This window comes from Capricornis sumatraensis, chromosome 10, assembly GCF_032405125.1.
Source record: "Capricornis sumatraensis isolate serow.1 chromosome 10, serow.2, whole genome shotgun sequence".
Classification (NCBI taxonomy): Eukaryota; Metazoa; Chordata; class Mammalia; order Artiodactyla; family Bovidae; genus Capricornis; species Capricornis sumatraensis.
The window spans coordinates 66,752,933-66,817,861 of NC_091078.1; the positions used below are offsets into that span (position 1 = coordinate 66,752,933).

The 64,929-nt window shown below is 45.8% G+C and overlaps 1 protein-coding gene across 1 annotated transcript; it reads right to left on the reverse strand.

Annotated features, from left to right (window-relative positions):
• Window positions 1-33,627: 33,627 nt before the first annotated feature.
• On the reverse strand, window positions 33,628-60,741 carry EDEM1 (ER degradation enhancing alpha-mannosidase like protein 1). The gene is made up of 12 exons (XM_068981786.1): window positions 60,230-60,741; window positions 54,783-54,855; window positions 51,531-51,634; window positions 50,163-50,334; window positions 48,958-49,141; window positions 47,704-47,878; window positions 45,640-45,760; window positions 45,019-45,189; window positions 42,936-43,009; window positions 41,946-42,042; window positions 39,644-39,847; window positions 33,628-37,334 (listed from the first exon to the last, which is right to left on the reverse strand). The coding sequence occupies exons 1-12, from the start codon at window positions 60,739-60,741 to the stop codon at window positions 37,245-37,247; spliced, it is 1,977 nt and encodes a 658-aa protein (XP_068837887.1). The 3' UTR covers window positions 33,628-37,244.
• Between the last annotated feature and the right edge of the window lie 4,188 nt (window positions 60,742-64,929).

Here is a 64,929-nt window from a genome sequence, read left to right on the forward strand (position 1 = left end):
GTGAAGGACAGGGAAGCCTGGTGTGCTACAGTTCATGGAGTCACAAAAAGTCAGAAACAATTTAGCAGCTGAACAGCAACAATGTGGTAAAGTCCCTAAAGCGACACCAAAGGCATGGGGGTTTCATGAGTACATTTCATGATCAATGAAATGTTTCTTGAGCAACTACCATATACAGCATACATTCAGGGACATGTAGTTGATGTTTCATCAAAATAAGTCATTGTTCTATGCGATATTTCTCCAACTATGGGCTTCTCACACTTTCTACCCTAGTGGAAATAGTCTCCTATCTTTCAAGATTCTACTCCTCCTTCAAGGCACAACTGAATCCTGCCTCTTTCAACAGTATCCCTGATTCCCTGATATCCTTCTCCTTTGAGACCCCATAGTGCTTTGTATGCTCTAGAGAGTATATTCCGTGAATGTCATGATATAATAGTTCCCTGTATTTATTCCTTATTCTCCTTCCCAGAGGGGAGGATCCTGATTGCTTGATCAGGATCTCTGCCCATGCAGTGCCCAGCACAGAGCCTTAGAAACAGCAAGCTCTCAAAATTTTTCAAGTAAAGAAGAGAAATTATCGGACTTCCTTGGTAGTCCAGTGGTTAAGAATCCGTCCATCAACGTAGGGGACAAAAGGTTTGATCCCTGGCCCAGGAAGATCCCACATGCTGCGGGGCCACGAAGCCCATGTGTTGCTACTCCTGAGCCTGCACTCTAGAGCCCGTGCTCTGCAACAACGGAAGCCACTCCTATGAGACGCCCACGCACCACAACAACGAGTAGCCCCTGCTCATCTCCCCACTAGACAAAGCCCTTCCACAGCAACAAAAATAAATAGATATTTTTAAAAAATTTAACTGTCAGAAAACTAAAGAAAAAGAAAGAAATTACCATGAGATGTTTGTAGAGAACTGAATAGTGGCCCCCAAAATACATGTCTGCCTAGAACCTGGGAATGTGCTTATTTGGGAGAAGGGTCTTTGCAAATAAGTGAAGGATCTCAAGACAAAATCACCCTGCATTAACCACATGAGCCCTAATCCAACGACACAAATTCTTCTAACAGACAGAAATGAAGGCTGAGATGCAGAAGAGGAGGAGGCCCTGCAGAGGCCCCGTGAACACACAGGCAGGAGCCGGAGTGATACTCAGACAAACCAAAGAATGCTTGGAGCCACCAAAGCTGAACGAGGCCAGGGAGAATCCTTTCCAAGAACTGTTTGGAGAGAATGTGACCCTGCCAACACCTTGATCTCTAACTTCTATCTTAAAAAACTGAGAGAATCCATTTCTTTTGTTTTAAGACTCCAAGCTTCTGGTAATTCGCTACAACAGTAATAGAAAGTGAATAGAGATAGAGTTTCTGGCTTTAAAGCAAATAGTTGGAGGGAAAACACTGGCAGACTTTATAGAAGGATATCCACACATAAAAAGACAACAGTAAAATCCAAGGTTACTAGGTGCTACATAAGTTGCAGATTTCAGATACAGGTATTCATTCATTCTGTAAAAATCAGTTAATCACCTGTTATGCTCCAGGCTCTGAGAACACAGCAGTGAGCAAGGTGGGACTGCTCCCAGCCTCACAGAGACTGGGAAGAAACTGCAAAACCCAACAGCCCAGCCAAACCCAGGCAGGTGATAGAAAGCAATAACATAGTGTGACTGGATCTTTCATTCAGTTTACCACTTATGATAAAACAGGGAAACAAACACTTCTTTACTTTAAAAGAAAAAATAGCAGCACGACCATTATGATAAATTACAGCAACACTCAGGTTTCATTTGGTGATACAGTAGGGGGAAGTGGGGACTGTGGCAAACTAGAGGCACACCCCTGCTAAAGGACCACTTCCTCTCCAATCCCAACTACTGTCATATAGAAATGGCAGCTCAGTGTTAGGATTCCTATTTTTAAGAGAAATCAGAAATCTAGGTTTTTGACTGCCTTATCCTTTGAATGAAGGCTCAAACATTTAAAAAATGACAAACTGGAAAAGAGACTAGTACACAGAATCAAGCCATTATGCCTCTAGCACCTTTGGCTCAGATATTAAATGAGTTCAAAAGAAGACTAGCTCTCTCTGAATTGTACCAATCAAAGAATGCACAGAACCTGGAAGACCTGAGATGAACCCTGAGAAGTAGGAATGTTCTTCACAAAGAGGGAGAATACTCCAGTCTAGGGGAGTTTCTCATTGAATGTGAAGCTATAATCAAAGATCATCAAGGTATTTCCAACCCCCAGCTGGGTCATAAAGATAGGGATGCATGGGAATGTTGCCAGATAAAGAAGACACAGATGTATAAAAGGTTTAAAAAAAAAAAAGCTAGTAAAGAGAAATAAAAGAGCCTTCCTCTTTAAACTCTATGCTTATGTAGATCACGTGGCAAAGAAGAGGTTCCTGAATCTTTTCAAGCTCACACATATTCAGAGGAAAAAAAAAAAAGAACTCCTGATGATCATTTTATAGGAATTCTAAAATTCAGAGACATCTTGGAGAGAGAAGGAAAAAGAGGAGAGTGGTTGACAAAGCTAAAGATTATGTGTACATTCATTTATTTATAGTGTGGAGCATCCGCTAAGGGCCAGGAGTTATTTTAGGAGCTGAGGATGGAGTCCTGAATAAAGTAGGCAAACCTGCATCTTAAGGGAGACTCTATCCCAGTGAAGGAAGACAGGTATCAAATAAACATGTAAATACATAATGTGTCACTTGCACCAGCCATGGGACTCTCTGGGGAAGAGTTTCAGACAGAGGGAACAGTGAGTGCAAAGGTCCTGGGGTGAGACTGACAGCCGCATGTTTGAGGAATCATGTAGGAGGCAGAATTCTCCTCCCTTCCCTGATTACTCCCATGACTATGCATTGGGTTGGCCAAAAAGTTCATTTGGGTTTTTCCATAACATCTTACTAAAAAAGCCAAATTAATTTATGGCCAGCCCAATATGTTAAAGTAATTCTGCCACTGACATTAAGATTACTGATCAAAAACATTACTAATCATTTGGCCTTCACTGAGGATTATCCAAGTGGACCTAACCTAATCTTATGAATATTCCAGAAGCAGAGAGTCTTCTCTGGCTGGATGCAGGAGGGGGAGTCAGAGAGATTCAACGCATGACAAGGATCCAAGGTACCCTTGCTGGCTTGGAGACGGAGGAAACCATGGGGCAAGGAATCTGGGTGGCCTCCAGGAGCTAAGAGCGCCTCTTCCTTGACAGCCAGCAAGGAAGCTGGGACCTCAGTCCTACAACCACAAGGAACGGAATTCTGCCAGTAAGTAGAATGAACTGTGGAGTAAACTTTTCCCCAGAGCCCCCAGACAGAAATCCAGCACACAAGCTGATTTTAGCCTAAGCTGCAAATGTGGTTGAGCCCACTTGCAGTTCTGATCTATAAAAATGTGAACTAACAACGCATGGCATGGGTGTTGGGGGTTTGAGGTGCTACCATTGTAGTAACTGATGATGCTGCAACAGAAATCCAACAGAAACAGCAAGGGCAGGAGCAGAGTTAGCAAACAGTACTGCTGAGAAGATGAAATCTGAGAGAGAGCCAGAGGCTAGAAAATCCAAAGCTTTGTGCGCGTTGGTTAGTCCACTACATTTCAGGCAAAGAAGAGGCACAGGTTGGAGGGTTTAAACAGAGGAAATGTGACCTTGACTTGATCCTGAGAGTTCAGTATTGCTTGATGAACTGATACCCAGAGAAAGAAAGAACACTGACAGAGTTCCCGAGGAGCTCCAGAGGCACTTGTACAACCTGGATTATAAAATATTCAGAAGAAGCCAGCAAAACAAATGGAGAACAAGCAGAGAGTTTGGGAGATGGAGCATATCAAAAACACCATTTAAGATATGCCAGCAACTGAGAAGAGTGAACCCATCAAGAGAGATTACATGAGGCAGCCTGAAACGCAACCACGCTTCCCACTTTGCTCAGTTCCCACGTGCACTGGAGAAAATGCTTTTGGTCCACACATTTCTCGAACAGACATATCTGTGCTGTATAGATTCAGCCTCGGGAATATCTCAAGCTTTCCCCTATGCCACTCTGGTAAAAGATTAATGTATGATTAAACCTGATGATTAGCCATAGCCAGGAATTTGATAGCTAATAGTCAGAGCTTCAGGGGAGGGCACCTTTTATTAGCAGTCGAGTGCCTTGCAGCAACTGCCTGCCAGAGGGAACTGGGGGATTGGAAAGATGACTAAGGAGCCCCATGGTGGGAAAAATTAAACCATAGACCCATGAGATAATAACAGCAATAAAGAGACAGGCAAAGCTTCCCACACACACTCACCAAGTCAGAAATACCTCAGGTATAATTAAACCCTTCTCCAGAATTTAGCACCTTTTTGTTAGAAGAATCTTTACTTGCAGTTTTCAGCATTCTGTTGCCTTGGCAGAAACCCTATCTCTTGACATTTGAGAGGTTTCTGTACCCTTTTCCAAAGAATAGCACTGGCAAGGATGCTTTTGAAAATATGGTTTGTAGCCATGGATGACTTTACCATTGAGTGTGTGTATACTCCCATCCCACCTGACCCCAGGCACAATCTGTTCATTCCCTCTATCTGCCTTCTCTGCTTTCGCACCCGCATTTCACCACAATCCTGGGACTGACCAGGCCTTCGGGACCTGATTGTAGCAGGGTGCCGTGAGATCTTCATGTCTCATGGAGCTTGGGATGAATGCCTTTGTGTGTCCATTGTCAGCACTGGCGACTTGTCCTCAACCCTGGCTCCTGGGAGGCGTGGTTTCCTAAAGCAGGCTGAGCTTCCTCAGTCTGGGGATGGCGACTTATGCTGTCTTGACTCGTGTCTGATCAGTTTTATTCCCACTGCCAACTTACCCTGCATTTCTATTCTTGGCTATATTTGCTTTCTCCTGGCTACCTGCTCTCCCTGTTCAAGATCCATGTGTCAGCTACAAACTGGCTCTTGCCAAGAGCATTTGCCAGCAACTGAGCAACAACAAGGGCATTTGCCATCTGCCTCTGAGGAAAGTGAACCCTGGGCTGCTGCAGCTGCTGACCTTCAACACCCACTGGGGGGAATTCAGGGTAGAGAGTGAGGCAACTCTGCTCCAGGGAAACTGGTGGAAGAGGTCTAGACAGACTTAAATGTTTCCAGGAACTGATTTCATGGTCCTAATCTTTGCATCTCTTCATAACTAGAAAAGCACTAAATCCCTTTCTGGTAACATCAGCTCCCCATGACTAGCAGAAAAACTTTTGTAAAGTAAACGCTTGATTGCATTGAACGCCACCCTCACCAAATTCTATTTTTCTTTTAATTGAAGGATAATTGCTTTACAGTATCTTATGATTGTCTGTCAGACATCAACAAGAATCAGCCATAGGTAAACCCATGTCCCCTCCCTCTTGAACCTCCCTCCCATCTCCCACCCCATCCCACCCTTCTAGATAGCCACAGAGCCCCTGTTTGAGTTCCCTGAGTCATACAGTAAATTCCCATATACTGACCTTTGCCACTACCTCTTTGGGGCAGTTTATCGGAGCTATCTGAGGTGCTGTCTCCTGGGCTGCAGTGTTCATTTAGCCCTAAATAAAACTGAACTCGCATCTCTTACACTGTGCATCTTTTTAGTTGACATACATTGGGTCAGAGCCTAATGCTATTGAAATCAACTGTAACTGGGAATTCTCTAAATTATGAAAACTCACCTTTCAATCACAAAGGGGGGTTGTGATGATTTGGAAGATAACACCTATAAAGCATCATGCAGGCGGTTGGCACATGATACTAGCTGAACAAACCTGAGCTGTGTTTAGCAGGAAAGCTGGTAAATGGGTGAGAAACATAAGGATGAAACTCAGAGACAGTGTTCCCGGGAGGAGAGGAACCTTAGGCTGTGCAAACAGAATCTCAGAATCCTGCTTACATGCATGGGGCTGTCCTGGTGGCTCATTGGTAAAGAATCCGCCTGCAGTGCAGGAGATGCAGGTTCAGTCCCTGGGTTGGGATGATCCCCTGGAGGAGGACGCGGCAACCCACTCCAGTATTCTTGCCTGGAAAATCCCATGGACAGAGGAGTCTGGTGGGCTACCGTCCATTGGGTCACTAAAGAGTTGGACAAGACTTAATGACTAAACAACTTACATGCAGAAGGCCATGTGTAGTAGACCCAGTCTCATGAGCATGGGTTCAGTCCTATAGCCACAGAGACAGAGATTGTGGCCCTTGGGAGTTTACTTAAAGCCGTACAAGGGTGAGCACTCTGTGTTTGAAAATTCTAGGGATGGAAAACTCACTTGAACCCTGTTTTAGCATTCTGTGTGACAGTGATGACAATTACAATGTCTTTATTCAGTGACTATGTATTGAGTGTGCCCATGTGGTAGATGCAGAAGGCAATAGGGAGATAAGCAGCTACTATGCACCCACCATAAAGAAGTCACTACAGCCAAAAGTGTGGTGTGAGTAACTGGAAGGTGTCTTTCGGATACAGTGATCCCAGAAGGTCTTCTTGAGAAGGCAACATGGGAATGGAGATTTGAGGCAAATGAGAATTTATCAAGCAACAACACGACTTCCCTGGTGGTCCAGTGGCTAAGACTCCGCACTGCCAATGAAGGGGGGTCAGGTTTGATCCCTGGTCAGGAAACTAGACCCCATATGCCACGAGTAAAGATCCCACATGCTGCCACAAAGATTGAAGGTCCCACATGGCACAATTAAGACCCAGTACAGTCAAATAAATATTTGTTTAAAAAAAAAAAAGCAATGGATGGGAGTAAGGGAGAAGGAGGATCTCAGATGGGAAAATGGCAGTAATCTTTTACTGGGTTCTGAGTTGCTATATGCCAGCCCCAGACATGTCACTGCGTGTGACCCCGAAACTCTGAAAGAAAGGCGCATTTTTCTCTCGAGGAGATAACTGAGGCTCCAAGAGCTCAAGTCCATCACCCAAGGCAAGTGGCAGCACTGACTGCTACTGCATCACATCAGCATCTAGCTCTGATGCACAGCCTGGTTTTGGAAACCCTGGTCCAGAGCAAGGCATGGACCAGACTATTAAGAACAGAAAGATGATGCTTCTGGGCCGGGGGAAGGCCAGAGGCCACCATGATTGATTTCAAATAATTTTCTTAGAGAGAAGTAATGATAGGCATCATGTTCCAAGTGATACCTTTGTGCCAGATACCACACTAAGCCTTCCACAAGCACCATTCATGGTCTCCTCCCAACACCCGCTAAGAGGAAGCCCTGTACTCTCTGCTATGTGGATGAACAAAGGGAGGTGACACCCCCCTCCCTAACTTCTCCCCTTCTCCCTCTGCACCATGTCCCACACAGACCCAAGCAGAAGCCAAGATTTCTACCTGGAAATAGGGACTGCAGAGGTGAGGGATATGGTGGAACTTTCAACCATGTCATATGAACAATGAATTAAAACTAGCTTAACCTGGAGAAGTTGTTTTTCTGAAATTCTCTCTCTTTTTCAATGATCTAACAGATATTGGCAATTTGATCTGTGGTTCTTCTGCCTTTTCTAAATCCAGCTTGAACATCTGGAAGTTCATGGTTACATACTATTGAAGCCTGGCTTAGAGAATTTTGAACATTACTTTGCTAGCATGTGAGGTGAGTGCAATCGTGCAGTAGTTTGAGCATTCTTTGGCATTGCCTTTCTTTGGAATTGGAATGAAAACTGACCTTCTCCAGTCCTGCGGCCACTTCTGAGTTTTCCAAACTTGCTGGAATATTGAATGCAGCACTTTTAACAGCATCCTCTTTTCGGATTTGAAAGAGCTCAATTGGAATTCCATCACTTCCACTATCTTTGTTTATAGTGATGCTTCCTAAAGCCCATTTGACTTCACATTCCAGGATGTCTGGCTCTAGTTAAGTGATCACACCACTGTGGTTATCTAGGTCATGACGATCTTTTTTGTATAGTTCTTCTGTGTATTCTTGCCACCTCTTCTTAATGTCTTCTGCCAAAGCCTTTGACTGTGTGGATCACAACAAACTGTGGAAAATTCTTCAAGAGATGGGAATACAGACCACCTGACCTGCCTCCTGAGAAATCTGTATGCAGGTCAAGAAGCAACAGTTAGAACTGGACATGGAACAACAGACTGGTTCCAAATCAGAAAAGGGGTACATGAAGGCTGCATATTGTCACCCTGCTTATTTAACTTCTATGCAGAGTACATCATGAGAAATGCTGGGCTAGAAGAAGCACAAGCTGGAATCAAGATTGCCAGGAGAAATATCAATAACCTCAGATAGGCAGATGACACCACCCTTATGGCAGAAAGCAAAGAAGTACTAAAGAGCCTCTTGATGAAAGTGAAAGAGGGGAGTGAAAAAGTTGGCTTAAAACTCAACATTCAGAAAACTAAAATCAAGGCATCTGATCCCATCACTTCATGGAAAATAGATGGAGAAACAATGGAAACACTGACAGACTTTATTTTGGGGGGCTCCAAAATCACTGCAGATGGTGACTGCAGTCATCAAATTAAAAGATGTTTGCTCCTTGGAAGAAAAGTTATTACCAACCCAGATAGCATGTTAAAAAGCAGAGACATTACTTTGCTGACAAAGGTCCGTCTAGTCAAAGCTATGGTTTTTCCAGTAGTTATGTATGGATGTGAGAGTTGGACTAGAAAGAAAGCTGAGCACCGAAGAATTGATGCTTTTGAACTGTGTTGTTGAAGACTATTGAGAGTTGCTTGAACAGTAAGGTGATCCAACCAGTCCATCCTAAAGGAAATCAGTCCTGAATATTCATTGGAAGGACTGATGCTGAAGCTCCAATACTTTGACCACCTGATGCAAAAAACTGACTCATTTGAAAAGACCCTGGTGCTGGGAAAGATTGAAGGCAGGAAGAGAAGAGGCCAAAAGAAGATGAGGTGGTTGCATGGCATCACTGATTCAATGAACATGAGTTTGAGCAAGCTCCAGGAGTTGGTGATGGACAGGGAAGCCTGGCGTGCTGCAGTCCATGCGGTCACAAAGAGTCGGACACGACTGAGTGACTGAAGTGAACTAAACCTGGAGAAAAGAAGAATGCAAGAGATGCTCACATCAGGGATACGAAAGTCTTTCACTTATGGAAGCTGGACTAGATTTGTTGACCCCAGAATACAGAACTCAAGTCATTGGGTGCACTGGAAGTTCCAGTACACCATCCAGCTCCCCTTATCAGACCCCTCATCTCACACCCAGGTGGGTGGGACTATTGGCTGCCAGGGTCTCACGGTAGCACCCTTTTGGGGAAAATACCCACTGCCAATGGTCCCACAAAGCCACTGAGTGTATGCTCTGTCCCAGCCACACGATTTGGACCCAAGTTTTTTTTTATTTTTCATTGGAGGATAATTGCTTTACAATTTTGTATTGGTTTCTGCCATACATCAACATCGATCACCATAGGTATACATATGTCCCCACCCTCTTGCAGTTCACTTCCACCTCCCACCCCATCTCACCCCTCTAGGTCATCACAGAGCACCAGTTTGAGCTCCATGCCTCATTCAGCAAATTCCCACTGGCTGTTTTACATATGGTAGTGTGTATGTTCCCATGCTACTCTCTTCATTCATCCCACCCTCTCCTTCCCCCACTGTGTCCACAGTCTTCTCTAGGTCTACATCTTCTTTCTTGTCCAGCTGGACACCAGTTTTCACATACACAATGACCATCGTAAATCCAGCCCCGCCCCGCCCCCCCACCCCGCCCCACCATCCCCCCACAGTTCACTTTAAAATTTGGAAAACTCAGCAGTGGCCACAGGACTGGAAAAGGTCAGTTTTCATTCCAATCCCAAAGAAAGGCAATGCCAAAGAATGCTCAAACTACTGCACAATTGCACTCATCTCACATGCTAGTAAAGTAATGCTCAAAATTCTCCAAGCCAGGCTGCAGCAATACGTGAACCGTGAACACCCTGATGTTCAAGCTGGATTTAGAAAAGGCAGAGGAACCAGAGATCAAATTGCCAACATCCCTTGGATCATGGAAAAAGCAAGAGAGTTCCAGAAAAACATCTATTTCTGCTTTATTGACTATGCCAAAGCCTTTGACTGTGTGGATCACAATAAACTGTGGAAAATTCTGAAAGAGATGGGAATACCAGACCACCTAACCTGCCTCTTGAGAAATCTGTATGCAGGTCAGGAAGCAACAGTTAGAACAGGACATGGAACAACAGACTGGTTCCAAATAGGAAAAGGAATACGTCAAGGCTGTATATTGTCACCCTGCTTATTTAACTTCTATGCAGAGTACATCATGAGAAACGCTGGACTGGAAGAAACACAAGCTGGAATCAAGATGCCAGGAGAAATATCAATAACCTCAGATACGCAGATGACACCACCCTTATCGCAGAAAGTGAAGAGGAGCTAAAAAACCTCTCGATGAAAGTGAAAGAGGAGAGCGAAAAAGTTGGCTTAAAGCTCAACATTCAGAAAACGAAGATCATGGCATCTGGTCCCATCACTTAATGGGAAATAGATGGGGAAACAGTAGAAACAGTGTCAGACTTTATTTTGGGGGGCTCCAAAATCACTGCAGATGGTGACTGCAGCCATGAAATTAAAAGATGCTTACTCCTTGGGAGGAAAGTTATGAGCAACGTAGACAGCATATTCAAAAGCAGAGACATTACTTTGCCAGCAAAGGTCCATCTAGTCAAGGCTTTGGTTTTTCCAGTGGTCATGTATGGATGTGAGAGTTGGACTGTGAAGAAGGCTAAGCACCGAAGAATTGATGCTTTTAAAGTGTGGTGTTGGAGAAGACTCTTGAGAGTCCCTTGGACTGCAAGGAGCTCCAACCAGTCCATTCTGAAGGAGATCAACCCTGGGATTTCTTTGGAAGGAATGATGCTAAAGTTGAAGCTCCAGTACTTTGGGCACCTCATGTGAAGAGCTGAGTCAATGGAAAAGACTCTGATGCTGGGAGGGATTGGGGGCAGGAGGAGAAGGGGATGACCGAGGATGAGATGGCTGGATGGTATCACTGACTCAATGGACGTGAACCTGAGCGAACTCCGGGAGATGGTGCTGGACAGGGAGGCCTGGAGTGCTGCGATTCATGGGGTGGCAAAGAGTCGGACATGACTGAGCGACTGAACTGAACTGAACTGAACTGACTGAACAGTGTAAAAGACTGCAACTTAGAGATGAACAGATGCCCTAATATCCTGATTTTCTCCAGCAGATAGACACAAAACCCAAAAAAGGACACACCAAACAGCACACCTGGGAAATAAAGGATCTGGAGTTTCTCCCTGTTGGTAATATTTTTACATCCCTGAGGCTTTCCTTCACTTGGATAATTTACAGGTCAATGGTTTCCTTTCTCTTCACACACCTCATGTTTGCCTCCTCACTTTAATCAGGGAAAGATGGAGGCAAAAGCAAAGACGTCTGGCTACAGCAAAAAGCAGTGGTGAAAAGCACTTAGACCAAGATCAAATATTTATGGTGTGGCAAACTAGCTAACTGATTGTGATATCAAAGGATAATAAATCATTTTTTAAAAAGGAGAAAAAGCAATCAATTGAACAGTATAATTTGCCTTTCATCAGGTGCTGATTTCTTTTTTCTGGTGTTCATCTAACAATGATCGTTTCTGACTTTCTTTTGTCTCATTTAAAAATACATTTCATGTCCCTCCCCCAAGGCAGTCAGATGTGCAGTATTTTAAATGAGGTTTTGTGAAGGAGACATCGAATTTTATATTTTGTACCCCTGTGAAAAGGAACACATGTAGTTCTCTGTAGCCCCTGTCTCTTTTTCAGCAGTTCCTGCTGTTGTTACATGATTGAGAAATTGATTGAACTCAGAGACCAGAGCACTTCAAAGAACAGCCATGTTCAAATTACAGATTTCAGCAAATGAGACTTATGCAAAATTAACAGTAGTCAAATAGCCAGTATTTCTCATCTCTAGCTCCTGCTACCCGCTCTACCAAGCCCAAGTGGGCAGCAGGTAATAAATGTAGGTAACAAAAGAAATGTATAGAACAGGTAATGTAGATAACAAAAGAAAAATGATAATGAATAATCGGACATCTCTGCCATCAATGTTTTCTAAAAATCTGCTCTTTCAGTATTTTAAACAGTACCACCATCTCGTTACATTTTTTAAAAATTTTATCACTTCAATTATAAATTCTTTAACAACGTCATACTTAGAAAATAAATTGCCTGAAGGGTTATCATAAGACTGTTAATTTCCAGTGAAAATAACCTGATTCTTACAGAAAGCTTAGTCCATGTGGAATTTGTTTTTCTGATTTTTAAAAATGTATTTATAAAAGCTTTGCTGCTGCTGCTAAGTCGCTTCAGTCATGTCCAACTCTGTGCGACCCCATAGACAGCAGCCCACCAGGCTCTGCTGTCCCTGGGATTCTCCAGGCAAGAACACTGAAGTGGGTCGCCATTTCCCTCTCCAATGCATGAAAGTGAAACGTGAAAGTGAAGTCACTCAGTCGTGTCCAACTGTTAGCGACCCCATGGACGGCAGCCCACCAGACTCCTCCATCCATGGGATTTTCCAGGCAAGAGTACTGGAGTAGGGTGCCATTGCCTTCTCCATATAAAAGCTTTATCAAGATTTAATTCACATATCACACAATTCATCCATTTTAAGTATATGATTCAATGATTTTTATTAATATCAGAGTTGATTTTTTTTTAAGTAACCTGTCTTGAGTACTTCTGTTGTTTTTTAATTGGTCTTTTTAGAGAGACTGCCCTAAAGAATTTTTAACCTCATGAACTCTGAACTCTAAGAATCAAATACTGCTTTTCTCCCACCTTGTGGCTTCTTTGTAAATTTTTATTATTACTTTTGGAAGAATTCTGAAGCCCTCTATGCCTAATGTCAGTACAGAAGTAGTTTAATTAGATTATGAAGAAAAGACGACATCTTCACTCTGAAAAGCATAGCTGGGCTTTGCTACCAGAAAATAAAATTTTTGTTTCCCTCAGTTTCCCTTACAGACATTTCTGAGCTCAGCTCATTGCAGGCTGATCTCTGTGACTTCACATTTGCTCAACGCAGGTGATTTACTAGTAGTAGCACCAACATAAATTAATAAAGCAAAAATCTTTATAAAATATCAATGAACCAAGGTTCAGTTTACATACTGTGCTGCCTATTATGTGTGTGTGTGTGTGTGTGTGATTTGCATACACGTATCACACACACATTCAGTCATTCAAAGCATGGCTCATAAGTCTGATTGTGTTATGGTTTCCTTTTATAAGAAAGAATTAAACATGAACACTTACTGTTCATTCAGCTCCTATACATCATTCCTTCTCACTCTAGGCTTCCTGCACCTCTTAGAGGAGTGGTATCCATGAACCTGTGTTTTAAACAAACTTTCCAGGTGACTCTGATGGCCCAACATTGGGAAATCAAGGATCCTCTGCCACATACTGAAGACAAGATAGTCATAGCAAGCAGTGAATGGCTTCATGGCTGATACTCAGGGAGATTGATACACTGGAGTTGAATCCCAAACTGCTATTGTCTAAAAGTTTGTTTCCTACCAAAACTCATATGTTGAAATCCTAACTCTGAAAGCAATGGTATTAGGAGGTGGAGTCTTTGGTTGTCAGTTAGGACATGAGGGTGGGGCCCTCATGAATGGGATTAGTGCCCTTATAAGAGAACCCAGAAAGGCCCCTCACTGCTTCCACCATGTGAGGATGCAGTGAGAAGACACCACCTATGGACCAGGAAGAGAACTCCCACCAGAACCCAACCGCTCTGGTACCTGATCTCAGATTTCTAGCTGCCAGACCTGTGAGAAATAAGTTTCTGTTGTTTATGTGCCATCCAACTGTGGTAGTTTGTGACAGCCACCCCCAAAGACTAAGACACCAACACAACTTCAGGAAATTGAGAGCACCAACAGGTAACATGGACACCTGTCCAATTCACACTGGAAGCTGTCACCCCTCTTTTAGCCTGGCCCTCTGCCACTGGACTTCTAAGAGAGATGAAGAGGTGCATTTGTCAAAGACAACCTGTGACTCTCCAACCTGGAAACCAGGCAGGCTTGCAGGTTCTCCAACCACAGAGCGGAATTGATGCTGATGGCTCTGGAGGCTGGGTCATCACAGGTGAGGGTGCCCCTGCCCCAGGTCTACCTACCCCGAGGCTCCCATGCTCTGAGGAAGCCACACCAGTTCCAGGCACCACACATGTGCAGGAATAAGCATTCAGCAGAGTCCAGGCCCTACAGTTCCATCACCACCAAACTGATTTTTCCCAACTGAGATTCCAACATCCTGGAACACCAATGTGCCATAGAAAGGGGACTATACCTTGTCTGCTTTCCTGACACACAGAATCCATGGGTATAAATCACTATGTGTAACAGCAATTTATTACACATCAGAGGGCCTGGAGCAAGGGAACAGAATACCAAGTGACCTATGAACATGATGAGAGCCAACAAAGTGTATCAACGCCTGGAGAACAGGGTGTTGTCAGCCAAGCCAAGCACATTGTCCTAAAATCACCAGATTTGGGCTGCTTTCCTCTCTGGTCTAAACAGTACTTCAAGACCATGGGATCACTCCCAGACAGAACTGCAGGACAGAAAGAATCAGCAAGCAGCAATAATGGCTTTGCTCTCTCGTGTTGGCTGCCAGAAGCCCTGTGAAGGTATATCTGGATATGCCCTGCTGCCGGGAGCCAGCGTGAGGAACTCCACCCATGGCAAAGGTCATGAGGAAGGAGGCTTGACATACACAAAGGCGTGATTAAGCCTCAGGAAACCCCGTTCCCCAGCATCTAACCCCAAAACCAGAGTCTGTTTTATGCTCTCACCTACACCTCTGACTTTATGGGGGGCTCTCCCCCATAACCGTTTCTCTCGGAGAAGGAGTAAACATGCAGCTCCAAGGCAATAAAAATTCTTGGGCGTGACAAGAGTATTTCAGCTTATGGACTCCTCTGAAGGTTATCTAGCCCACGTGTATAGGTTCGTCCGGCCACATGTGATTGTTTACAGCCTCCCAACCTGAGAGGCATGAGATGTTTTAGACTTACTAAAGGCAAATTCTTTTGGGGAGTTAGAAATTATTAGTATAATGGGTTGGTTAGGAATTATATTGGTGAAGGGTTTTTCATTTGTTGTGTCAATAATTGCTGCTAATACCCTGCTCTGGGTGGGACAAGGATGTCTCAGGTCAAACCTCTCTGCTGACAGACTAGCTTGTGTGACAGGATTATCCATACTCCTGCCACTATGCACATGATTGTTTACTACGCCTCAACCATAAACAGCACAGAGAGTTTTGGAGTATTTTGAGAGTAATTAGCACAGGGCTTTTTCTTCTCGTGGAGTCAATGATTGCCGCCAGGCCTCCATATCCTTAGGCACCTGGGAATATATTAATCAATGTATTTGGAATATAGCAAAGGAAATATAGTAGTTTTTGATGTTAGCAATACTAGACTTTTTGAGTTAATGGATTTTCTCTTTTGTAATAGATCACTGTACTTTGTTATAAATCACTGTGTCCTTGCTATGTAAAAATGTAACTTTATCATATCTTAAGACTAAATAGATCTTAAGGGGAGCATTGATGAAAGGATTTTCATTTGTTGGGCTGATGTTTGCTGCTAAATCTCCATGTTCCCTACCCTTATAATGAATATAACTAACATATAGGAAAAATAAGTATTAAACTTTAAGCATATAGGAGAAATAAGTATTAACCTTTAAGACTAATCATGTTAACCTTGGGTTAAATAAATTCTTTTCTTGATTGTAACTCACTATACCCTCACCCTATAGGAATGTAACTTTATTTGGAGGGTGGTGCCTGGTTTAAGAAAAAACACCCTTGGAAGACATAAGTTTTTTGGTTATCAGAAAGAAAGGATCATAAAATGTCAGCAGGTCTCACTCATGGCCAGAAGATGATGTACCTTTTTTATACATTTATATGAAGCACCTGATTTTGATAAAGGTCAGGACTGCTGACTCCCACGTGACTCTATATTCATCCCTATGTGTAACAAAAGGTATATAAGCAAACCCAAAAATAAAGAAATTGGATCAGTTTCCAGAAACACTGATTCCCCCATGTCGCTTCTTTCTTGCTCCCGTTTTTCTGGCTGAATTCCCATCTGGAGCATGGATGCTATTCCACGTAATCCAAGTTATTCAGCCTCCTTTTCTCCACTAATCTTCCTACTACACTATCCATTTCTAATCTCTCTATGTCTGTGATTAAATATGTATTTTTCCAAAGACGCCGACTCCGTCCCCACCTTCGAATCACCCTGGATCCACCGGGGCTGGACCCCGGCACCCCGCTCCATGGGGAGAGTATGGTTTCCTCAATGGTCTGAACATCAACAGACCTCAGGGCTTGCTGACCCCGCACAGCAAGGAGTGGGACAGGAATTCTTGCAGGCACAAAGGGTAACCTGATGCCTTTTACTGTTTTCTCCTGGGAAGAAATTGTGAGGCTGTGGAGCTACCCAGGCACTGCTCTCTGGGGCCTTTTTTGAGGATATAAAGCACAAGCTTTATATGTATAGGAACACACTACCAATAGTCCTACCAATGAATACTCAAGGTTGCCATCATTTAACCCCTGCCAGATGGACTGGGATAAACCATTCCTCCTTAACAGCCCCCAAAGTAGCAAGACTGTTCCCCTCTTTCACAGAAGTAAACAGCTCTAAACAATTTTCTACCACTGTTCTGAGAACTGAATATTGATCTTCCTCCCTCTCAGATAAAATACCTGTCCCGAATCTTCCCTGGTGGCTCAGTGCTAAAGAATCAGCCTGCCAATGCAAGAGACTCAAGTTCGATCCCTGGGTTGGGAAGATCTCCAGAAGGAAATGGCAACCGACTCCAGTATTCTTCCCAGGAAGACCCCATGGGACATAGGAGCCCGGTGAGCTGTCGTCCATCGGGTTGCAAAGGGGTTGGACACAATTTAGCGACTAACCAACAGCAACAATCTAAGGACAGCAACTACGTTTTTTGAGTTTCTGATCTATTCTCTCCCCTGCTCGTTCTGTTGAAATCACAGAGAAAGAATTCTGGGGTAGATTAATGATGTCTGAAAGGGATGGGAGAACAAAGACATAGACCATTGATTTGCTATCCTGCATCTATTTTAAAACAGGATTACTACAAAAATCACCACAAAAGTCAGTCATAAACGAGAAGGGAAAATGTAAACAAATGCTTAATTGTTTTAAAATATTGTTCTTTTTACATCACCAACACTCAAGGAAAGAAAAAAATGTGCAAACTGTGTCCATTTTAGTACACTCCCAGATCCTGCTACTGATTCTAGTGGGATTAGAGTTAATAAACCTCTGAGATGGAAGATTGAGTTGAAGTTGCTGGCAATCCCACTTCATATCATTACAGATAATATGTACTCACCGAAAGTAACTATTATTCTTCTGACATCTTTTGTCTAATTCAGAAACGGGCAGTTCTAGCCATGAGACATGTATGCTGCATGCCAATATATTCAGAAGCCGGGCAAACCCCTCAGTGCTGGTTGTGCATGAAATAGGATGTGTGCTTGGCTCTGCTCTGTTTTAGGGGCACCTGCAGGTCAAGAACAGCCTAGAATTGCGGACCTCAGCCCCTGAGCACTCGGTCTCCAGAATGAGCAACAGACTGGCCGTGCTTTAGGCAAGGAACTTCAGGAGACCTGGACGTTGTGCATGCGTGCTTCCTCACTCGTGCGTGTGTGCAGTTGTGTCCAACTCTTTGTGACCCATGGACTGTAGCCCACCAGGTCCCTCTGTACATGGGATTCTCCAGGCAAGAGTACTGGAGTGGGTTGCCATTTCCCCCTCCAAGAGATCTTCCTGACCCAGGGATCGAACCTGGGTCTCTTGCACTGCCAGCAGATTCTTTACCACCTGAGCTACCAGGGAAGCTCTTGACCTGGATGCTAGATGAGTGCTTTCCAGCAACACTTTCTGTGGCAATGATGTTCTATAATCTGCCTATCAAATAAGATACCCCCATGTGCTTATGGAGCACTCATTGTGTGGCTAACGCCACTAAGAAATATTAATACATTAAAAATTTTAATATAAATTTAAGTAGCCTCAGTGTGAGTTTGATCTAGTCATTTAATTTCTCCAGCCCTCAGTTTTACAGACCTCCCAAACCCATCTGCTTCTCTCCATCTCTCTGCCAGCCCTCTCCTCCTCTAATGCAAACTATTCTCGCTGTTCCTACCCAGGATAGACACTATGGCCTTTTTACCAAGTTCAAGCTCGCTCTGCTTGCTGTTCAACAGGCCAGTGACTCTTAGAGAAGAGGTGTTGAGGCAAGGAAAGTGACTTTATTTGGAAAGCCAGCTGACCAAGATGACAGGCTAGTGTCTGAAAATAATCATTGGAATCTGGATGCCAGATTCTTTTACAGATCAGAGGTGTGGGAGGGATGGGGGATGGAGAGAAAGCTGGGTAAAAAGGCCATCAGTCCTGTAAACATCTCGTAGAATGGCAAGCCTCAGGCAGAAGATGTGTTAATTTCTTCCTTCCAGCCATCCGCAGGTGGACAGGATTCTGAACAAAGGCATTTGAGTTTAACAGTCAGGTAAAGGGGCAGGATTCTCTAAGGCAAACCATTCTGTATGATTATAATAACAAAAGCAACGAAAAGCAAGTCAAAGAAACTGTTCCAACGTAGAGTCAGAATTGGTTTCCCAACAGTGTAATTAATCTCCTTGCTGACTGCGGATGGTGAGCACTAATAAAAATAAAAATTGAACTAAAAAATATCTGTCAATGGCTTCTCAATGTTTTCCAAATGAAGTACAGTCATCAAATTGGCCAGCTGATAAAGTCCTGTGTGGTTTGCTCTGTCCTACTTTCCCAGCCAAAATCTCACGTTGAGGCCCTTTTCACCTGGGTTTCAGCCAATCTGACCTGTCTTTGTCCCTTAAAACTCTATGCTCCTGCCTGCCCCAGAGCTTTTGTACATTCTTCCTTTCCCATTCCTTGCCCTCCCTCACCTTCCCCCTCGCTCTCTGCCATATTCACCCTTGCGCATCCTTTAAAACTCAATTCAAGCAGTACTTCTCCAGGAAAGCCTCCAAGACTTTGGTTTCAGCCATGCCCAGACTTCTGGGATCTTAGTTCCTCTACGAGGGATCAAACCCAGGCTCTTGGCAGTGACAGTGCAGAGTCCTAACCACTAGACCACCAGGAAAATCCCCAGGAAGGACTTTTTTAAACTTCTGAAAAGAACCCAAGCAACACAGACTCAGCAAGGTGATAGCAAGAGGCACTGCGGCATCCGCCCAGCCCAGCTCTCCCCTCCCTGGGAGGGGCCCCCTTCCCTGCCGCCCTGCCCCTCCCCACCACCTCACCCCTGAGAGTGCTGGCTGCTAGAGGCACACAGCTGCCCTTTTTCCGATAATTGCCCTCAGGTGGTAGGAATTAGCTAATAGAAGGAGGCCCTCAGAAAAGAGGCTGCTATCTACATAATAAGCACTAGATATCATGAATACTTCATGGAAACAAAACCACCAACAGGGCAAAATGGTTCCTGGAGGCAAAAAAAAAAAATCTTACTTTTATGCATAAAACCCAACTGTATCTACAGTACATAAACGGGTATCTAGTCTATCTGTGGCATTAAAATTTCATTGTGGGAGGTTGGAGAGGATTAGGGGAAAATGTGTAAGAGGCACCTTATGTGCGTGCTCAGTCCTGTCTTACTCTTTGTGACCCTATGGACTGTAGCCGGGCCAGGCTTCTCTGTCCATGGGATTCTCCTTGGGGGGTGGGTGAGGGGGCGTGGGAGGAAGAGGCCGGGAGGGCGGGGGCAATAATGCAAAAAAAAAAGTTGAAGAATGCTGCCCTAGATGTATGCTAACTATGGTGGTGATGATGTTTACTTGCTAATTCATGTCTGACTCTGCAACCCCATGGACTGCAGACCTCCAGGCTTCTGTCCATGGGATTTCCCAGGCAAGAATACTGGAGTGGGTTGCCATTTCCTTTTCCAGGGGATCTTCCTGACCCAGGGATTGAACCTGCATTTTCTATATTGCAGGTCGATTCTTTACCACTGAGCTACCTAGGAAGCCAACTATGGTACCTGTGGGTTCCAAACGGCCTCTTCTGTAGCTCTGGCAGATTCCAGTCTAAGGACTGGTCAGTCCAGACTGCTCTTCCAGCACCCCTACAGCGGAAGGCAATGCTTCCAGCCTCCTCTTGTTAGCAGCTCATTTACGCTTGGACAAGCCTGGTGATTCTTCTCCCCTACCTCCCTCACCCATGCTTTGCATATTATTAAAATCAAATCATCTTGATGTCTGGGCTGAGAGACTTTTACTTCTTTCCTCATTGAAATCTATTTTGAAACTGATGGATGTGTGAAGAACATATGCAATGTAGATTAGCCTCAGAATGACTGATTTTTTCATAATTCTGAGAAAAAGAGAAATTATTGCCCTTAGAAGGTGTCATCTATCTGCTTACAATTTGGGTTAGAAAGAAAACGTCCGTCCTTATCAGGACGTTATTATATAGCTCTCAACCCAGCACCAGGAAACAGTGTAATTTGAGACAATGAATATCATCAATGCCATGAATTCCACGTAATTGCATTTCATTGAGAAAAAGAAGAATGTGTCTCCTTGCACGCCTTCGGGTGGGGAGAGGCGGGGAAGAGAGAAGGACTGCACTGTACCATCTGGACTGTCAGAATAGAGATGAAAAATAGCATAGCCACTCACCCGGCCACGGGGAATGCAGTCACATGTTCAGAAATGCAAAATATGAACACAATTAAGCTAAGGTAAGAAGAAATCAGCCTGACAGCTAATTATTCTCTGCAACCCAGCCTGCCCTGACTGAGCTCCTACTATGGGCCAAGGGCTGTGGCAGCTGCCCGGTAATTTCACTGCCCTGGTTGAATTCCTTCCACCAGTCCTTGTAAACAGAAGAAGTCGAGACTCAACCAGCCTGCAAGTAAGTGACAGAGCCAGGATTTGAACCCTGTCTCCCAAGTTTGATATTATGACTCAAGGGACTGGAAGAGGCTCTAGCTGAATAAGTAAAGAACTGGCTCATCAAGCTGAAAAGTCTAGGGGTAAATGCTTCGGGCATGGCGGGATCTAACCACAGTGATCAGGCTCAAATGACACGATCAGGATACTCGCTGCCTCTCAGTTCCACTTTCTCTGTGTGGGCTTTTTTTCTCAGGATAGTTCATCCTGTGTGGCAGCCTCTGAAAACCCCAAGCCTAGAATCCTCACAGCTCAGTAACTTCAGTCATTATTAAAAGTGGTTTTTACATTTCTTTCTCTCTGTGCTAGTTTCTAGGAAAAGCCTCAAGACCCAGTCTCCTTAGGGCCACTTGGAACCCGTTGCTGAAGCCATCACTGTTGGTGGGGGCAGGACAGGAAGATGAATGCTCTGACTGGCCAGACTTTGGTCACGTGCCCACCCAACCCCCAAACTGTTATGCCCGAAGTCCAAGTCCCCAAAACTGAGAGAACTAAGACGTCCACGGCAATGCAAAAGCATAAAGGGGTTTATTGCTAGCTCGAGCTAGGGCTCCCACTGGCACCGACGCAGCGGCTATAGGGAGGGAGCCCCGAGTCTTGGGCTGCACTGCTTTTATAGGGAATTTATTCAGGTAAAAGGGTACAAAAGGGGGTGTTCAGGCAAGAGGACAACTGATTGGCCACTTTAGGGGGTGTTTAAGTTGACAGATAACTGGTTGGTCACTTCCATCCATAGGATTTGTGTGTATATTCTTGATTGGTTTTTACTTCCAAGGTAAATCACAAGCTCCTGAACGTAAAGTCAGAAGGTTTAGCCTAGGGGCCAATTGGCTCGTGTACAGTGGGGCTAGGTTAGGTAATCTGAGGGTTGATTGGCTATGGGTAATGGGCTCAGGCTGGGTAACGTCCAAAGTTCTTTCGCCCGTGACCTTGTGGGATGGAATTCTTTTACAAAATGGAGTAGCTCAGGCCCTTCATCCTAGGGTGAGTGGGACCCTCCTAGGGGGTAGTCTCCCGGAATCATGACCCAGGTTTACAAGAATTCAAAACCTAGGCCTAGTGCAACCTGTCGAGCCTGCCATGGCTCCGGTCTGGTTCCCCAACACAAACTGTGGGTGAATCTTTTAAAAAGTGTAATAATGAAGATCAAGGTGTCCTTCCTAGAACAAGGATTAAGAGGGCAGCAAAGCACAGTCCTCACCTCCCCCACTCAAAATTCTATCCTCTTAGCCTATCCTTCAAGCTCCTGCCATGTGCTAACACTATAGTGTAAATTGGCTTATTTCTGCAAAGGCACATTCTTATCAGCATATCCTGGGTACCCAGAAGAGCACCTGGCACATAAGAGCTGTGGAATATTTGCTCAGGAAAAGCATGAATCAATCAAAAACACCAAACCTGCCTCTCAACTAAAGGGTTCATGTGATGGGGCCTCTTCAACGGGAGACTAAATGATCAGCACCCCCACCAAGTGCTTAGCAAATGCTCAGCACCTGTGCATCTAGGCAAGCAGAGAACAAGCCCCCACTCCCATGCCTCCAGCAGCCAGCAGAGGGATGGGAACACCTGCCCCAGAGGGTTGGGAGGAAGCCCCACTGGCCACCCCATCCCCCCCAGGAGGGGGATCTGCCACTCACTAAACAATCCCTGAGGCTTCATCATTGACCGGAGACATATTGTTACTTGAACATTTTTGACCAGAGATGGATCAATACGTTCTTAGAGAATGATATAATTAACATCACTCTGCAAAGTTGTTAGACCTTAAAACTGATCAAGCCTTTATTATATGAAACTTTCCATTGTCATTATCATTCACATTTTGCTCTGTTATGCTTTTGTTACAACCTTGTATATATTATACACATGTTTATTACCATAAAATTTTCAAAAATGACACATCACAAAATTTCTCATTTCTAAAGGAGCCCCTCCCCCCAACACGAAGATCCACTTTGTCAACTGCCAGGTAAAATAAATGAAAATATTCTAGAGGAAATAATACCCACAGAACTTTAGAAAAAAGTGCTGCCCGTAAGTGTAGCCTGCTCTTCCACAGACTGGGAAAGCACAGTGAAACATGGTGTATTTGTAATAGCCTGTTCTGCAGACAGTTGCCTGCTATACAGCCTGCTGCTATGTCACTTCAGTCGTATCCGACTCTGTGCAACCCCATAGACGGCAGCCCACCAGGCTCCCTCGTCCCCGGGATTCTCCAGGCAAGAATACTGGAGTGGGCTGCCATTTCCCTCTCCAATGCATGAAAGTGCAAAGTGAAAGCGAAGTCGCCCAGTCGTGTCTGACTCTCAGTGACCCCATGGACTGCAACCTACCAGGCTCCTCCATCCATGGGATTCTCCAGGCAAGAGTACTGGAGTGGGGTGCCATTTACAGCCTATCACCCTCTAACAAAACACTGGATGCTTTAGTAAGACATACAGCGACTCAAACGCATTAGGTGCAAAAAAGTTGTTGATAGTTATTCAAACGCGGTGTTTCCATATTCAATGACATAACAAATCACCAGCCACAGGCATGGTGGTGCCTGTGTTAGTTTTGATTAAAAAAAAAAAAATCCCCTGGTCAGCAATATGTAAAAGCACAGACTGCAGAATCCACCCCCAGGAGATCCTATTCCATAAATCCTCGGGGAGGCCCAAGAATTGGCACTCTGTGTAAGTTCCCAGGTGCTGCTGCTTCTTCAGGAACCAGTTCGAGAACCGAGCTTTTCTGCAGTGAAATTTTAATGCTAATAGTATTTCCAGTGTTTGGTCAGCAGCTACTGAGTGCCCTAGGGGTTCACAGGGTGGTACAGCAAGGAGTTGGCTAGAAAAGACAAATTTGCTGATTTTAATCAGTCCCTAAAAGGAAGCCTAAGATGCAGGAGAAGCTTGCTCTCCTGCAGAGATGCCCACCCCTGCAGCTGACTTCTAGACTCATTCTCAAACTGTGGTCCTCTGACCACTGACCTCATGACCCCCCGAAGATGACTGTCTAAAAGTAGCTTCCGAGTCAGGAATATGTTTAGGAATCATACCAGGAGATATTTTTAAGGTGCACAGAAAGAGATTTACCAGGTGATTGGCCTCACCTGGTTATGGAAGCTGAGACATCACAGGACCTGTCAGCCACAAGACAAGGGTGCGGGAGGCCGGTGGGGTAGCTCCAGTCCAAGTTCTAAGGCCCGAGAACCAGGGCAGCCAGTGGTGTACGTCCCTGAAGATGACTTATAAAACCCAAGAAACAGCAGCACTAAGCCCCAAGGCAGAGAAAGATGGATGACTTTACCCTGCAGACAGCGAATTTTGTTTCTCTGCCCTTTTATGCTAATCAGGCCTGCTGTGGACTGGATGACACCTGCCCATATTCGTGAGGGTGACCTGGATGGCTCAGCCAGGTACCAGGGCTGGAGGTGACAAGAGGACCCATGGTCCAGCCATGCTTTCCTGAGGGACATCCCCACAGAGGCCTGGCCCAGCATCTCCAAATTCAACAGGTTCTTATTTAAATAGGAGACCCACTGCATCAAGGACTGCTGGGTGGTACTTGAATGTAACTAGTCAGTAACAAGAATTCCCTGAGTTCTCTTAGAATCAGGCCCTACAACCATAGTAACAGCTGATACACGCAAGAGCAGAAGAAAGGAAAGGACTTGTTAAGCAGAGGCATCCACAGCATGCCAGGCCCTTTACACACACAATTGCTTGAATCCCTGCCAGACCCTATGAGATGGGTATAATTAGCCCCCTTTTACAGATCTGAAGATACTAAGGGTCAGAGATGTTTACTAACAATAGCTAGCCCAGATAAGAAGCCAGAATCAAACTCACTGTATTGATTCCAAATACTGCCCTCTGTCTGCCAAGTGGGATAATGGAAACAAGGCAGGCAGTAACAAGCAGGAGGCTCAAGGACTCAGAAGCTTCTAGCATCCAGAGTAAAGACTGTTGAGAGACTGTGAAGGGGGACAGACGGAGGAAATGGCGGTCTGGGAAACTCCCTGGACACTGAGACCCACCCCCATCCCAAGCTTTCCGCAGAACAACGTACCTGCCCAATTTCATATCAAGCTGAAAGCAACTTCCCGAGATGAAAGTCAAACCACCCATCTGAACCCTGAGGAAGGCCTGGGGTGGAAGTTTCCACAGTTCCTTGGTTCTTACTTCCCCTTGTTCTGAAGTGTCATCCCCTGACTCTGACTCATGGTGTTTCCCCAGTTTCACTGTCTGGAAAACAGCAACCCCAAGACATGTAGCCCTGTGAGTCTTAACTGAATGATATATATGAAAAAGCTTGATCCTGAGAGGAAGTCCTACAGAGATGCCCAGTGTCATCATTGTCATTCATATGTCAATGAGCAGCGCATGCCAAGAATTTGATATAAGCTTCCCAAGGACCATGAAATTACATTTTTGCACACTGTGTTTAAAACATGCCAGACACTTTTTTTTTTTTTTTCCTGTACCACTGGTAGCTAAGACTGTATATTTTTAAGACACCATAAGGAAAAGTGAAGCAAGAGTGGTCTCTTGTGGAAGTAAACAGTACGTACAACAGTTTATAGAATGTGAATCACAGGGGGTGGTGTTTCAGAAGCGAATTGGTGGGAAATGGCCAATTTCCAGAGCGGGTGGTTTTTGAAGGTGTAGACCTGAAATCTGAGCCTACTTGGGATTCTTTCCTTGAGGCCATGAAAATTTGGTTCCTCCTGTTGGCCGCCAGCCTTCCCCCTCCACACCCCTCCATCAGCCAGGTGAGTCTGAAGCAGGTATTCCAGAGATACGCTCTGAGATTCAGCCTTCCAGTGAGTTTCACTGGCTTTGCTTGGGGCATGCAACTGCATTTTCTTCAAACATTACTGTCTAAGTGGGGCCACGCTACTAAAGGCTTTCCTTCCTGGATACCCACTCAAAACGGGGCTGCACAACATGGATGGATCTAGAAATTGTCTTACTGAGTGACGTAAGTCAGACAGAGGAAGTGAAATATTATATGATACCACTTGTATACAGAATCTGAAAAAAAAAAGTGATACAAATGAACTTACAAAAGAGAGACAGGCAAAAAATAAACCTATGATTACTAGGGAGAAGGGTGGAGCCGGGAGAGAGACTTTGGGATTGTCATGTACACACTAATGATTTTTACATGGACAGGAACCTGCTGCACAGGACAGGGAACTCAGCTCCCTGCTCTGCGATGACCTAGATGTATGGGATGTGGGGAGAGAGGTTCAAGAGAGAGGGAATATGTGTATACGGAAAGCTGATTCATTTCATTGTACTGCAGAAACTAACAACATTGTAAAACAACTAGCTCCAATTAAAAAAAAAAATACACACCTCATAGTTTGTTTGTTTGTTTTAAGGACCTACTGTATAGCACAGGGAACTTTGTTCAATATCATGTACAACCTAACTGGGAAAAGAATTTGAAAAAGAATGGCTACACGTATAACTGAATTACTTTGCTGTACACCTGAAATGGACACAACATTGTAAATCAGCTATATTCTAATATAAAATCAAAAGATTTTTTTTTAAAAACCTGGGCTGCAAGCCATCGGCAGCCCCTTGTCTTGTGTCCAGGAAAGACAAGGAAGGACTAAGGCTGGCACAGGAGGAACAAAAAGTCAGAGGCTGGGAGGAGCCTCAAAATGCTTGGGAGATTTCTCAACAAAGGATGCACGTTGTTTTATGTCCCCCTATTTTGATGAACATTTTGCCACTTTTCTTAGGCTGTGCCAGAACTGGATAATGACTTGTGTTTCAAGATTTGGGAAGCCAACTTCACATACAATGAGTTTATCTATTATGAAATTTGACATAAACAGAGATCATCTAAAAGATGCCAACCATACAAAGAATAAAAGGTGGGCATTCGTGCAGCCAAGAACGAGCCCAAACTAAGAACGAACATTGCCAGGATGCCCATGTGCCTCTCCAAGCACACCCACTCCAGGGATGAGGCCCAGGCTAACTTTTATGACAATCATCTTACTTTTCTTTGTAGCTCTCACATGTGTTTGTATTTCTAAGCCTACATTTATCTTGAGTTGCCCTTGAACTGCATATAAATGGACCTGTTGTGACTCGCTTCTCTGTTCTATAATATTCCATTGTACAAATCGACTCCTTTTGATGAACATTTGGGTTGTTTTCCATGTTAGCACACAAAACTGCTGAGAACAGTCTCACTGTTGTTGTTTAGTCACCAAGTCTTATCTGACTCTTTTGTGACCCCATGGACTAATCGCCCACCAGGCTCCTCTGTCCATGGGGTTTCCCAGGAAAGATACTGGAGTGGGTTGCCATTTCTTTCTCTGGGGATCTTCCCAACCCAGTGATGGAACTCGCATCTCCTGCACTGGCAGGCAGGTTCTTTACCACTGAGCCCACAGGGAAGCCCCCAAGAGTGTCATACCATCGCCTGATTCCCTCCAGACTGGAAGTTGGGCGCACATTTTCTGTAAATGGGAAGATAGTAAATATATGGAACTTTACAAGCCAGACAGTCCCTGTCTCTCCCAGCTGCCCAACTCTGCCATTGTATCATAAAAGCAACCATGACCAGATGTCAACAAATAACATGACTGTGCTGCAAAACTTGAAACAGCAGCAGATGGCAGGCTGGATTTGGGCTACAGTCCCATAGTTTGCTGACTTCTGCTAAAGATGGCCTGCTAAGGAATGGAAACACTGGGGCCACCCCATTGCACAGCTCCATGGCAACCAGAGTGCGCACTGCACATCCTGCTGCAGCCCAGGCTGCTGAGCCAAGGGCATGTGCACCCAACTGCCGCGTGAGGCCAAACTCTTCCCCGAAGTGGTTTTGCAAGTCTGCATACCCACCAGTGGAGAAAGATGCCCCCTTCACTCACATTCCCATCATCCTTGGTATCAGTCATTTTTGGTGAATTTACAGGTAATACAGTAGCTTGGGTTTGCATTTCACTAGTAAGTGGCTGAGTCCCAATTTCATGCACTTCTGACAGCCACCTTACTCTTCTGTAAACTGAAGATGAGTCCTTTTTCCTTGGGCACTTGAGTGGCAGAAGTCCTGAGCTGCTATATCTCCCTCTCGTCCCTGTGCCCAAACCAGGCTTACACACTGCAGAGGCAATGATGTTGATACTTCAAATGATGTCTTAGATGTTTAAAGCTTTTCTACTGAGGAGAGACAGGTGACCAAGACTGGTGGTTGAGGAACTTCCCTGGTGGTTCAGCGGCTAAGACTCTCGGCTCCCAGTGCAGGGCGCTTGGCTTTGCTTTCTGGTCAGAGAACCAGATCCTACATGCTGCAACTAAGACCTGGCACAGCCAAAAAGAAAAAAAAAAATACTGGTGGTTGAGGCTGAGGCCATTTGGTGGGGGAAAGGGACCAAGATAGATCATATTAGAACTCTGATCCCTATGAAGAAGGCAGCATAAGCAGCTGTCTGAGTGGTTTCCAGGGACCCTGGATCTTATAAAACTGGCTTGGCTGTGGGATGTGGAAAGTTAGGATGTATGTGCAAGTGGAGAGTCCCTATTACCACGCCTCCTTCACCAAAGCTTCAAGTTCTGGGTTGTCTGTCTTTATGCGGGTTCATCTGTATCACATATTATTTTAAAAGAATTCATAAGCTCATGTGAAAGACTATAGACCATTATTCAATATTCGTCAACTTACAGAAAGCCCATCTGAGAAACATCCCCCCAATGGATACACAGTCATCCCTTGGTATCTGCAGGAGATTGGTTATGCAAAACTGAAGGATGCTCAAGTCCCTTCTGTAACTATTCATATTGAAGTTGTCCCTCCATATCTGTGGATGCAGAACACCAACTGGTATGATATAGCTAGGGTTTGAGATCTGGGTGCCGAGACCACCCGCTGGCTGGGTGACCTTGGGCTGATGGTCCACTTCTCTGGAACTATTTCCTAATGTGAAGAATGGGAGTAACGATGGGCCTTCTCTCATTGGCTTAGTATCGGTGTTAAATGAGATAATACATGGGAAAAGCCAGCTACGTTTCAGGGAAAGAGCAAAAGCAGTAAAGGCAGGTTGGTGCTGTCTTAGTAGTTTTTTTTAATGCAATAGAAATATAGTGGACTATCCCTTAAATAAATCCATGCAAACTCTTCTGCCTCAGGACCACTTGTCTTCTATTGAAGAAGTAGACTTGGTTTGACTAGATAAGGAGAGGTCAAGAGCCCAGCGACTTTCCCTTGGCTCTGGCTGCCAGGAAGCTGAGAGTCCATGACCAGAGGGTAGAGGGGATGTGTTAGGAAAGGGGTACATGAATGTGAGCCACAAAATGTGCACACTAAAGTGAAAGTCATTCAGTCATGTCCGACTCTTTGAGATCCTATGGACTATATAGTCCACGGAATTCTCCAGGCCAGAATACTGGAGTGGGTAGCCATTCCCTTCTCTAGCAGATCTTCCCGACCTAGGAATCGAACTGGGGTCTTCTACATTGTAGGTGGATTCTTTAACAGCTGAGCTACCAAGCAAGCCCCATGCACATATTAATGTAAGTGTAAATACAGACAGTAGTCAAAGAATATGTAACCAAAATATGTATGAATGAAAGAGATCAATCAGGTGACTTTAATTAAAACATTATTTTATGAATTTTGTTATTTGTTTTTAATAGTTGTGATTTGCTGTGATGTCTTTTCTCATCCTAAATACATGTTCACTTTTAGATTCACTTTTATAATTTTATGTTCTTCTTCTTAAAGGGGTGGCTCTAGAACTCGGATCAACCCCGGCAAGACAAGGAAAAGTTGAGTGTCCTTCCTACTAGAAGATTTTCCAAGGGATAAGGCTGCAGGGAAAGCTCTCAAGCTGTGGTCCTTACATTGGCAACATCAGTCTTACCTGGAAACTTGTCAGCAATGCAGATTCTCAGGTCTCATCCCAGGCCTAGTGAATTCTACACTTTGAGGTGCAGCCCAGTGACCTGTGTTTTCATACACTCAAGGTGAACTGGAGGCACTCTGAAGCCTGCAACCCATTGACTCCAAGGGAATCAATTTCCAGATCCTCAAGGTAAAAACACACATTTGTACTTTTACCTAAAATGGACCAGCTTGAGACCTGATGTATGATCTACCATCTCTCAACACCCACAGTTCCGTCTTCTACCTTATCAGAGGGCACGCCTCTCACAAACCCAGAATCCACTACTCTGGGTGCACAGCCATGGTGTGTTTTCATTCTGGGGCACCAAAGGGTCCCTTTCTGTTGGGCTTCCCTGATAGCTCAGTTGGTAAAGAATCTGCCTGCAATGCAAGAGATCCCGGTTTGATTCCTGGGTCAGGAAGCTCTGCTGGTGAAGGGACAGGCTACCTACTCCAGTATTCCTGGGCTTCCCTGATGGCTCACCTGGAAAAGAATCTGCTTGCCATGCAGGAGACCTGGGTTCGATCCCTGGGTTGGGAAGATCCCCTGGAGAAAGGAACGGCTACCCAACCCACTCCAGTATTCCGGCCTGGAGAATTCCATGGACTGTATAGTCCATGGGGTCGCAAAGAGTCGGACATGACTGAGTGACTTTCACTTCAAAGGGTCCAGGTGAAATATTTTTCATGTAGCAATCTGCCTTTTCCCTTCCTCCTTGTTGGCAAACAATGCCTTGCTCCAGAGGTTGTCTCCATACATTTCATTCCTGCAGCAAACTAGAGCACAATCTCCTGCCAGCATCTCTCCACCTTAGAACCCGGAGGGCAGATGACTATTACTGGACATGCATTACCACATCTATTAGGACTGAAAAATAAAGCCAGACTTTTCCGGTGAGCAAATAAGCCACAGTGCCAATTAGCTTGAAAACAAGGATCAACTTAGCCAACTAGATTAAATGATGCATATATTTTTCTAAATTGGATGTGTTAAGCCTGCAGCTTCAAGGTTCTGATGAAAACATATTTAAGGGAGGTCATAAGATAAAGGCACTTATTCTTAAAAATGTATTACCAGAGATATGTTGCATTGAATATTATTTCTAAATTTCCCAGCACTCTTAAGTATTTCAGGTTATACAGAGTGCCTCTAAATTGAAAAATAACAGATACAAAGAATAATCATTTGATAAATTTTGGAAGGCCTTTCTGAAATACATACCACAAAATGCAAAAGTAAATGACTCTTAATAACTGAACAAAGCTTTTTGCAAGTCAGTGGTTTCCAATTCTCTGCTTGCAACAAACCTGAAACAAAGCCCAATTAATTTGTCCACAAATGAATTCTTAAAGATAAGTCCTCATCATAAAGTATTGGGTAAATTTTTGGCAATATTGCTAAGTTCAAATAATTAAGGTATCTATATCCACAGATATTTATATGTAAGAGCTATAAAAATTCTTTGTATTCCTATCCACTTATTTCTGTGAAGGAAGTTACATCTAAGAAAATAAGAAAGAAGATGATAATTGATACTGAAATTCATCTCATTCTGTGGTGATGTTCCAATGGTGCTCATCCAGATACATGCAATTCAACTAGAGAAGGGAAAAAAAAAACCTGTTATGTAATCAAAGGAAATTTTTTTCAACAAAATACTATCTTTTCAATAATTATCAAAATACATATTTATCCCATTCATATAGTAATTGCAATGTTAGCTCAATCCTGAAAAAAATGTTTTTAATACTTAGAGCTTTATGATCATAGAAGATGTTTTAAACTTCCTATTTAGCAAACTATAATATATTTTGTGGCACACTTTGTGTGCATAGCAAAACTTATAAAGGATTGAAATATGTTCAATCAGTATAAAATTCTGTGGTGGAAAAGGAATAAAGAGGAACATGTTTGAATGTACTTTTATTTTCAAATATTTTGGCCACGCAGGACAGTATGTGGGATCTTTGTTCCCTGACCAGGGATTGAACCTGCATCCCCTGTAGTAGAATGGTAGGTAACAAACTTCAATGGTTTTTAGATTTAAATAAATATATTTAAAAGAGTAACTTTCAGTGTTGTTTTAAAACATCCCTAAAAAAATCAATTTACGGTGGCTCAGATAGGCTTTCCAAGGACAGAAGCCAGATCTTGGCTTCCATTCGGTCTTCTCGCTAAGCAGGTGTCAAGCTTTGCAAACAAGCGGGAAGTTTCCTTCAAGAATTTGACCAGCCTGCCATGGAAGCTGCCCTTAGCCCTGCTCCACTCAGAGCAGGGTTTCCTCAGTGTTTCCCGTGATGCAAGAAACCCTGGCCTTGGAAAGGTGGACACTTAAGGAAGACCAAGCTCTTCCAGGAGGGCATTTCTGTCATGTGGAGGCAGTACAGACCCCAAAGTGGCCACATCGCCTCCTCACACATCCCCTGCTCAGGCACAGAGGTTATTCTGAGCTGTGGGGCAAGACTCTGGGCCAGGCCTCTCCAGAGGAAAATGAGGAAAACATATTCCTCCCTGGGATCCCTGTTTAAAGGCTGTAGGACTGGTCCTTGGTACCAAATCTGATTTGGTCGTGATTATACTAAACATGCACACAGAGCCTGTCACGTGCTAACCCACTCAGTCCACCCTATGCATATGGATTATCATCATCATCTGTGTCACGGATGGGAAAACTGAAACCAAGATGATATAACTTGCATAACTTGGCGCAAAGCTCATCAGTGGTAGAGCTAGGACTTACCTCAAATGGTGTGGATCTGAAGTCCAAACCTCACCTTGATGCTCTGCAGTGGCATCCACACAGGACACTCTAGTCCACTCGCTCCATGGTGGGCCGAGGACTCAGGCTCCCAGGGCTCAGCCTCTTGGAGAGGGAAGGCGGGGCCGAGGTGGGATCCATGGTTCTTCGGCTGTCTGCAGGTGCACTGGGCCGGCCTCGGCTTGTTAGGCAGACTAACCCATGGGACTTCATAAACATCTACCCTGCCTTACAGGGGCATGCGTTCTGGTATCAGCAGGCACTTTCCATCTCGAGACTACCCTTTACCCTGTAGCAATTCATGATTTTTACAAAGGCCCATCAAAATTGCCACGACACAGAACAGCGTTGGCAGGATCTCACAGGGGCCAAATCAGCAACCTCTTCTAGACACTCTCATGACTCAGGCAGCAGTAGGCACAGGGGCCACCCCTCCGAAACCCTCCTGGCTCGTGCTTCTTCTGGACCGTGAATCCCATCTTAACCTGTAAGAAGTTGGGAGAAAGGAACTGCCGTGCTTAAGGTAACAGAGAGAACTGCTTCCAGGCTCTAGAAAGACTCGGATAAATGACAGCAAGAACTGCAAGTGAGTCAGTGCCTGGGAGAAAGAGGCCAAGGTAAAGAGGGTAGAGACAGAACAAAGGTCACCAAAACTGGCTCTGACCCACATGTGAAGGACGGTTAAGTCATGGCGTGGCAGACAAACTGGAGTGGTATTAGTCAGGGCTGAGCTGTAAAAAAACAAAATAAAGTTTTTATTCATCCAGTTTTATGTTTCCCTTAAAGACTTAGCTCCCCATGTTAGCCCTCTATATAATGTGCATATGTAAGTACATAAAAAAGAAATGAAATGACAACTCAAAAAAAAAAAAAAAGAATTCTTTTAATAAAAATTACTCATAAAAATCCTAATAAATTTCCAAGAGCAAGATATTTCTTAGTACATTTATAAAAGAACATTTGGTCCTTTTACAAAAAGCTCCCTTTTAATTTAAATACATTTCTTATTTACACATTACACATAAAATATCATCTATAGTTGCAAAGCATATTGCACATTACAGACAGAAGCATTTGTGTATTTCAATAGGTTTTCCCAGAGATTCCAACTCTAGATTTTTGTCCTTTTGTAAAAACAGATTTACCTTTCTTGGGCATAATAAATAAAAAATACAGCTTGTGTTTTGCTATTTAAAACTAAAAATACCTTTCAAAATATTATTTCTCTGCCTCTCAGAAAGAGGGAAGGGGGTAATGAATCGGGAAGGTCCACAGGTACTTGACATTCTCGCCAGATTCACATCCAGATTCAAGTTGGGAACACAACCCTGAGCCCTGTAAAACCTGGAGACACAGCCCAGACACCCTCCTCTTCTCACTTTCACAAGAGTCCCTGCCCTGCAGGAACAGGCACTAGAGAAGGAGCTGGATATCTGGGAATGCAAAAGAAAAGAAAGATAAAAAAATTTTTTTTTCCCTAAAGTTCCTGCTCAGCCACTGTAGGGCTAGGGCAATCATCCAGCCCGACCTGTTAACCAGCATTAAATTTGAAATCAGCAAAAGAGAAAGACCTCTGGAAAAAGGAATGTCTGATACTGCGTCTGTGAAACCCAAAGCAAAGGACGACAGTTTACAATCATTCAATCAAGTGAACTAAGAAAATGGCTGAGGGGTGTTTTTCTTTGGTGGGGGACACGGCATGGAGGTAAGAGAGGAATTCAGCTGAGACCCTCACACTGCACCATGGCACTTATCCAGCCAGAGAGCTAGAGACTAACTTCCACCTGAACAGACACCATCCTGGAGCATAACTACCTAGAAAACTACTGAAGTGTGTGTTCTTGCCCTGTGACCCAGGACAGCCTCAGAACCTGGCGATGCAGAAGCTCTGAAGGACAGACTTGAACATGGAAGCTGATTTTCACCCAGGCCAGGACAATCAGAGAGCTAGCAAACACTTCCCTCATCACCTCCGCCTCCTCCAGGAAACGGAATCCCTCAGTTATACCATCTCAACCCACGAAGCCTGCCCTGGAATGATTTAGAACTCTGGGGGGATAGATTTCAACTCAACCCACAAAGGGAGCTGTAAGGTAGCTTCCCACAAAGGTTTGGCAAAACCATTTTCACTGAGTCAACTAAAGCGGAGTCTTTAGACACTAGCTGCACATGGGAATACAAGGATGGTGCGGGCTGTTCCAAAGTATGGAATGCTTGGGATCAGGGTGTTCCCAGGGCAAGTCACAGAGCAAGGGACTTCCCCTGACACTCCTCTCCTCAGCCCTCCCCTCCCCGATCTCTTCCAACACAGAATAGAAGGAACAGCAAAAACCCTGCAGGATACATCACAGTTGTCGACATTCTGATCTTCAAAAAGAAAGCAAGATTCGAATGTGGCTCAGAGAACCTTCTCTGTAACTAGCAAGAAATGGCATTCTGGCATCTATTCACTGAGGGCAACCTGAAAGCTTGGCAACCAGGGTGAGAATGAGCCCCTCACCCTCGGACTCACAGCCGGTACAAGTCCAGGGCCTGGAAACTAAGAGGGAACATGTCTTCTGTCAACCTGTGGCCCTGAGATGCTTCTGAAACACTCAGGCCCTGGCCCCTGGTCCAGAGTGGGAGGGGCGATGGGATACCTGAGCCCACAGGAGGGGGTTGTGGGGGTGTGATCACATCACCATGTGATCACAGAGGGCCCACTTTCTCCCCTGAGGTGCCCCATTCTCCCAAGAGGCTCACTGATAGGCCCACCTTGGCTTACCTGGAGAAAAGGCACAGGGGCCCTTGTGCATGTGTGTGTATTTAAATGGGATATTTTGGTTTCAATGAAGCAATGAAAACATTGAAAATATACAGGATATTCTCAAAGAAAATTTTCTATTCATTAGGTGAGACACTGTGATAAAGAGAATGCTTCTAAAATGAACAAAAAATGTAAAATAAGAAGCATTTGATGTGGGTTTTTTTTCCTTTAAACAATTTGCACAGTAAATGTTAAAAAGACAGGCATTGATTACTGTGACATTTATTACTGAAAATCCCTTTTCTAGAAATCTCAAAGAATTGAATTATATATCCATTTTAAAAAACAGTAACACAAGTTTTCAAGAAGAATAAAACTCTTCTCTTTTGAAAGGAAATGCAACGGCTTACACAGCCCTCTCTTCTAGCTTTAAAAAGACTAAAATAAAATTATTTGAAGTGTGCCAGCAGTAACAAGGGCACCACATAGGACAGGTGAAGTTGGAGGTTTTGAAGAGACTTCCTACCCTCTCTGCGGAGATTCGTTTCAACCTCTGACGCTACAGGCAAGCCAAGTTCAGGGTTCAAGCCCACCTCTGCTTTCTCTGAGCACTCTGCACAAGTTCAAAGAGACATAGTCCATTCTCGCTAAGGAAATAATGACAACAAAGAAAAGAGGCGCTTTAGCACAACTTCCTTCGTATATATGCTTGCTTAAGATAGCAGGCTGAAAGGCAAGGATGGGCCAAGAAGTTTTCAGAATCTACCTACCTGATACCCTGTCCCATCCCCCTTTCACTGTGGTCTCACCATGGCAATACGAAACAAGCCTGCTAAAACCATAGCAGCAGCTGTGACATCCAGTGGCCCAAACAAAAATATAAGGCACTAATCAAAAACCTGTATTACACAGAGAGACGGCTCAAGGACACCAGGAAGTCACCTGGTCGTTTCTTTCTCCCTGACTTGGCTAATTGGCACTAGACACAGGAAACAAAAACAAAACAATCCCAACCCAAACACAGTCAAAACTGAGAATCCTTGGTTGGCAGATATAAGACTCAGATGATCACAGGTATTTTTCTCTCCCTAAAAGGCACCTGGTTCTGAAACCGTGGGAGATCCTCAGGTAAGCTTATGGGAAACAGAGACCACCACCTGGAAGACCTACTTGTTAGGCTCTTGAACAGTGATGCGACAACCTAAGAGACTGCCTGTTAGAATTAGGCTCCCTTTGTGTGCAGATAATCTTGTCACTGTGACAATCGCATGGGGCACAGACGTATAACTGGATTTTTCCCCACGCGACTGACAGTCACAGGGAGGAGACCTGGGAAGGAGCCCAGTGATCCAGAGAGAGGATAACTAAACAGAATAAACAGAGCGGTCAGGGGAGCCGCAGGGCCTGTTGCACAGAAATTCATTCATAGTCCTCCGGTGGAGAGGTAGTCAGGCTGCAGTCACACGAGGGCGGGCAGAGGAGACTCGACTCGACACACCCCGAAGCAGGAAGCTCTGAGGATCCAGCCAAAGACTCCCTGTCCACGGTGCACATCGTGAGAGGCCAACTTCCACGTACCTTTCCACTTCAAAGTATATCCTTAAGACAAACAGGGCATTTTATTGAACAGAAGAGAAACACTAAAGTGTGCGAGGATCTACCAGATGTGCGGGGGGAGCTGGAAAGAAATTCCTACACCATCGTGGATGGCCAGACTTCCATCCTCCTCCACTTCAGGTTGGGTCTCGGCCTGGCCCGGGGTTCAGCTGTTGGGGTCCGGTTTCAGATGGAGACCACACGGGGGAGGGCAGATCAAATCAAGCCCACCATCTGGTCAATCTGCCGCATGTAGATGCTCTTCAGGGGCAGGGCGTATCGCCTCTCATCAGGGACCCGATTGCACTGGAAAGAAAATCAATGCAGTACCATTTGAATGAGTTAGAACCCTGTGTGTTAATCCCTCAGAAGGGGTGACCAGATGACCTCCGCTGGGGTTTCTCATCCTGGCACTGTGGACTCTTTGGGCCTATCCTGGGCACTGCAGGATGGTTAACAGCATCCCTGGGCCTCTGCGCCCATATGCCCCTCACCCCTAACCCCCAGCTGTGACAACCAATGTCCCCCGACACAGCCCAATGTCCTTTGAGGAGCACAGGTACCTCCAGTTTAGGACCACTGATGTAATTTACAGATGAAGATGCGGAGACCCAGGGACTTCCCTGGAGGTTAGGACTCCACGCTTCCACTGTCGGGGGCACAGGTTCGATCCCTGCTCGGGAAACTAAGATCCCACATGCTGCAAGGTGTGGTCAAAAAAATAAAGACATACACGCATGCAAGTACAGATGGTTCGGACTAAAAGCTGTATTCCTTGGGTGTTTAATCGATCCAGAATTGCAAAAAGAAAACAAACTTTGGCTATTTGAAACCTGTTGCTTTTCTGAGTTTACATGATTAAGAGTGCTAAGCTTTCTTCTCCCTCTCTCTCAGAGGGGACCTAAGTTTGAGAGCCAAATGTGCTGTATGGAAGCAGTTTCCACATAGATTCATGCCCCTCCTCAGAAAAACACTTTCCTGCTGCTCTTACTGGAACTCGCTTGCCCAGGGCCTCATCTCTGCAAGATCCAGACTGACAAGTCCTTCAGGTGGTCCCCACCCTCCCTCCCAGCTCCTGCTTTTTGTAGGAGCTGTGCCTTCTGCCTGTCCCTCTGAAACCTCCCCCTCATCATTCCAGTAGCGACTGAGAATCAAGCTCCCGAGTGAAGCCCTCCTTGGCTTGCCAGCAGGCTAATTCCTCCGTCTTCCGTGTCCCAACAGCACTTCACACAGCCTCCTACTGACGAGCACTCGGGGGGGGGGGGGGGGGGGGGGGGGCGGGCAGATCTCCGTCTGCACCAGACCCTGAGCCCAACCGGCACTAGGACAATGACTGGCCCACATCCCCAGCGCCTAGCACGACGGGATCTGGTCTGTGAAGTGAGCACCTCCTTCAGTCCAAGTCTGGGTTCCACCATGTGCTCTGCCGTGTGACCTGAACCTTTCAGTGCCTCGCTGTTTCCATCAGCAGACACATTGACTACCTACCCCTCCCAGGGCTGCTATGAGAATTTCCCATACTTAATTTCAGCACTTTGATTGGTGCTCAGCACATGCGAACTCTATAAATGCTGACTCTGATGGTTACTTTTCCTTCTGCCCTTCCCTTTCCTTCTCAGTTATATTTTATTCATTTAACCTACACTCCATGGCCTAATGGAAATTTCAAGGACTTTGCTCTGCTCTGGCCTGTTGATTTAGTTCAGAGACTGATAATAAAGACTTTCAATGAGTCACGAAAGGAAAAAGTACAGTCTGGAATGAGAGGGCATGCCCTAACCCAGGTAGCCTGGGGGGAGGTGGCAGGACTCTTGGCAACTGAGGCTCTTCCTGAGGAGGAAGCTGGCATACAATGCATTGTGAGATCATGAGGTTTGCTCTATCACCGGATGCAGCGCCCACATCCAGACCATCCTGCTGGGCTCAAATCAACACAACTACCTTTGGCTGAAAGGAAAGACTTGAGGATTTGTTTCCAAACTTTCCTCACTGCTCTCGGGGATAGTCCAAGCGTGCCCAGTTGAGCAGCACCCCCCAACCTTTAAGTGAGGCCAGATACCTCTTGCACTTTAAGAATTTTTTGGCTCCACCACGTGGCATGTGGGATCTTAGTTCCCTGACAGCTGGTCAACCATGCACCCTGCATTGGGGGAGCAGAGTCGTAACCACTGGACCTCCAGGGACGTCCTGACCCAAGGGACACTATGCACAGGCTCCCTGGCCCTCGGGCTCCTGGTGGGGCTGGCCCACGAGAAGCTCCAGTGGATCAGAAGCGCTGTGTTCACTTTGCCAGCCCCCTCCCCACACAGTCACAGAAGCCCGCCCAGAGCAGCGGCTCCTGCCCAGAGGCCACCCTGGGCACAGGCTTCTCTGCATCAGGGTTCCCGTGACCACCCTGTCTGCCAGCACCTCAGCCCAGGGCACTGGCGGGCGGCTGCCCCCACGGTGTCCTTACACCCTGACGGCACCTACAGAAACGGCCCCCTGCTGAAACTTCTCAAATTACCCAAGCTGCGAGTGCCAGGAATATTCTGTCAGGACCCCTGAATGACAACATGATGAGGAGTGTTTTCTCTTCCTCCACGGACAAATCACCCCTGGAGACAGCAACTTACATTGGAGCTGGAGTTGATGACGTTCAGCTCCTGAGGTTTAGGCCTGTGCCCAGACTTTCCCACTTGGTCCGGCCCTCCCTCTTCAGAGAAGAACTCCTTCCACGGTGACTCCCGGAGATGTTCGTCAACAGATATAATGTGTCCCTCAGTGGTAAACATATATCTGGTTCCAGATTTGTGTACTGGGTTCTCCTCATCAAAGAGCTAGTGGGGGAAAAAAAAACAAAACAGATACAATCGTAGCATGTTTGGAATTAATTCATAGGGGTGAGTCCAGACTACTTAGAGATAAGAATTTGCTAAGCTCTCAGACCAACCCAGGCTGTGAAGTGTGCATGCTAAGTGGCTTCAGTCAGTGTGACTCTTTGTGACCCTATGACTGGAAGCCAGCCCCGCTCCTCTGTCCATGGAATTTTCCAGCCAAGAATACTGGAGTAGATTGCCATGCCCTCCTCCAGGAGATCTTCCTGACTCAGGGATCAAACCCGCTTCTCTTATGTCTCCTGCACTGGCAGGCAGATTGTTTACCACTAGCAGCAACCTGGGAAGCCCGTGGGGCAGAATCACCAGTTATGTTTAAGTTCAGATGCCTGAACTTCCCTGACCCCACCTAGGCCTAGAGGTTAGAAAGCCCAGGGCTAAGGCCCCAGTGACACTGGTCTGTATAGGCCCCAGATAATGCTCCTCACCCTGCTCCCCTGAGAGTTCAAGTGCTGGGACTCAGGAACTGGCCCCCACCTCAGCCCTAACCCGTAAAAACTCCATAAAGAAGGAGGTACATGGCTTATTCTTCACTGGATCCCCAGGGTCTGGCCCTGACACACATTCCTACATGGGCTCTGTGGGAACAGGGCACCCAAGGCAGTCCCTTCCTTCAGCAATGGGCATGGGGGTGAAGAAGGGTGCAGCAAGGGCATCTAGAAAGAAGACCTAGCCTAGTAGGGACAGGTCAGAGTGGGAGAAAGCAGGTGTGCAAAAAATGACAAACGAGACAAAATGTAGGACAGATCTCTTCAAGATGGGAAAAAACCTTACAGGCATCTCAAGTATTGTACAAATGAGAAAAAAACACTCAGCAGGAGCGAAGGAGAAGAACAGGGCCAGCCCAGGTTCTCCCCCTCCCCCCATGACCAGACCGAGTTCTTTCCCTTCAAACGCCCTGGGGGTCTCCTTCATTCATTCGCTCCAGGGTTTGCCCCGTGAACATCCCAGATGCCAAGGCTGCAGGACGGGATGTCTGGAAGAACCATCTGAGCCACTTGCAGAATGACAGACTCCTGGGCCTGCTTCTGAAGCTTCCAACTCAACATAGCTCTAATCTTAACAGGGTGACTCCAACCCAGCTGCCCCTGGGCTTGGAAACCACTGAACTTAGATATGGGGAACCTATCACCACTGATGGCTATCCCCACGCTGTTTCCCCACCAGGACGTCCCGACCTTTGGAGCCTGGAGAGCAAGAAAGCAGCCTCACGCCCTGGTGCAAATGCCTCACACGTCCACGGCTGAGTAGCCAAGTGGAAAAAGCACTGGACAAGGAGTCAGGACTGGTTGCTCAAGCCTCGGCTCTACCACGTCACCACCCCCAGAACCCAAGCAAGACCCCTGACCTCCCTCCGGAGATGGCAGATCCCAAGGGGAAGAATGAACACCAACCAGATGATCCCAAAGGTTTCTTCCAGATCCAAAAGTTCAGTTCTACCCAAACAGGTGAGCATGTGTGTCTGGACAGAGAGCTGGCTGGGCTGTGGGTCTCACGGGAACACACATGTCAGGGAAAATGAGATCTGAGACCCTGCTCTTTTCCTCAGAGGAGCCTTCCGACCCCCAGGCTCACAACGGTCCTCTAAGAACTGCTGTCTGCACTCCACATGCTGCGTGATGCTAGGTCTCCGTGTGTGTGTGTGTGTGTGTTCTGGGCAGTACTTCCTCCACGAGGCCAGGAACCACAGAGGACACATCAATGTGCTTTTGTTCTGACAGGGTGGCACCCCTGGGCCAGCGAGATGCCCAGCACGGAGCAGTGCCTGCTCATGTATGTTATATGGAAGGCAAAAGGCATGCCTGCTTGCTGTATAGCACAGGGATATGCTCTGTGATGACCTACAGGGTGGGATCGGGGTGGGGAGGTGGGAGATTCCAGAGGGAGGGGACATACGTATACTTATGGCTGATTCATGTTGTTGTACAGCAGAAACCAACACAACATTGTAAAGCAATTATCCTCCCATTAAAAAAAAAAGAAGGCACGCCTGCTTTCAGCAGAATGAAACACTCTGGGGTCAATCTCACAGCACACGTACCAGATACAAGTATTTACAGGTCTCGCTGAGGAAGAAGCTCTCCATCCGGTCCTCCTTGGACTTGTCGATGACATGATGCAGCGTAGCGTAGCCACACCTACGAAACAATCGACCCGTCAGTCCCACAGTGCTCCCTCCCACCTGCACGTTCATTTAAGAGGCAGAAGCCATCTATTAACAGAATAACCAAATGATCAACCGCCACAGGGGAAAATAAAATAGGGTGGGTTTAAAGGCTACCTTTTTTGTAGCCTCAACTGACTGACTGCAAGTTCGTTAAAAAATGGTCTGGCAGCCAAATCATCAGGTGAATGGTGGGGAAAGGGTACAAGGGTGGTGGAGAGTGTTTGCCAAAAGCGTGACAAGACACCAAAAAACTGATTGGCAGCAAATTCCAAAGGACTGATTTACATTTCCTGTCCCAAGATTTACAGACTGACTTCTCATTCGGATGGTTTAAAACAGTATTTTCTAAGAAAATATTTATTTTCTAGGTTTATTTATTTATTACTAGGTTAAGAAAAGCAGGTCACAAAATTTAGTTTTTATATACATATACACACATTACAGACATATATAAATGTATAAAAAAGAGTGTAGGACTCTATACTTAAATGCTAATGGTAGTTATCTCTGCACATGGAGATCACAGTGGTAATATTCTACTTCCATATTTTCTATACTCCCTAAACTTTTTAGTATATGTATTTTTTGTATAACAAGGAAATAAGTTACTTAAAAAGAGCCCATAGAGTCCTCTGGAACTCTACAGGAACAAAGGCGAAAAACAATTTTTTGTGAATTAAAAGAATTTTTTAAATTCACACTATAATGCGCAGGTTCTACTACACAAAAAAAGTAAGGAATCTCCCTGCAAAATTAACATTAAAGGTCTGTTCTAAAAAGTAAAACACAAAATAGAATATTATTACCCCACAACGACTCAAAATAAGTGGTCAACAGGAAGAGGAAGGAACTTAGGAAACTAACTTGACTTTTGTGTACTTTTCCAGACTCTGCAGAATGTCCATTCCTACATGGAGGTAGAAGGGATTCTTGGTTGCCTAGAGAGAACATGAGAGAATGTGATCCAGCGGGGCCTGGGACACGCCATCCACACACACGGTGCTGCCTGCAGGGCTTCCCCGAGGAGGCGCGGTCACTTTATCCTGCAGGGTCTTGCACGTTAAAGGACTAAGGTATACTGTGAATTCTGGTCAAAGTGCACCTCCAACCTGCTTAACTTGAATGTCAGACTGGAGATGGCAAGAAGGCCTGCTTCCAGGGCAGATCGACCCCCTGCCTTCGGCTCTCCTGATCCCCACCATGACACAGTCCTGCATCTAAGGACAAATCCAGTTGCTGTGTTGTCTCAGAACTCTTCAGAAACATCAGCCGCGAGCACAGGAAAACAGGACTTTGCCTCCATTCCACACGCAGCGCTGGGAAGAACTGCCGGACAAGACTTCTGAAGCATCTGCAGGGGCCTCCACACTCTCTGTTCTCTAATCGCCCCCAGGACGCAGACCCGGGGCTGCTGCCTCTTCTGCCACAGGCTCACAGACGGTTTTGTGAGGGGAAGAAGAACTCTCCGGGAGGACCAGACCTTCCTCCCGAAACTACTTTAAAAGTTGGGGGAAATCTACAGTCCATTCCCAGTGCCAACCCCGCAGCAGCAGCAGAAGCAAATGACCACAAAGTCCCTGTCTCTGGATTAGGAGAGCGCAGGGAGAGGGCAAGGCGGTAAAGCCGAAAATTTCTTTGGCTTCTAAGAAAATAGGCAATGTGAGGAAGAAGCTGCAAGAGGAAAGAAACAGTGACAGAAGCCAAGAGCCTAAACCCAAGGGCAACAGACCTCAGCTTAAGGGGAGGCCTCAGACGGTGCCGAGTCACCCCTGCAGCGTGAGTGACCTGACTCGGCCCTGAGTCCAGGGAGGCAGAGTCACAGGCTGGCTCGTCCTCTGACAGGTTACCTACAACTCACGAGGTCTCTCTATCCCCGTGAGATCAATTACCAGCTGCACAGGATTTCTCCCTCTTGTAGAAGCAAATGGCAAGGATTTGGTGTTTTCAAAAAAAAAAAAAATTATTGAATAAATCTAAACTACAACACTGGGAATTCTTCAGTGGTCCAGTGGTTAAGAATCCACCTTGCAATGCAGGGACATGGGTCTGATTCTGGGTCAGGGAACTAAGATCCCACATGCCACGGGGTAACTAAGTCCATGTGCCACAACCACTGAGCCTTCACACTCTGGAGTCCATGCTCTGCAACGAGAGAAGCCCACGCACCACAAGGAAGACCCAGTGCAGTCAAAATAAAAAAATAAAAATAAACTACAACACTAATCCTGCTAGCAGAGCTCGTAAGATCTCCTTGCAAGGGCCTGCCCACTACGCACATCATTATACGGCTGCTGAACACAAGGAGGGCCAGCCTCTCAGAAAGTGAGCAGCTCTGGTGCTATATTTGCAAATGGCTGACAGCTCTCGGTGTGTACATATGCACGGCATGCACAGAGGTATAAATATCTGCCTTATACTGTGGGGGAGAAGATTCTTCAGTTAAAGTGACATTTCCTCCGGCATTCAAGTAATTTCACGAAAGAGAAAGACTGTTTTTTTTTTTTTTTTGTAAGGATTAAACAAAAATAGGTATTCAGATGAATCCCAGGTGATTCCCTTTCCAGCTAAGAAACAGACTTCGTTCATCTGAATAATTTACACAGCCCAGGGTTCCACAGTACATGAGGACAGAAATGCATCCCCCCAGGAGAGTTCTTTGGTCCAATATATTTGGAAAACAGTGAGTACTAAATCTGCCTCTTGGCTGTTTTAAGGATGAGAGAAACAAGTCCTGGAGTGAAGACAGGAGCCAGCTTTGCAGAATGTGGGTCACACGTGTATGTGACCATGGATGCCTTCCCTGTCCTGTGGAACCACAGTTTACACTCCGCGCTCACCAGGCTCTGGGCTGGCGGTCACCCCAACAGTCACTGTGAAGTAACTTGGTTCTCCACCTGCCAGCAAGCACTCCCTGTGAACCAACTGCTCCAGGTCTTCCCAGCAGTACCTGGTAGAGGAGATACGTGGACTCCACCAGTTCGGGCCTCAGCGGGTAGAAGAGCACGTCGGGGGCCTGCAGCTGCCAGTTGTACCTCTCAGGGAGGGCCCCGTAGCGCTTCCAGATGGCGTAGTAGAAGGCATGCAGGCAGATGGCGTCTTCCACATCTCCTATCAGAACCTGCGGGAGAGACGCAGGGCCCCAGGCTAGGGTGGGGCTCTCACAGTGGTAGGATGTGACACATGGGCCCTGGGCTCCCCCTTCACCCACCGGCTATCTGATCCACAAACACAGCTGGAGACAAACCCGACCCAAAAGCTGCCACCCCTCATCTGGCCATCAGCACACATCCCTGAGGCCTGCAGAGGACACGAGGCCAACTCCTCATGAGCAAAGCATCGACAACTGAGAGATGGACCGTCCAGAAATTTTACACCCTTTACTCTTCAGGAATGGCTTTGTGTTGATTCAGTGTGGAGTAATTTTCAAAGAGAATAATGGACACATACTGTGCCATGAACTGCCCAAATCTGAAGGAGCCAGAGAACATTCTGGAACCATAAAAAGAAAAGAGGGGGCAGAACCCTTTCCAATGACTTCTTTCACTGAGCAAATGGAATTGTGAAATACCTGCAGTCCAGGGAAGAAGGCCTGCAGAGAGTCGATCCACGTGTTCATGAGCTGCCCACTGAACATGTTCACGTTGACATAGAGGGGCGGGTCCCCTTCTCCCTCGTTACAGGCTTCCCGACTGAGGAGCCAAGCAGAATGGTCAGAGAAAAGGAAGAGACACAGCTCTAGCCCTGTTCCTCCATCAGCCCCCAGCAGCTTCACTTCAGTGGAATCAACATCAACCTTTGCTCCCAACACATTCTTTAAACCTTTGGAGACAGACCCCCTCTCCCTGTCAATACAGTACTCTAGCACGAGATGACACCTACTATAAGACAAAAGTTCTGAACTTGGCCATCGTAACACACTGACTTGTCACCGCACTTAGCAGAAAGCACTTTGACATGCAGGTTTGACTAATATTTCCATGTAATTTGGTATATTTTCCAGCCAATGCAAAAGCATTTCTGTACAGGGCTTCCCTCATAGTTCAGTTGGTTATGAATCTGCCTACAATGCAGGAGACCCCTGTTCGATTCCTCGGGTGTGAAGATCCGCTGGAGAAGGGATTAGGCTACCCACTCCAGTATTCTTGGGCTTCCCTTGTGGCTCAGCTGGTAAAGAATCCGCCTGCAATGTGGGAGACCTGGGTTCGATCCCTGGATTGGGAAGATCCCCTGAAGAAGGGAAAGGCTACCCACTCCAGTATTCTGGCCTGGAGAACTCCCTGGATTGTATAGTCCATGGGAACGCAAAGTCGGACACGACTGAGCAACTTTCACTTTCACTTTCCATTTGGTACATACAGTGAGTCAGTTTTGACCTGAGTGGGGAAGCCTAGTTCTTTCTGCACAAGAGTCTCGTCTCTAATAGAATCCTACACCATGGGGCCTGGGCCTGGAGGAGCACATCAGAGCAAGAAGCTGAGGGATTACCACTCGATTTAGTAAATGCAAGGGCTTTAAAAAGCAAAAAGGACTGAACTCTGGCCAAACAGCCTCTTACCTAAACATAGCACTCGCATGTTCGTACAACAGCTAGGGTGGAAGTGTGTCTGAGAAAATCCTACCAAGCAGGCAACTCAGTAGCTGTCATTTGCACTGGCCACTTAATAGATGCCAAGTGCACAAGGGAAGACCCAGGAAGAGAGAGGAGGCATAGGGTAGAAGCTGCTGCAGCTTCAAATGGCACTTCTCTGCCATCCTGAATGCACAACCGACAAGCAGCAAGCAGTATTGTTTTTAACAAACACGCCATTTTGCTGTATAATAAAAACTAATGCAACACTTGTAAACCAACTATACTCCAATAAAAATTAATTTTAAAGAAATAAAAAATAATTACTAAGAAAACAAACATAGAGGGGAAAAAAAATGTGGTACCTGTCCTTCCTCTCAAGTATAAAGACGGAACCTAACTTCTCTGGAAAGTGAACCAAAACAACTGTGCTACAAGACAGCTCTACGTACAGTTAAAGCCTGAGAAACCCAGGGACGTGTCACTCCTTGTGGCAGCTGTTAGTGACCCCTGCCTCTGGGCTGTCACACCTTTGTGCCGTCCCTCACACACTGCATCAGCCTTGGTCTGTGTGACCAACAGTCCAGCAGAAGTGCTGGTTGTCATTCCCAGATTAGGGCATGGAAGCACAGGGCGGCTTCTGGAGGGTCTCTTTCTGTCTCTCTCAGACCTCTCATTCTGGGGCAGCCAGCTGCCATGAGCTGCCTATGGAGAGGTCCATGTGGCAAGGAACTGAGACCTCCGGCCACAGCCAGGGAGCAACCAAAGCTTGGCAGGGAGCCCTCCAGCCTGGCCTGAGCCATGACATGGCTGCAGCCCCCACCCAGAGCTTGTGGGCGACCTCGTGAGAATCGGCGAGAGAATATTCGCTGTTTAAGCCACTAGGCTTCAGGGTAATTTGTTACACAGCTGTAAAGAGCCAATACACCACTTCATCCCCAAATGACCAGCTAACAACTAGGAGGCAGTAAAATGAGGCCAGAGACCAGAGCCCGTGAATTGAATACCTCAAGACACATTCTACTTGCTCAACGGAACAAGGAGACAGGCGGTGAGGAGACATACCCTCTTCTTAAGTAGTTCTGAATACTCTGATATGCAGCATTAAACATTTCTAGGTCTTCTTTTTCTCCAAAGAGAATGTAAGATTTCAAGAGGTATTCATAGAAGGAGTCCAGTCCGGCACCCAAGCCACTCTGCTTGCCGACCCAGTGGCCCGTCTGAATATTTACAACATTGCCTGTGAAAATAAGTGGAGCTCGTCAGAACCCAGGGCTGAGGGGCAGGAGGCCTCCTACTTCAGCCCCATGGCTCCTCAGTACCTTCATCCCGCACAGGGAAGAGGAGGCAAGGGTACAAGGCCTCTTGCGTGATTTGACAAATGGAAGGAAGACTGAAAATATCTATATTAGGATTTAAAAGTGCCGTATACAAAAGTTTCATGTGACAGGCTACAAGGGCTTATGGAAAATTTTAAAGTTGACAGTTTGGGGTGACACTGGGTGACAAATGGGGCGACTATTTTATTTTTCGTGTTGTTAAATAAAACAAATTTGTGAGAAACATAGGAATAATCGAAAATCACTTTTAAATGGCAGTACTTTTGCAATGACACTCTAGGCTCCAGGACCCCCAATCCAGTTCCCTCCCAGTGACAAGAAAATATTTCTCAAAATAAGATAGTTATAAGAGGCAACAACCTATTTTAAGATAACATCTTGAGCTAGTAAAATACTAATAATTATTGAAGATAAATAATGAGTACATAGGGGCTCATTATTCATGACCCTTTTTCCTACTTCAGTAGGAAACTGAATTTTTCAGTATGTTTGAAATAATTTTTTAATAATGTCTTGACCAAAATTCTGGAGGAAAAAAAGAAAAATCTAATACTGGTTTAATCTGGCTTTCAACCTACTATCACACAGTGAGATTTCTGTAAAGGAGAAAGTCACTCTACCAGTTAACTCTAAATTCCTATATTTGGAACCTCATACTGAAGCAACATCATTTGCCTCTGAGGCAGCTCTTTTTATAGCATTCCCATTAAAAATTATTTTCAAGTGGAATATGCCAAGGGATTCAAATCGGAAGAGAGCCCTCAGATAGGAAAAGCATGATTCCATGCCATCAAACCTTCCAGCCTCCCTCTAAGAGAAAAGTCACACGGAGAAACACTGAGGGGACCCCTCTCTGAGCTGTCAATTTTCAGGTTCCATGGCACAAGGGAAAAGGAGTGGAGAGGAGGAAGGGCCCCAGAGAAGAGGAAAGGAAAGGGGGCGATGCTCTCGGCACCAAGACCTGACAGCGTTCCCGCACCTAACAATCCCGTGTCGCTGCTCCGCAAGCTCCAAAGAGCTTTCACTGCTCGCCTGGCCACCCACTCAAACGTGGAATCCCCCAGCAGTCGGCTTAGAATCCCAAATTCCACCAGGAGGGAGCCGGCACCGGCCGTGCACGTCTCATTATTGCTATCGGGAGGAACGCCTGTCTTTAGATTCACCTGAGGATAGAAAGAGACAAAGGATTTGTGGCAACAGTCAAGGAACTCACGTGGCTAGGAGGCCAAGTCACAGCGACCACACTCCACTAAGGAACCAAGCTTACTGCAGGCTGAGTCAGCCCCTGCCTCCTGCTCTACACCCGGGACAAACATGGGAACGAGTTTAAGACACTCAAACAAGATGATACGAACACCAGAGCCCCGTGTTATTCATAAGAGCCAGTCTTGGGGGAATCACATAACGCTATTCACTAGTATGCCTCTTATCAGCAGATTTCCAGGTTCTCTTCATGGTTATGCAGCAGCAGGCTTTGGCATGGGGGACAAAGGCAATCTGTGGAATCACGTAGAAATTGTAAGTGAGCTGCTATGAAGCCAGTCCTGCTCAGCACACATGAACCAATCTCAGGCTGGCAGAGAAAGGGCACCCAGCGAGAGCGAGACAGCCTGTTCCATCATGGAGGCTCCTGAGGTCTGGCAGTTCTCCACTGGTTACCCAGAGCCTGACTCAATTCCCAGAGGAGCTCTGGGCTCAGCAAATCAGACACCACAAAGATAGAATCTTCTTCCAGATCTTGCATTTAAATCAGCAGCTAACTTACTGGTCTGTACAGGCTTTATTTGAAAGGTCCCGGTGAAACAACATACACTGAACTCCTATGGTCTAGGTGTGAGGGTGTCTGGGGAAATGGACCCAGGTCAGAAATGAAGACAAATTCCCCTCACTGTTTTGTTGTAGCACAGGATACAAACCCCACCTGTAAAAGGGGCTAAAAAGACTGAGCAGAACATACCTTCCTTAAGAGCAAGGATAAGTCAGATATGTCCTATGCCCAGCACACAATAGGTGTTCAGTAAAGGCTGAATGAGTTAAAACCGACGTATATCGTATTTAGGGCTAAATTCTCTCAAGGACACGGATTTCCTCTCCCACGTCAGCCCCACTCCTTCCCACAAATAAATTCATCAACAAAGAGTGTTCATTCAGTCAGGGGGTGAGTTATGGAAACCGCCCACCTACCCGAGGGTAGGGGATGCCAGTCTTGGTGTTTTCAAAGGCAGGGAGGAGCCTCACGGCCAGGTCATGAGCCATGTGCAACAGCTCGTTGTCATAATCCTTAATCGTCATGTCGCCAAAGGGCTGCTTGGAGTCGGTTATTATTCTGTGGGCAGAAAGAAGGCTCCCCAGGACCCTAATGACAGGAAGAACAAAAGAATAATAATCATGCTGGCTGTCCAATCTGGTTCAGAATGACGGCAGCAGGCTCGAATCCCCTATGGACTTAGCACTGCCTGAATCAGAGGGCCTAAACTTACTGACCCCCTGACATTCTTTCTGGCCCTTTACAGGGGACAATCAATTGCTAGCAAAGCCCACTACTGAAAGGGCGAAGGCGATCCATTCATCTGAGTCTACTGAGAATATCCACTTCTAGTGATAATCTTGTTTGGTCATCGTCATCATCTCATCACAAGGGAGCGGCCTCATCAGTTCCAGTATAAATATCACTTTTTAGTACTAATAAACTACTCTTGGTTTCTCTCACTTGGGGGAGAAAACTTAGCCAAACAAGAAAAGAGAAAAGAGCAAGATAACAAATACCAAGTAACTCTTGTAGCTCTGGCTGCCAAACAACATGAAATTCTCCAGCTTCTGGTGCAGAGGCAAGGAGAGGAAGAGGAAGAGAAGAGGAGAGAATGGCCCACTGAGAGGCGGGGGCCACCAGCTTACATCCCCAGCCCTTAGGGGCCATGAGTTCATGTCCCCTCCAATGAGCTGAAGTAGACTGTGACATTTTTCAGAACTTTAAATAAATGCTACATCTGGAATGTTGTCCAGTGACACAATTTTCAAAGTTTCAGTGGAAGAGGAAAGCCGTCACAGTCTATCAAACTAAAAAGGTGAGATATAAAGCATGAGTCAATACATTAGAGGGAGAGATGGAGGAAGTTAGGGGGGTAGGGGGGGAAGGAAGGAGAGAGAAAGACACACAGGGAGCAAAGTGACCCACATGGTCAGCAGTGGTTTTCTGCAGGTGGTAGGTGAGATGAAAAACTGATTTCTTCAGAAATACACAGGGGTTTTCCTAGGACACAGTGAAGGAAATGAGACCACACGTAAAGTGAAATCATGAAAAACTCTTTTAAAGAGACACCTATCTTAAATACACATTAAAGTGTCTTTCTATTCAGCCCCAAATGGAATTACTTTGAAATGGCCAATTGTTTCAGTTTTGATCCATCCAAAAGAGATGAAAAGGGGACGCTGAGCCCACGAGGTCTACATGGACTCCCCAGCTGGACTCTGTGGCCCATGAACACTCACAGGGATATTCCCCTCACTCACACACACGAGACCGGCTTTCAGTCTGTTTGACAATCCTTTTACCTTATGGTGGCCTCGAAGACCTGGACGGTGGAATCTTTGTCAAAGGAAACTGTGTTGATCACTAACTTGACTGCTTTCTGGAACTCGGATGAATTTCCCATTATCTTTAAAAAGAGGAACACAAGCCATTATGACGGCATGAAATGACAGTGAGGTTACATGATCGCAGGAGCTGGGCCACATCATCTGAATATCTGTACGTGCTGTGGTTTTGCCACTCATGGGAGCAGAAACACAAAAAAGCCCCGTTATCTCTTAGAATACATCCTGGGACAGATGGCAAGCCGATTTCCACCAAACTGAAGAACCGTATCTGCAGACGGCAACCTAACGCCTCATAAAATCATTAGCAGCCGTCACCACCCCTCCTCATCCTCCCTCAGCTTCACTCTGATTATTTAGCAAAGCAGGCATTACAGGTCCTGAAGTTCCTGAAATGAGTTAAAACCAATCCCCAAATAAAATAAATAAAAAACACGATATTCCCTCTGTTCCTCAAATAATTCAACAGCTTGGGTGCTTTGCTCCCAGGAGACTAAAACATCTGGGAAACTGACTCTTTGCTTGTTACCCAGATGTCTGAACACGTTGAGAAATAGTGGTATTATCTTTGGGAGGACAGCATAAGGCCAATGCCATTCAAAACCAACACAACACGCAAGTAACCAGCCTTACGTCCTTTGTAAAAAATATTCTAGAATTATGATTCCTATTTTTGGGTGTGTGGATATGGTATCATTCCAAGCTTCTCTCTCTTATGTGAAGTGCAAATTGAGCATAAAATTTGATAAATTAACCAGAACTGAAATGTTTTCATGCTGTTCAAAATTTTATGACCACCCTGGGACTATAATGACAGCATAAGGACACATCCCAAAAAAAAGAAAGAAAAAACAAATGATGCCATTCAGATACTACTTTTTCAAGTGTTTCTTATCTCCTAGTATTTATTATCTAGTGCATCTTTTTGTCTTTTTCTCCCCCTCACTGTTATTTTGCTGTTCCATGCAGAGAAAGTACAGTTTCTTTTCTGGCTTTTAATTTTGTTTTTTAACAAGATTATGCAATCCTGCTGCAAGTTGCATAAAGTAGTCAAGGGACTGCTATTGTCTGAGTGTTTCCCAAATACACCTGTTACAGTTTGTTTAAAATGTCAGCAAAAGCAAAGGGAAACCTCAACAGAAGTAACATCTGAAAAAGAAGGCTGCAGTGTACATCAAAGACCAGATATTTCTACTGTGAAAACCACAGAAATGGGTCTGTTTCCCTACAGATGTTCACCAGCAGCAGAATCTGTTAGCAGCTGCAGATGCTGATACGAGCTCAGAGCACGTGCAAGACAGAGGAGGAAAGTTTCAGGGACACATTGTAATTTACCATTTTAGAAGCTACAGAACAGAGTAATGATGCTCTGAAATCGTTCACTCAGGCTTAAGAAGAGCTGGGTTGGACAGAAGCATTACACAGGCTTCTTTACTGCAGAACTTCTCACAGCCTTGAAAAGGCTGGTGTCCACAGTGGCTTTCTAAGAGTGGGCAGACTGGGAGGATTTCTCAAGTTCATTTGAGAACAGAATTCTCCTTTGCAGGAGCACACCCTTGGAATCTGTGTTGGGAAATGTCAGATGCGTCAAAATTCATTTTCTTAACACCTATTTGTACTCCCACCATGTATCGGACACCATGAGGTATGGACAGAGTGCAGTGATGAACAGGGGCAAGGTCTCTGTACTCACAAGCACGGCAGAGAGATACAAAGATACAATGGGACCAAATGAGAGGGCTCAGGGAGAAAAGGTGGCCTTTCATAAGCTATATATGTGTATGTATATATGTGTATATATAGATATATATATATAGATATATATATGTCTTGGGATTTTTTTTTTTTAAAGCAACATTTGTAGGCTGAGTTAGCCTCTGGTATCTTCAACAAGTTAACTCTAATTAGGATGAACATGCTAGCCCGGGTGGCTTCCCTGGTAGGTTTAGCAGGAAAGAATCTGCTTGCCAATGCAGGAGACACCTGGTTTGATCCCTGGGTTGGGAAGATCCCCTGGAGAAGGAAATGGCAACCCACTCCAGTATTCTTGCCTGGAGAACCCCAAGGACAGAGGAGCCTGGCAGGCTACAGTCCACAGGGCCGCAGAGAGCTGGATACAACTGCGTGACGAAACAACACTAGTCTGGGCCCATTCTGATTGGTGACGGTGGATACTGACAGGCAGCAGCCATCTCTTGAGAAGGAGAAATTAAACAGAAGGGAAACTAAACTGCCGTGCAACTACAGCCTGGCAGCATGCAACCCTGGACTTCCTGCAGACCGTGAGCCCAGGAGAACACACAAAGACCGCCCATGCTCTCCCCAGGTTCTGGTAATTTTGCTGCTGGCCAAGATCTAGGACAGCCGTCATGCAAACTTAGCTGGAATTACCCAATTCTAACTCCTGACAGTTTTAAACTCTTTTAAGGACAGTTAAAATGCAGGATTGGGAATCGGCTAGAGTAAAAATTTTCTAATGGTAAAAGTGTGCTGAAACAATGAAGAAGAGCCAAGAGGCAGTAAAATTAGGTTTATAAGGAAACTTTAACATTCCGCTGGAACTACAAGCCCTCGCCATGATGCAGAGCACGTGCACAGGGCAGCCTGGTAACAAGAACCGTGCAGGGTGTTTTCCACGTGCAAATGTGTCCGAGGTCTCCAGCTGAGGGAAACAGATAAGGCCTGAGGAGGTAAAGGCAGTCTCCGAGTTGGCAGCCCAAGTCTGGAGTGGGCAGTGTCCACATGAAACTCAGAAAGCAAAGAACACAAGAGTGTTCACACAGAGGGTCTCTTGCAGAGGCTGGGACCAGGGCTTGGACCTGCTCTCGGGGAGTCAGGAGCTGTAGGACCTTTCAGGGGATCTTCTCCCCTGGAGATCTTGACTTTCACTTCAGAAATCTTAACTCCAGTAACTGTAAACTGGTTCCTTTAAGGAATAAAATAGTGGGAAACTGGGACAAAAATAGGTTTCCCCAAAATAATCACACTGCCTTCTCCGCATTTTTAGGGGGATCACATTTCCCCTCATTTCACCTTCAGTGTTTATCTTGCTCTCCGTGTTAAGCTCATTAAAATAAACAACGGCTATGAATACATTCTGAGTATCACATTTCCTGGAATTCTCATCCCTGGGGGGAAGCAACGGTATTAACTCCAAAATATCTTAATTAACTTCAAAAAATAAATAAATAAATAAGGCCGAACACTTACTGCAAGGGTATCCAACGCATCAACCAGAGTAAGGGAATAATTCCCTAGCACATCATTGATGTTCAGATTTGAGCTGAAAAAGAAATGAAATGAAAATTACACAAAGGTACTTTAAAAGAGGGGGGAAAAAAGACAACACTAAACACTCATTAGAAACTAAAATTGCTGGAAGCCTTTATTTATTCAGGGACTCCTGTGGATGGATCAGTTGGGCAATGGTCCTTCTGCCACACAAGGGACAGCCTCTACAGAGTCGCAGGAGAGCAGAGGCGCACGCATTTATACTACGGTATAAAAAAAGAGCATGGAACAGGAAGCAAGGAGATGGAAAGCAAGAGTCATTGCTCTGTCTGAGACCCAGTTGTATCGCCGTAGATGATCTCTCTGTCTAGCTTCAAAAAGCTCTGATTTCGAAATCATTAGGAATGAAAAAGGAGAGGCCCTGTCACATGACCTGCCTGTAACTAAAACTTGAATACAGAAATCAGACACTGCGGCAGATTACACACACAAAGCAGCAAATAAATACCTCAACTACGGTCCCCATCTCACTTATCTGCCCTTTGGGCGGGGGAATAAATTAACTGCTTTCTACATTGTTTCACTAACATCTCACCCAAAGAATTCCCCCCACCCCACTCCCACCCCAACCCTGCAGCTCCATGAATCTTGAGGAGTTTTAACAGGATGGAATTTTAACAGAAACAAAGGCAGGGCTTCTCTTATCGAGAGCTGTCTTAATGCTTCTGCCACACACCTCCTGCCCCACAATCAACACCCATCGCCCATTCTGAAATCATCTTCAGACGCCAACTTCAGGACCGCAGCGAGCTTAACTGACAAGTTGTTTGTAACGCTAAAAAAAAACCCACCAAGACGACAATAACATATCTGGGAAAGGTGGGGATGGAGAAAGACTGAAAGTCATCAAGTCGGTTTGACAAATTCTAGGGGGCTCAGTTATTCCCATCCCATTCCCACAGACCCAGGAAGTACTAATACCTGCAGAAGCTTGAAATGATTTGAAACTGAGAGAAATGAAAAAGACGTATGTAAGGAGGGAAACAGGATGACTGTTTAAAGGTTATACGTATCTAAGAGCACAGTGAAAAAGCCCTCGTTTTATTTTCAGCAACTGATGCTCCGATATTATATCTTCCACCCAATCCCCAGACCATGTTACCTACTCCTTGGGTGTCTCTAAAGGGTCCTGTTCCACACTCCTGGGGACAGCAAGCATCTCTGTGCTCCTAATGCGTTCTCCGCTCTCTCAGAGGCCTCCTATCTGCCTTAGCTGGGGCCCACATGGCGTAGGCGCAAACAGCTCCAACACTTCACATCATCTCTTGCCTGAACCTTAGTTTTATGTTGCTTATGCCACTTAGTCTAGGGCAAAGAAGGTATAGCAAAACTTTACCTACATTTTGTGCAGCAGGCTATCTAGAAGGGGCTGTCTAGGAACCAGAGCGAACCAGTGTCTCACAGCCATGAAGCCAGCACACAGCACGGCTGAAGAACTGCACCTGCTGCTTCCAGCTGTTGATTCTTTCTAAACACACGTACACGATTGTAAAAGGTCCTCTCAAGACAAGAGATGCGGGTTCAAATCTGCACTTCAAGGACGGTGCCAGCCAGAATGGGTATAGGAAGTGTCAAAAGCTGGAGAAGGGCAAACAGACAGAGAGATCCTCAGTTCAACCAACTCCAGATCATTCTCCTGGACTTAAATATTTACCTCCCTTGCTCTGCTGTTCAGAAACAAAGAGCTGGCTCCAACCACCCATCTCAGCAGAAAACAGGGCCCCTCATCACTCAGCCTCCAGGTTAGATGTTGGGTGAACTGCGTGTGACCACCTTCCCGAGCAATACCCTCTTCTGCAGCATCCGTCACCCTCTCCACCTGCCCCAGCCCCTGGAAGGAGTGACTGGTCTGGAGCCCTGTACTCCGTCCCATGTTTTACTGTGCTTTTCCTTTTAGGACATAGCTAAAAGGGACTCAGGTTTAAAATACTTCTCAATAGAACACCCTCGCAGTCGCTGACAAAGAACCAGTACAAGAGCTGTCACAGGAAAAACTGTATTTGTGAAAACTGGCACTTCCTTCTCTCCATTCAGTCAGACAAATCCACTCAAAAGATCTAAGGCATTCATTAAAACACCTTTAAATTATTTTCTAGCATATCAGGGCTTCCCTGGTGGCTCAGCAGGTAAAGAATCCCCCTGCCATGCGGGAGACCTGGGTTCGATCCCTGAGTTGGGAAGATCCCCTGGAGAAGGGAAAGGCTACCCACTCCAGTATTCTGGCCTGGAGAATTCCATGGACTGTACAGCCCATGGGTTCGCAAAGAGTCGGACATGACTGAGCAACTTTCACTTTCACTTTCTTTTCACCAGATCACTGATACACACTCTTTTCAAATGTGCCAAGAGAGAAGAAAAGAAAAATGGAGAGGGGAAGGAAGGAAAAAATAAACATCACCAAAGCCTCTTGGCCTAACACCACGAAACAATCAAGATTCCATTCAGGTTCTGTGGAGACCTTCTTGATCACCATTCAGCCTGGAACTCAAACTTCTGGTACAGGGAAGGGTATTTAAGAATCGGTAACAGGTTGGGCTCAGAAGTGCTCGTCTTTCCACATAAGCGGCTGCCAAACCACAACGGCACTCCACTTAATTCATCATGTATGGCTATATTCATGACCCTCATCCCACTTTGAACTTTTAAGGTTCTTCTCAACCCAGAACAGAGAAGATGGAGAGAACTTTGGCCTTTTATAAAAAACTTCTGGTGATGCAGCTAACAATGCTCACATAGTGTGTTCAAAATTAAAGGTATGTGTTAAAAAAAAAAAAATCCCCCAACATATACTTAACCTGCTCAGAAATCTACCTGGTGCTGGGTAGGCACACAGGTAATATAACAAATAGTCCCTGTGTTCCAGGGATTTGATAATCTGGGGAGACAAGACACAGGGAAAGGAAGGTGAACTCACAACACTATTCAACTGTCATGTGATATTAAAACGTGGAACAGCAGCTTCAGGGAAAGGACCCAAAAGGAGAACTGAGTAGATCAAGGACAGTCATCTTCAAACAGTTCAATGACGTCATGGAAAAAAGACTTGAGCCTGATTCTGGACAGGCCAGGATTTCAGGAAGGAAGAGGAATGTGGAGGAGCCATCCTAAACGAGAGGTGCCTAGGAACCAGTCCATGTGGGAGCCAGTATAGGTTTGGTTTGATTTGCTTTCTTGTTTGAACTGCAATAGCATTGGGCAGAAAGCAAAGAAGGGTCACATACCCAAGGTCTGAAATAACATTGTTGGTTCATGAGACTGCAAATTTTTAATGTCCAGATTTACTTGAAGGGACCTGAATTTGGATCCTCCAGCCCAAACTGGGGATGTGAGAGCAACTGAGTTTGCATAGTGATCTGTAGCTGGACAGAAACAGTTGCTATTTTTAAAGTGTTCCGGTTTTATTTATTTCATGTCAATACTCCTCACCCTATCTCCAGTCAAACAAGACAGGTAAGTTAAGCCTTAAGTAAAAGTGACTAAAAAGGAAAGACACGTATGTTTAGCACTCGCATTTCATTTCTGTACTTTTTACATATTATTCAAATTGTTATTTTATTTTTCACATGAATCATGAGAATTCACTTGACAACAATTATAAGAATACATCTGCTTAAAATAATTATCTGGAATATATTTATAACGGGCTATTTATTTCAGAGATGTAAATGTGGCCTACTGTTTCCGCAAATATACTAAAGTGTGAGAGTAGCTATGCTAAAGGAAAAGGAGGAAGAAAAATTAACTTTTCACTTTACAAGTGGCCAGGGTCTACTCAAGGCCGCCATAATCCCAGAGCTCTTTCATCTCCTCAAAGACACCAAGGCTGACTAACCAAAACATTTATTATTAACCTATGGGCACAACTTCTCATACAGTATCCCTTTGATATTTCTAACTCCGTCTTTCCCACAGCAACGTGTCTATCTGTCTCAAAGCGACCTGACCCCAACTTATCCAGACTGTCACTGAACAGTCAAACCAAACCAATCAATCAGCATATGTCATCAGGAAGCAAAGAAAGTCAGTTAAGCAAAACAACTCAATTTCCTCCAATCTGGAAGAGCCCAGTAATATTTTTTTAATTTAATTAAAAATTTTCTCCCCCCAAAAAATTGAGATAGAAAATACACTTCTGTGTATAAAGCCTGATACAGTGAAACATGAAAAAATAACTCATCAGTTTCCTACAATTCTAGAAAGGCCCAGTCCTTTTAAGTTAACCCGGGATGTGCCCATGGCTTCACGAAAAATCATTCTCTCCAAATGCAATTTAAAACAAGAATTTGTAGATAATCAAACCATTTTTAAAACTCTTCAATCCCCTTTAGTGTATGGGTTCCTTTTTAGGACCTAAGGACTGAACTTGGCTGCTTCTCATCAGGTGAAGGTAATTACAAGCCTCAAATGTCCAAAGAGCCCAGCAGGCCAACTCCTCCAGTCCCACCCGAGGCGAGTGACCCACAGAAAGACAGTCACCTATCCAGTCTAACAGGGTCAGTGTCTGTCAAGGCACAGTGGTTCCCTCCAGCTAAGAGGTCCTCAGCTGGGAGTACTGTTCTCTTGGACTCTGAGGTCAACAGCGGTGACCCTTGAGCTCAGCCTCTGCAAACACGGTTGACAGAACGGGAGGACTGGCAGACCTTTCCTCACAGCTCTGCCACGAGAGTGAGGGGGATTATGGGACAGACCCTACAGGGCAAGGAAGGTCACGCTGAGTATCAGGACCCTAAATCTGGACCACTCAGTCTCTCTCTCCCCCTCCCACCTAACCATCCTCAGCCTAAGGAGCAGTCCCTGTAATAAAGGAGAAAGACTGTAGCCCTGTTCTGCCTACAACTCACTGCATGGCTTTAAAAGTCCCTTCTCAGGATCAACTCCTGAATTTTTATATTTTTATACAGTTAAGTGGAAGTTGGCTAGAAGTGGGGAGATAAGAGCTCGTCTTGAAGCTGCATTTCAGTTTGATTTGATGTTGATGTTCACCTGGAGAAAGGGTTGGAGATGGATGTCTAAGCGTCCCCCTCCACCCCCGGCCCCCAGCCCAAGCCAGTCCTCGGTAAGTGCCACTGTCCCTTCAGATCTCTGGGCCTCAGTTTCCCCATCTGTAAAAGGGCTCAGGTGTCCAGTAACTCAGAGATTCCAGGAGAATCAAGACAGAAGACAGCCATCGGCCCATCCACGCACCCCCCTGGCCCAGGGCGACCTCAAAGTAGGTGAGCCGAGACGCCAGGCGCTGCCCCCGGGAAACTAAACACCCGGGCAGCGCCGGAGGAACCCGGAGGACCCAAGGCGGCACCCGCCCGGAGGACGGAAGGAAGCGCGTGCGGCGCGCGCTCCAGGGCGTCTCGCCGGCGCGGGCTACTCACGGGTCCCCGCGGTCGGGTCCTCGCCCGCGGCAGTGGATGGGGTTGAGCTCGTCCTGAGGAAAGGCGTGCGCCATGTAGTTGTCGTAGCCGAACACGAACATGCCCCGCGCCAGGTCGCGCATCTGGGCGCGCAGCTGCGGTGGGAAGGCGCTGCTGTAGCGCTTCTCATACTCGTCCCGGCCGCGGCCCCGGCCGCCCAGCACGTAGCCCCAGTGGGCCGGGCCGCACACGCCCTGCCCGGGCCGCCGCGGAGCCCGCCGCCGCCTCCCCTCTGCCGCCCCGGGGGCCGGTGGCTGCAGCCACGACGGCCCCGACAGCCCCCCGGGCCGGTCCGCTGGCCCCGAGGCGGGAGATGCGGGGCCGTCGGGACCCCTCAGGCGCTGGAAGCCGAAGCTGAGCGGGAAGCGCTGGTAGAAGCCCATGCTGGGCCCCAGCCCGAAGACGAGCCACAGCACTCCGTGGAGGCCAAGCCGAAGGAGTACCAGCCCCAGGACGAGCGCTCGCCATTGCATGGTCGCGAGGGCGCCGCGGGCATTATTTTGAAACGCGGGGGGCCTTCCCCGCCGACCACCGCACCCCACGCCCGCCCCGTAGCTCCGCTCACTTCCCCTTTAAGGAACTCCCTCGTGACGCACCAGGAACTGGCCCATTGTCCCCCCCACCCCTAGCACCTCGAGCCCGGCAGGCCAGTCCCCGCATTCGCCCGCCCAGTCGCCGGGATTGGCCCGGCCCCGACCCGGCCTCGCAGGGAGCGGCCCGGGACTCCCCACCGCGCCATAGGCCGCCCGGACGTCCTCACAGCCGCGAGGCCCCGCCCCTCCCTTCCGCCCCGCCCCCGGCCCGGCGTCCGGCCCCGCCCCCTGGGCTGTCGGAGTCGGACCGGCTGGCGTGGCGAGTAGGGGCCGCTCCGGCTCGGGACAAGGCAACTTCCAGCCAATGGGAGCGCGGCACGGGAGCAGCCAGCTGCCGGACAAGGACGTGGCCACGGGCCCGCCCGGTTCCGTGTAGAGCCTGTTTCCCGCGTACCTGGGGAGGAAGAAAACCACTCCAGCTCTATGTTAGGGATGGTGACAGATAAAAGACGTAAGGAACGAGGAGGAACAAGGCCATTTCTGTAGGGCAGGGTTTTTCATTTGTCTGTTACCTGGTGGGGGTGATGATCCTATCGTTTAGCTTAAGACTGCACAAAACGGTGTCCTGATTTCTTTTTGTTAATACATCCTATTTTGTACCTTTAACACTTTATTAAAACACCCTAACTTGTAAGAATCTCTCACAGAGATTGTTATTCCCAGCTCCTGTCCGCCGAGGTCCAAAGGCACGTCCCGAGAATGTATGTATAACGAGCGCTCTTGAGCAATTTTTAGCAACCGTCAATCTCAGGAAATACTGAGGTAGCTTATATTGCCTTTGTCAAGGAAAGAATCTTTTTTAAAAGGATCAGGATTTGGGGGGAGGAGTCAAAACTGCCGCTGCCACGACCGAAGTATTTTTACAGTATCTATTTGTGGCTCAGCTGGTAAAGAATCGGCCTGAAATGCAGGAGACCTAGGTTCGATCCCTGGGTTGGGAAGATCTCCTGGAGAAGGGAAAGACTACCCACTCCAGTATTCTGGCCTGGAGAATCCCATGGACTGTATAGAGGGGTCGCAAACAGTCGGACACGACTGAACGACTTTCACTTTTCACTTTTTCATTTAATCATGTCGCTTCTTGCCCCTCCCACTGCTACCATCTCTCCTGTACACTGTCGTCATGACCTAACCTTTGGGGTGTGGGAAAGATTCCTGGTCAAATCTTTTATCCCTCTGAATCTGCTTCCCATGGGCTTCTGTGGTGGATCAGTGGTAAAAAAAAGACTGCAATGCAGGAGATACAGGTTTGATCCCTGGATGGGGAAGGTACCCTGGAGAATAAAATGGCAACCCTCTGCAGTATTCTTGCATTGGAGAATCCCATAGACAGAGAAGCCTGGTGGACTACAGTCCATGTGATCACAGAGTTGGACATGACTGAGCAACTAAACCACCACCACCATCTTTCCATAATTAGTAAGGTGGCAAATGTCAGCTCCAAAGGATTATTGCTTTCATGGGATGACAATAGTATGAGGGTTTTATTTTCTTTTGTTTGCTGAATTGGAAATGTCTGCTAAGTTTTGCCCTCCATAAGTTTAAACCATATGCCTGTTATACTGAGGTTCCTGAAAAGCTTGAGAAGCAAGGCCTGATGGTTAGCTCAAATCAGACTGGCTGAGGGACCAGGGGAGTGATTAAGAGGATGATGAAGCGGTCATGTGGCCTACTCATCACATCCTCAGGGTCAGGGGATTTTTAGGAACACAAAGGAGGTATAATGGTGACTAAGAAGGAACGCAAAGAAACATCTGATTATAATACAAGGTAGCTGGCACATAGTAAGGCCCTTTTTGTTGACTGAGTCTTATTCTTGTCCAAAATCCTGCCTGCCCAAGCGTTGAAAAGAATGTAAAAAGACTTGTAGCCTGGATCTTTTGCCTACAGATTCTTCTCTGTGAAAGGCACCTAGGGACTCTGCTGAAAGTCCAACTTCAGGTCTTGATCCTTAGCTTTCAGGTCTGCCTCCTCCAGAACTTGCAAAGTAAATAAGAATGTTAAGGACCATGTCGTATGTTTCCTAACTTCTATTGCAAATTTGAACTCATCACAGTCAACTGCAGACCACATTGGTAATAACTCCTATCTTCACATTAGATACAAGCTCTAACAAAGACCAGGACACCCTGGTGGCACAGACAGTAAAGAATCTGCCTGCAATGCAGGAGACCCAGGTTCGATCTCTGGGCCAAGGAAGGTTCCCTGCAGAAGCAAATGACTACCTACTCTAGTATTCTTGCCCAGAGAACTCCATTCTTGCCTGGAAAATTCTGATGGGTTCATGGGGTCACAAAGAGTCAGACACAACTGAGCAACTAACAAAAACAAATCTTTTTTCATAACCAGAGAAAAACCATTTGACTTTTGAAAGATGCTTTTCATGGTCAAACTGACAACAGTTGCCAGTTGTATATGTTGAGCGAGTTTCAAAATAATTTCATGTGTCCTCATTTAATCTTTGCAGAAAAGCTTGTAAGCTCTGTTCCATAAGCCATAAAGGGAATAAGTCAGGTTGAGGGGGGCTCAAGTTCTCCAAGCTAGTTGGCTCCAGGAAGAAAGAATTATTGCCCTGGTTCCTCACACTTTAGTCCCAGAAACTCACTGTAACTAGCTGGCCCTCAAAGGAAAAAAAAATTGGTGCTTCCCTACTCTTCCTAAACCAACAACGCTGACGCTAGTGTCCTGCACAGGCTAAGATTTAGGGGTCAGACTCACAGTGTTTCCTTCTCCAATTAAACTGAACAGTAACAACAAAAATCTCATGCTAGCCCTTTAGACTAGACTCCCCTCAAGGTAAATGTAACTAAGATTGGAACAACACCCAGCTCGCACAAGAAAACCCAATCTTAAAAATCATCTCCTTAAGTAACTGTCTTGTGATAGATGTTCCCATACATAATTTCACAAAAGCATCAGGGGACTAATTAAAGGGAACACTGAAATGCACTATGGGAAAAACGGGTAACACCAGAGATAACAGCTAAGAACCTAGACTCAGAAGTCGAACTGCCAGGTCTTCAGGGCAGATTATATAGCACTGCCCTCTGAGTAACCTTGGGAAGTTATTTTTCAGGACCTGTTCTCTCATCTGTAAAATGAGGGTGATAAGATAGTACTTACCACATATGGTTTTGAGAATTAAGTTTATTTGTATATAGTATACCTACAACAGTGCTGCATACATGGTGAGCCCTATCTAGTTACTAAGTCATGTCAGAATCTTTTGTGACCCCACGGACTGTAGGCAGGCTCCTCTGTCCATGGAATTTCCCAGGCAAGAATACTGGAATGGGTAGCCATTTCTTTCTCCAGATCGTCCCAACCCAGGGATCGGACCTGCATGTCCTGAGTGCAGGCGGATTCTTTACCAATGATCCACCTAGGAAGCTTGAGCTGTATTATTATGACACATGAACTCTAGGTTAAGACCTGCATCTAATATAAGTACCTGGAACATAAACAGCTGAGGTCTGTTGGATGAATTAAATAACTAAGCCCCTATTATCAAAGCAGTATTTTAGGAGGAAACCGAGTATAAAATAGGACAAGGGCTAAAACTCACCATAGTCTAAGAACAGTTGAAAAAGCTTTGAATCAAGTCTAATTCCAGCTCTATTTAACTCAACCTGTTCCAGCTTCCACACATCAGGGTCCATTCAATCTCTGTCCGACTTTGATAGTTGAAGATGACTGCTTACATCTATTTCAGTTCCTTCAAAGATATCCTCCATTGTAAACACACATTAAGTTTTGAGGATGTTTTGTAAGGCTGCGTGGGTGAATCAATACACTAGCCTCCTGAAACTGCAAAGCCAGAAAAAACTCTGGCCTTTTGATGACCCTAAAGAGCAGTCTCAGAGCTTCCTATGTGAAATATCAGGACTAGAATAGTCTATTAAAAGGAAGGATTTAAAAAAAAATAATAATAATAATAAAAGGAAGGATTTTTCCCCTCTAAGAAGTTATGTGATTACCCCAAACAAAATGTAAAAAAAAAAGATGACTTTCAAAATTCTGACTACTGCTTCTTTCTGAAGCAATATATGCTTGCTTTATAAAGGTGGG

What these genes read in the sequence shown, in the direction of transcription:
- EDEM1 (XM_068981786.1), bottom strand. Translation starts at nt 60,741, where the DNA reads ATGCAATGGCGAGCGCTCGTCCTGGGGCTGGTACTCCTTCGGCTTGGC. An exon ending in GGACCCGACCGCGGGGACCC is followed by an intron (nt 54,856 to 60,229) that starts GTGAGTAGCCCG and finishes TTTCTTTTTCAG; the next exon opens with CTCAAATCTGAACATCAATG. An exon ending in CTGGCATCCCCTACCCTCGG is followed by an intron (nt 49,142 to 50,162) that starts GTAGGTGGGCGG and finishes TTCTATCCTCAG; the next exon opens with GTGAATCTAAAGACAGGCGT.